This window comes from Bacillus rossius, chromosome 3 (genome assembly GCF_032445375.1).
Source record: "Bacillus rossius redtenbacheri isolate Brsri chromosome 3, Brsri_v3, whole genome shotgun sequence".
Classification (NCBI taxonomy): domain Eukaryota; kingdom Metazoa; phylum Arthropoda; class Insecta; order Phasmatodea; family Bacillidae; genus Bacillus; species Bacillus rossius.
In genome coordinates this window covers 24841864-24895801 of record NC_086332.1, presented here as the reverse complement: position 1 = coordinate 24895801, position 53938 = coordinate 24841864, and the positions used below count along the sequence as shown (strand labels likewise).

Below are 53938 nucleotides of genomic sequence, written 5' to 3'. Positions count from 1 at the left end.
TAGTGCTCGTCAAAAGATAGTTTTTTTTTTCACATGTCTGTCTAATGTAACTAAATATATAATAATTAGGATGCATAAATATTGAATAATATGTAGCATCTCAAATGTAAAGGAATCAGGGGACCTCAGTAAATGTTCATGTTTTAATACCAACATTTATGTTAACTTTTGTGCACCCATGTGTGTATGAATGCAGAAGTTGATTCTATGAAGGTGCTAATTGTACATTCCTATTTGCAGTATTTAAAGCATTTATGTGAATTAATATAGTGAATTTAAGAGCCATAGATGGTTATAAATTGTGAAACAACTAGGTTAACCTAACTAAGACCATCAATGAACACAACCTATAGTCTCCAATAGAATTTTATGAAAATCCTCAATTTCTTTTGTAATGATTATCAAGGCAAGGAAATACATATTAGACAATATTTTATTTGTATGTATAAATGCCATTTAAACCTAGATCCTGAACCCAAGCAAAACAAAGTGACCTAGATCCTGATACCATTTGGTTCAAAACTAAATTTCTTTCGTTTTCATGTTGACACATCAGTAGTGTCATAATTGTTAGTGACCGATTTCAGAGAAAAAATAAGGAACCATGTTGAACATGGAAGTGAAATCTTTGTTTACTTCTATACTCCTTGGTTGTGACTGCAGCGTAGAGAACAGCACATCTGTGTGGAGCAGTAGTTCTGGAACGGTGGTTATTGATATTGTTGACAGACTTGCAACTGAACAACCCTTCGTGTGCATGGCCAGTAAGCTTCTGTGAATCTTTTATTTTTATTCAAATCTAAATCAATTTTGCATGCATATCAAAACATATTTCAAACCTAATTAAAACATAGTGATACTTTTTTTTTATACTTCACAGAGTACAAGAAAACAATATGCACAATAAAGTTAAATAAAAATAAAATATATTTATACTGGACAAAATTTTTGCAAAGAGTGATGCAATATGCCAAAAATGAATAACCTGACAATGCAATTTAATAAAAAAAGTTCGAACATTTTTCATTAAACCACCGAATAAATATAAATTTACATTAAAGTTGAGCATTTTTAATAATTACTTATTTATCAATTACAATCTCAGATTTGTAAAATGTAAAAGCATGTATGTACTAAAAACTAATGAAAATTTCTTACCGTGAGGGTTAATGATGCAATGTAACTGAAAGCTGCGACAATTGGCCTGTTCTAATTCTAATACATACCAGTTTTACATTAAGATATTGAAACTGTGATGAAACAAAATATTTTTTTCACAAAAAACTGACAAACCCATCATTACAGACCAAAAGACCTTTGATGACTTTCCTGAAGTAAAAGGCAGAGCCTTAAAAGAGATCCCAAGAGCCCACCCTAGTTGCTATTATTCACCACTTTTTCTCACAAACTAAATTTAATTTGATAGGGCTTACATCGCATGGTTATGCACAAAGGATTGGTGACTGGACCTCTAACCAAGATTATAGCGGATGTCATAACACTTGGATGATGACTCAAGTGCTCATAAATCATGCTGGAGTAAGGAACATTCCTCACGGCTCAGCTTACAATAAGCACAGATACATTTTGATTTTCATATTTCTTACACACACAATGTATCTACTATATATACACACATACATATATATATACACCACCCAGTATGTTCTTCAGTATTTCAAAATGATTGAATATTTTCACAGGTTATGTTCAGTAAAAATATTACGATAAATGTTTTTTACCCAATGCATCTCGAATTTGGATGGACATTCTGGAATATTCTTGACATGACATGGCCACACTCTTGACGTTTGCCCAGAGCAGATAGTTGTGTATGTAGGTTCTGTGCTGTGCCTCAAGAGAAAACTCCCATTAGATAGGCATTAAATCTATTCAATCCTTTGTACTATGGCATGGGTTGCAGTAATAAAAAAATATTTCAAACATAAGTTTTTGGTACTTTTCAGAGGTAAAACTTGTAATGTATTCAATTTATTTTCTATGTAATTAGTGATATCTCAACTTTTAAAAATTCTCCCCCAATTGTACCCCCTTGTTTCAATTTTGCCAATTGTGAATTTCCCATTTCTAGATTTTATTCATCAGTTAAAGTAATTTGTAAAAAATTATGCAACCTATTGACTTAGTGTCCATGAAAAAGAGCTATAATATTTAAATGCCGAGTTGATGCTTGTGGGATCGAGAAACCATTAAATAAATAACTTGGTACAAATTTTCTGGTAAAAGCTGTAATATGTGGTCTTTCTTGTAAATCTACCAGAAACACTCATTACAGTTTTGGAGACTTGCATCCCCACTATATTTTTTGTTTGGGAAAACACAACACACCACGCCAGAGGGCGATGGGAGATCTCTTAAGTCACTGAGAGCTAAGGCAGCATCAGTTCCCAATGCAGAGAGGAGGCAGAGGAAAGGAAACTAGTCTGAAACCTTCCTCAATACTTTCAATGACCACTTTCCTAGGCTACCACTAGTTCTTGACTCTTATAAGATTCCATACATACTGTATTTATTATTTTCCGGTGGAGGTAACATCCAAAATTATGGGGGTTGGCCGACCTCAATTCAGGTTAGTACGGTAATAGAACAGTTAAATGTTGTACCACGTTTGCACCTAGTAAATAAGTGAGGGTGGTTTAGTTTGCTTTATGCAATTACTAAGAAAATATTAATAACAATCATATACTTTTTACTCCTAAATATTATACATTTCATTATTTGATCACCAGCAAACACTTATCATTGAGCCTGTGTTGTCGATAAATAAATATTTTATCATTTTCAGATAAGTGGGCCCCACTCACACCCTAACCCGTATCATGTGCATGTATATATTAAGGTGTCATGAATAGCATTGGACAAATTTTTACTAGCTAAGACTTTATTGCTAAAACCCACAAATGGTCAATACCAAGTGACAAGTCCATTTTAATACAACAAAAAAGTCTACTTTGCATCCAACATGCATCATTTGGCGATACTTACAATAAGGTAAATAATCACAACATTTAGTTAAACTTCTGCTTTATTATATTTAAATGACAGTTTTATACAGAATTGAACAAACTACGACGAAAAAGTTGAATGCAATGTTTTTCATCAGTAATCTAAAACAGGTAAATTTGCTTAGCCTTATAAAACATAGCAGTAATATACACTCTTGATTTTATATATGTACAGACAAAATGTAAACTTTGTAACATTTCCATGAATTTCAGCACTGAAATATAGCATTGCATGTAACTGTTCATTTTTTAATTGTCACAAATTTTTTTGCAAAGATTGGATATAGTAAAATTGATTCCCAGAGGAACTACAGATGTCAGTACAACTAACTCCAAAACAAATATTTAGGCAGACACAATTCTACAATCTTCACTACCAAAGGCAGAAAATAAATCTTGCAATTATCACATGTATTATTAAGGCTCTTAACTGCACCAGTGCTGGACAAAAGACAGACATTGCAAATGTCTGCAACCAATGTTTGCTATATAGGTACAGTTAATTTAACAGCAAAATAATTACAATATGTACAATGACTCATGATAGAGTTGGAAAGTGAAAAGTAGAATAACAATAAAATGAGCAGAGGGCATAATTAATTTCTCGTATCATGTATCAAACTTTAAACATCACAAAGTTACATGTGATCACTGATTTGTGTACCTAAATAGTAATTAGTTAAACAATATTTAAAAAAAATAAGCTATCCCTCGGTTTTTAAGTTATTACATTTCTAACACAAAACAAAAAATTCATGAAAAATGCTCAGTACCAGTTCTTTTCAAAACCAATTTTAATTGAGCAATGTTCTCAATCTATAAATTCTGTTGGGTATGTAAGAATACCTGTAATGTTCAGTCAGTTCAAATACACAATTTATTGTAAGGACATCAAGTAAAAAAACTTTGATCCTAAAATTTTAAGCACACAAGACAGGCATCAAAAAGAAAATATGAAATGTACTTCAAAACTAAATTTTTGAATAAATACTGCAGTTACTTATGCATAGTGCCAAAAATATTAAATTAAATTATGCCTTAAAAATTTTATGGAACTAATTAAATAAAATAATAATAAAATTATTTTACCACCACTACATAACTGTTTCATACATGTATAAAATTGTAATTTTCCAACTGGAAAGTGTTTTATCTGAAAAATACAGATTTTTTTTTTATAATCAAACATTTTGCTATAATCAATTTTGAAAAGTAGAGGTGCAATTTTTATGCAAGAACAGCATTTTTGTTGACGTCAAGTTATTCATAAAAACAAACCATATTGCATGAAAAGTACATTTAATTAAAAAGCAAAGTACAAAAGGGCATAAAATAATTTAAATTAATTAGTCATGCAACAAAAACATTTTTTTTTCATCTTAAAATACAAAAACCAAAACTGTGAGCCAACTATCGTGGTGTACCCATAATTACCATATTTACCTGCAGAATAGTCGCCCCTGCGTATGGGTTGAATCTAAAATTTTGGGTAAAAAAATCTTAAATTTTCAGAGTAAGGGTCTCCCTCTAATATGAGTGGCTCCATAAATGTCTCCAGTAGAGGCACTGGTTCTTCTCTTTATCTCTCCCTTATTCAGCCTTCATAGCCCAAAAATACTAGTTTTTTTTAGTCATTTTCCCCTTCCCCATTTATTGTGTTTTTTACTCATCTCCTTCCCCAAGCGAAAAAAGATGGTGCTGCTCTTTTTTTTGGTCAATTCCTCTCATATAGAAAAAAAACATACTTCTCAGCAGTTTTGTCATGGAATGTTGCAGTAGAAAGCGTGGGAAATCTTATGCCAAAAACAATGTTTGAATACAATCGCGTTACAAAAACCTGTCGAGATAGACGTGATGATCGTGTATGGCGGACATTTACAGTGATGAAAGGAGGAGGGAGAGCCATAAACACAGCTGCATGGCCACACACATGCACGCACACAAACCCCTTACATCTCTGGCTGGTTTATTTTCACATTTCCCCTCTTGCCGAGAACCAGTCCGCTGGCAGACAACCAGGGTGTCCACAAAGAAAAAATATTTTGTACCAACTTAAGCGAGAAAAAGTACTATATTTGAAAAAAAAAAGTTCTAAATTATAATTTTTTATGGTATTAACAATTTAGGAAGTTACTATAGCATTGCAATGCTTGAACTTAAATATCACACCACACATACACATAAATTCCATAGTTTTTAAAAATAATTATGCTTAATAATAAAACATATTGGAGTTACTGTAATATTATTAGATATATTAAAGAAAAAAGTACTGGATCTGAGCGTAAATGTACTAGACCACTAAAAAACTTATAATAGTACTAGATCTAGTACGAAAGTACTAACAGTGGACACCCTGCAGACAACGTCACTTACTGGAGGCAGAAACAGCTTAACAGCGCAGTTCATGATACTTTACATGCACTGCTGAGATATTTTAACTGAAAAATTTATACGAAATATTAATAAGTTTATTAAAAATCAGCACAGGATAGTTATTTGGGCACATATTCAACCACACAGTGCAATGTTAATTTCTTTTTAAACAAAATATAAATTTGGATATGGGTCGCAGTACATCATATTAAACAAAAAATTGGCCATACAATGTGCGGCCCATACACGGGTAAATACGGTTACGTCGTAGTACACACTAGCCACGAAAGAGTGCAGCTATCAAATGTAATTTACTCTGCACGAGACAGAGCGCGTGCATTGGATGCAATCGGCGAGCTATCAATATCCACATTAGCCACACACTATATGAGCATCAATGTAACCAAACAGAATGATGCCAAATAGCGCTGGCTACAAACAGATAAAGGTTATAATGTTTGAAAACATCTTTAAAAGAAAATTTACACATCGAACAATTTCGTATTTGTTAATTAAATAGGTAAGCGGTAATATCCTAACCAATAATGGATTTTAACTTTAAAATGCATAGTTTTATACGGGAAAAGAAGTTAATAGGCAACATCTTACATGGGGAAAAAAGTTACATCTTAAGAAAATAATGGTACGACAGAAACATTTGACCGTATTGGATAGGAAATTTTATTGTGCTGGTAAATCTAAAATAAGTTTTACTGTTAATTGAAATTACTGTTTTTTCCCATTATAACTACCACACTGCCTGATAGCAAACTTTAAAACTGACTGCTTTTGCATGGTGATTTTCCCCGTAATCTTTAGTAAGGTCATGTTTACTACCTAGACAAAGGACTCTGAATCAAATAGTGAAAATATCACAACTTTTATGAAAGAATTCCTTCCCCCAAAATTTTTGACACGCTAAACCAACAGTGCAACGATTATGCGATAAAACATGGTATATCATGACCAGAAATTAGCTCACAATGCGTGGTTTTGCAGACATTATAATTGCTAAATCTGTGGAAGATCATAAAGCGCAGGGCACAATGGTTTCTTGCAGCAGCGGTAGTTGTGGTATCAGTTAACACAGGGCACCTGCATATGCAATTAAATATAGATATTGCAGGATGGCTTGCTTGCTGGCTCGCAGCCTAACAGCACAAATGCTTGGCACACACACGCTACCTGTCATCAACCGAGTGAACTACATATTAGCCAACCATCTGTTGGAAACAGAACATATAATCACCGCAAAATCCAAAGAAATTGCTAAGAAGCCACAGAGTTAAAAATATTTATGCATGATTATTGTGGTGACTTTTTAAAATCCTGCCTCTGATACACTGTAATAAAACTAAAAGGAGTTTGATACTACATGCTGTGGCCAGCAACACTACAATGTTAACATGCCAATCAATGAAACTAATATGTTGTACAGATCAGTGAAAAAAAAAACAGAGGGAAGAAATTATTTTTTAAAGAGATTTAAAAAAAAAAGATTATTCTGTAATAACAGAGTTCAAACTAATGATATCTGTACTTTTATATACGGGTTGGGGTAAAAAAAAAAATATATAACCCTTTTTTTTTGTAGATTTTGAAAAAGAAAAAAAAACTAACCTATAAGATGGTAAAAATAGTAAATATTTCTGCAAACCTTTTATTTACCTCACACGAACAGATATAAAAAATAATTTTAACGCAATTAATAGTTTCCAGCACAAGGAACACCCGACATGTAACACAAACGAAGAAGACCGGGGGTTAAGTACAGACGAGGGACGGATCCCCTAGTTGCCCGCGCCGACCTTGTTGATGAGCTCGTCGCAGATGTGGGTCAGCTCGTGGTTCTCCTTGATCTTCTGCTCCAGCATCTCCTCCAGCGAGCTGACCTTCAGCTCCGCCTTCTTCAGCATGGCGTGCAGCTTGGCCGACTCTGCGGCGTGAGCGCGGCGCACCGCGTCCAGCTCCTGGTTGGCGCTGCACACACCACACACGTCAAACTAGTGGCGGAACTGCCTGCACGCTTTTCAATTGAGTAATTCAGTAATAATACCTTCCACTTAGGGATGGGTCAGTACCGGTTCTCGGTTCCTACGGTTCTCAGCATTTTAACCGGCACCGAGAACCGCAGCTAAAATGTCGGTGCCGGTACCGGCACCGGCAGTATAGCAAAACCCTTTACGAAAATAGTCCTTCACTACAACTTAACTGCAGCATGAAATAGCTCAACTCACGTTCAATTCCCATATATTTATTCTTTTTGGACTTCTGTGGAATAATATTCATCTCTAACTATAAAATAAATTACACGTGAAAATATTGTTCTCGCCACATCTGTAAACAAAGTACGTTATACAATCAAAACATAACAGTTGAAGGTGCCATAGATGTGTGCAACTCTATAACGTGCCTTAGAAGAGATATGAGAACAGAAAGACACCATGTTTGTTTTAATTTGTTTTTAAAAATAGGTAGTTAATTTAAGTCATTGACAGGTAAGTAAGGATGACTGGTATATAAAGAACAATTAAAAAGTGCAAAATTCCACAGAATATTTGTTTAATAGAATAAATGATTGATTTAAAATTTTACGTAATAATTTTCGGCATTCTAAAATTTTATGCTTTTTGTGTAGTGCTTTGGGCTGTAAGTTCACTGCATCTGCAGCCATCTAGCGTAATGGGTAGTAACTTTCTCTTTTAGGTAAACGGGATTGCTTTGAAAGGGAAAGTTTTTTTTTTTAAATAGTAAAGTGGTGTATGGATGTATAGATGTATTTTACTATTGGCTGGTCAAACGAAATGCTAGTTAACACTTCTAAAGTATAATTATTCTGGCCAAATACAGCAAATTGTGTAAGAAATGGCATCAGAAGTGTGGCAGTAATTTACTGTTGACTGTGCAAACAAACTGAATTCAATGTAGGCAATAAGTTTGATGGACAATTTAATATTTTAATTCTTTGAAAGTTCACCATCATTGTATTTATTTCCATTTATGTAACATTTTCTTTTTATTCCTATGTTTTAAAGGAGGGTGTATGTAGATTTCTTGAGGTAATTACTAGATTGATATAGTAAATTTTAGTTTTATTAAGTGTTATCTATATTATTTCAAATTAATTTTTTATTAATACATATTACATTTTTAATAGGTTGGTGTGTTTACGGTAGCTTGAAACAGTGCTTTTTTTGTAGCCAAAACAATAAATAGTTTATTACTTAAAACACCTCATATATAACGTGTGAATAATATTTATTTTATTGTTTCAGTTAGAACTGAGAACCGAGTTTTAAGAACCGGTACCGAACCGAGAACCGGGAAAAAACAGGAATTGACCCATCACTACTTCCACTGAACCCTTAAATTTAGAGCCGAGCTTGAAAGTTGAAAAAATTTTTCCATTACTATTTTATGATCCCTCTTGGGGTATTTGTTACTGCACAATAAGCATATACGTATTGAAGTCCATATATTACTTCTATGTGATAGTTATTGCATTAAGAAAATAAGTACCAATTTATGATTTGTAGGGTTGTGCGAATGTTCGGTATACCGATACCGAAATCGAAATTTTGCTACTTTCATTTTCGATTTCGGTAAGAATTTCATCTGTCGAAGTTCGTTTTTAGCGAAATATTTCGAGCCAAACGAAAGTTCAATAGCTTACCGAAGTTCGTTTGTTCTAGTTGAAAAAGAAATCGTAATTTAATAAAAATGTACAGTATAATACCGGTACAATAACGTTCCTTATTATAAAGTATATTTCACTTAACGAATTTTTTAAGTCCCCGCCAAAAATCGTATCTTCGCCATGCAAAACGGTTTCAGTTTAAAGTATCATTTTCACTATAACGTATAAATTCTACTAGTAGCGTGGCATTACTACACCAAAATTTACTTAAACTGGAAAATAAATTTCCAGCTAAATGATTAATGTAGTAGAACAAAGATACACAAATACCAACACAACGTATTTTCTAACCTCTAAATTCTCAAAACAAAGTTAACAAACAGTTGCGCGCACAACCATAGATTATACCGTACGTAGTATGCGACGTGAGCAACACAACACCATTCGATACATCGAAAGACGGAGGTTTGAGAGAAGTATTAATTATTTAGACAAAAGTGTTACGCTACGCTAAAAATACTGTTTGATGTCTGTGCCGGGATTGTTTATTGTTATTGTTGAGTTTATTTTCAGGTTACGTTATTTAAACACCGCATTGTATTTGTGCTACAATATGAATGATCCTGGAGATAAAAAGAAACGAAAGCAATTCACGCTTAAGGAAAAAGTGGATATACTCAGAGAACTAGACACGGGGAAAAAAGCAAGTCGCAGTTGCGAATACATATGGCATTGCGGCTCTCCTGTAGCTATTTTTTTATATATTTTTTCTCTTTGTAAAGATATGTATGCATGTTTCAGTGCTAAGTACAAAAACTTGAGGTACCTTTAAGTACTTAGCACTGAGATTCTACTGTAATGACCTTATATGATTTGCTTGTTATTACTAATAATGTAATAACATATGCAAATCATATAAAGACATTAATTAGAAAAAAAATTTCCATTAAGATTAATTTACGTGGTGATGAAAAAAACTCACGTTAATGAAAATACGGTAAAATCATAATTTGAACAAACATGGCAGATAAAGTAAACAAAATTCAACCGTGATTACAGTAGGCCTAGGTATCAAAACAAAATCATGCAATATTTGAAAAATTACCTGATTCATTTGCTTTCAAACAGTAGTGTAGGTACTATATTCGTAAAACATACATTCCAGAACTGTTAGTACACTATTTAGTATTTACCGTATACACATAAACAAAGAACGTACCTACTTTTATTCACGCACAGCCAAACAAAAATATTGTTGTCTGCTTTATTTAAATTTTACATACTCTGACTGGCATATAAAATCCTCATAATATACAGCCAATTAGACAAAAAGGTCAACAAGTCACTGCATGTAATGACCACTTGGCAGCAACCATTTGTTATGTTTTGTTTTGACCATGTCCATTGCCTAGTTTACAGCTTCCTGAGCTAGCCATGTGTGACAGTGGTGCAAGATGGCGGCCGTTCCGATGTATTCACGTATTTTTTCATCAGTACCATGCACGTGATAAATATATTATCATAGACTGCGACATTACGACTGTAAAGGAAATAGTCTGTGCGCTGAAAGATCTGGATTGATTCTTGAAATTTACGAGTGACATGGGGCTGTGTTGTGTGGTCTAGGGCAGATGTTGAATTTATTAAATAGTAATATTTATATATACATCAAAAGGTACCAAAATGATTTATGTAATAGAATTTATTACTGAAGAGCAAATTTTGGGGCACTTTTTTTCTTTGTTAATTAAAAAATTTCGCTTAACTTTCGTTAAGAATATATTTATCTCATAGAAAAATTCATTTTCGTTTCACTTTCGCGAAACTTGATAAATTTTCTTTCACTTTCATTTCGTGTGGATAAAGTCATTTTCGCACATCCCTAATGATTTGCTTTGAAGTCAAGGAAAACTTAGTAGTTTAAATATAATAATAATAAAAAAATTGCATCTTTTTATAATTTAAATTATTTTAATCCTACAATCACACTAGCTAATATTTTTTTTAAGATTGGCCATTTTATTGAAGAAAAAAAATTAAATTAAATTTTTTTTATAAATTTTCTGATATGATTTTGAATCATTGTCCAAGAGGACATTGTGATACTTCAAGTAGTTAAGCAAAATATTACAGTTTAAATGCATGGTTAGGTGAGTGGTATTGTGATATTGGTTGGTTGAGTAAGAGCAGCTACATTTCAAATACTTAAAAATAGTACGCCCCTGTACGGAAGGTGGGGGAAAGAGAGCAACCCCCCCCCCCTCCCCCCCCCCTCATAATCCCCAAACCTATAAGATCTGACATTCCCACCAACAAAAGGAAAGAATTTTACAGCAAACAGCAGGCAAAATGGTTTCAAAATCCCTCCACCAAGAAATGAAATTCGGTATACCCTCCTGACTATGGTCTATGGTTGTATAAGGTTAGATACATTAAAAATAAGTAGTGTAATATAAGGAGGGTTAGTTGTATTAGGTTATTTTTCCGCCATTTTAACTGGACAATCAAAGATAAAAAGATATCTTTCATGTTTTTGCCAAATAAGAATTTTTATAGAGTGCTACTGAAGTAGAAAAAAAGTACATTTCTGCCATTAAAATATATTTATTTTGTAGTTTGTTCGCTGTATTATAGATATATAATGTACAGCAGTCCATTCCAAAATAGTGTCAGTCTAGTGTATTGAAATGTAAATAGCTATACGTATATCCAAAGATGATAAAATGGTACGTAAATTTAAGGCTCGTTGTACATATCAAATATGTATTAAGTTCTAAAAAAAAAAGTGTCCATGCCAAGCAAAATAAGCTCGACTTTCAAGTCTGGTGAGCTTTAGCCACTTGCTTGACTCGGCTCAAGTTTTAGTCTCAGTCCATCTCCAATTCAGTCTGTACCTGCTACACTGCCTATGAGAAGACCAATTTTTTTCATACCTGTTGTAGAATAAACATGAATTTAGGCTCATATTTTAAATTAATAATATGTAATGAGCTAAACAAAATTATTTAGTGCCCATCCATGGGCAGTGAATCAATTTTTTTGGAAGTGTTGTTAGCTATGTTAAAATACTATAAACCTGTTTCAGTTTTTTCACAGAGAAAATGGGTGGGGTGGGGGAAGGAGGAGGTATGTTTGGCTAAAAAACATAGTAAACCTGCAACAAATATTGAAAATGAAATGCTTGAAATATTTATAAATGCTAATAAATGCCATAGAAATTAAAATAGATGTTTAATAATTGCTATTTTCCATCATTTTTATGAATTACATTACTGTTATGTATTTACATTTCTAATAAATTCTGACTTTTCTGGTGCTGGAAAAATTCTTTGTTGCTCTGATGAAAGGGGTAATTTTTCTTTATTACACATGTGGCTTAAAAAACTACAATCAATGGATTCTCTTTGTGGAAATTGTTGGTGTTTTGAAACAACAGTTTTGCTTTAAATCCTGCTTTATTTTTATTATAACTGGTGCAGAGTAGACCAGACACCGGTTTTTTTCAATGCAAAAAACATATTCTATGCTGCCAAAAGTCCAACATTTTATGAATTCTTGAACTCTAGGAGAATAAAAAATTTATTTATGATTTAAAAAAAAATTATTTACAACATAAGTGCAAATACAGTGATATCTAGTTATTTCAACTCATGCAATTGCTCGGCATGGGATGCAGTACACAGCAGTCTTTTGTTATACACATGGGGGTACAGGTGTATGAATTATTCAAAACTTCATCACATGTATACACAATAGTGATCTGATCGTGGAACATTTATTGATAAAATGAACAAACAATTAAGAGGATTACTTACTCCTCAAGCTGGCTCACTGCATGTTTCTTCAGCGCTTCATACTGCTGCACCTTCGACCGAATTGAGTTCTCGTACTCTGCTAAGCTCGCCCTCAACACTTCTTCATTCTTCCTCAAACCTTCTATAATTTCTTTACTCCTCTCATACTTCCTGAAAACACAACAGCAATAATTTAATAAATAAATAATAAATAAAGTAAACCAATATTCACTTAGTCAAGAGACAAACAACATTATATTGATGCATGAGTAATCCCCTATAAAAGCACTAATTAGTAGGGACATTTCAATTTGAATATTGATATAAGCAGTTATTTTAAATTACATTAATTTTCATAAAGATGTCTGTTTTATTCACTCCAAACAATCAAAACATATTTGAAAGAACATGTAAATGTTTGTACATCCGGGCATCGCGGGTCCCAACTAACACGAATAATTGAGAGTATACTGTATTTCGGAACCACAATGGAGCATCCATTTTAAACAATTATGTTCAGAAAAACGATAATCTCCCAACTCTCTAGAGGAATTGAGATTTCACTAGCACAGGAGATAGCAGAAAAATTAAAGACAGTTTGTGACAAGTCATTCAAATACCCAATTCTGCTAGTGAGTTTTCAATAGGGTTTAGCAATTCTCTGTGCGATTAAGTCATTCCTCTAGAGGAATTACTCCTACAGCATCGAGAATCGGGCCTCAGACACGTTGACAAGTCACTTGCACAACACCCCGGTGAACATTAACTATGCGACGTACCCAACGCAGAAGCTGTGGTACAATGCAGGCGAACCAGTGCACTCTCAAGCATCACTAAACTCTCCCTGAGCAGAGGTGTACTTACTTGTGAAGGTCGGAAAATGCTATCTCTATGGTGTCCAGGTGGCCCTTGTGAACGTCTCTCTCCTTGGCAATGGCGGACACCTGCAGTTCGTGAGCTCGCTGCTCCTGTTCCTTGTCCGCAATCAACCGCGAGATGGTCTTCTCGTATTCATCCAGAATCACGCTGCACCGATAAGTAGTATTTCAATCATTACCCACTCAACATTAGTATCACAGGGTGTCTACAGATACCCAGAGAACCAATTTTAGGACTTATTCAGAACTATTTAATAAAATTTTCTTACAATTGTTTTGTGCAACATGGATTTTTTTCTTAATACAATACGCAAAACTAAACATAATGCAAAATAAATCTACCATTTGTAGGAGTGTACCGATTTCTGTTAAAAAGTTAAAACCCTTTCATAGAATATGTGATAAAGTTTACGCCGAATACTACATTACAGAAATTTAACACTAACTCACATACAGTAAATAAAATAATTTAAAAATTACAAAGGTTTAATAAACAATATTTAAAAAACTAAAATAATATCAATATATGTATTTATGTTAAGTACTTTACAAAACGTTTACCTAATTATCACTTGATAATGCCAAGCATTGCATTATTAAATTCATGAATCCCCACAAGCATTAATTTATTTTCTAGCACACCTAATTGGCTAAACCAGGGTATGAAAAAACCCTTTTAAAAAACCAAACAAACTGTTTTTTTGGTTCAAAACTAAGTTTGGTTCTTAACATGTTTAAATGAAAGCCATACATCATCCTGCTTTCTGCCACACATGTTTAACCAGAAAAGTAACATCAAAGAACTGAAGTCCAGAAAATATGCACAACTGTATGGGACTTCACCACAAAAAGGCTATTTCCCCACAGGAGGAGGATTATCCAGAATGGGTGATAAACCCCAAAACGGGGATTTCAGTATAGTCAGGAATTTCCCACAAAATATTAATTTTTAAATAATATAATTATGTATTTCCTATTTCTTTTAAACTTTAAGAACTAGAATTTACTAATTAATTTAATTTTAGAGTTGTATTAAACTAGGTATAATTTACAAATTATTCAGATAATTAAAATAAGATTTTGATTAGTATATAATTATTTGTTCCCGTGAATCACAAGAAACATTAATGAGAAAACTATTGCTGTTATTAGAGTGGAATTAGACCTTTGATTAAAATTTATTGAGATATTTTATTCAAAAACACATTAAAAAAATTACTATCTATTTTTTTTTTATATAAAAACCACTGTTTAAACCGTGGTTTAAACCAGCCAACCCTGGGCTTAACCCAAAATTGCTTCAGACAAAGCAGAGTAATTACTAGTGGTGCACCGATGTGGATACCGATGAATCGTAATCGGCGATTATGGGTACTTACCGATTAATCGTAATCGGCGATTATCTTAACGATTACTTTGCCGATTATTTACGTCCCGGCGTAAAGTAGGTTTTTAACCGTGTACTATTTTGTTACACATTTTAGGACGAAATACGGTAATATTTGTATATATTACAAAATTCATCTAACTCCGTCATATCATAATTACAGATATTTCGTTAAGTTTAATAAATCTCATTGCCTCTAACAATAAAAAATAAATTTTTCCTACACGTTTATTTACGTTTTGTCTTTTGTTCTGTCTTTTGTTTAGTGGCCTTGTACACTACCTATAGCCAGAGACGTAAAATAGATGGCACGCAATCAAAATACCACAAACAGTTGCAGTGGATTCTATGACAATCGATCTTTTCGAGTCGTAGTAGCGGTTAAAAATCGTGGTCCCGATACCTTCTAGTTTTTATAACTGCGTTTTACAAACTCGTTATGGGCGTCTTTGGTAACATTATCCGTTTGTTATTTGTATGTGACGTGAAAAGTGAAAAAGTATTAATTTTATATATTCAGTCAACATAAATAAAATCACATGTGCTAGAATTGGTTTTTAGTCATTTTTATATATTTATAGTGAGATGGCGAGTAGGGAGAAAAAAAAGTGAAGTGTGGAAACATGTTTCTATAAACTCAAGTGAACAAAATAAAGCAGCATGTTTACATTGTTAAACAGTAATTTCTTGATGCAACCTTATGTGATAGTCAATAATAATGCTAGTTTTCCGCAACAAAAACTTACCCATTGTAAATTACAATTATTAGACTGTAGTTCAAGTTGTTTACAATATCAAATATAAATAGAAGTTAATTTAATTTACACTTTGCAATGACTTAATAGTGTATTTTATATATTTTTATACTGTTATTATAACCGTATTCTCAATTTTACCTAATCTTGTTATTAAATTCACATGGGAATAAAAATTTTTGTGTGCATTATTACACTTAAAAAAATTTCTTCATTATGATCGGTAACTGAATCGGTAATCGAATCGGTAATCGGTAAAGTCATATCGGTGCACCACTAGTAATTACCAAGCAACTCCACCTTCTAAAGACATTAGATATAAGTTAACTCACCTCATGTCCTTAGCAGTCTTCACCTTCTCAGCTACTTGCCTATTTGCCTTGTTACACTTTTCTTCAGCTTCCGTGAGCCTGCTTTGCAATCCCGCCATCTCGCGATCCTTCCTGGCCGCTTCCACCTGCAGCAGTGCAGATAAATAAGCTTCAAAGTCAAGGCAGCAGCTTGGTACATTAGATGAAGAGTCACCCCATTTATATATAACTGAATAATGCTGAAAATTGATCAAACTGTCGAACATAATTACTGCTTTCAACTAGGGGTGGACCAGTCAAACCCTCAAATGTCTATTACAGTAGAGTCTCGCTAATCCGGAATTGTCCGAACCGGACCCTGTCCGGATCACCGAAAGTCCGGATTAACCGTAATCAACTTTAAAATTAATCAAAAACAAAGTTTTATAGGCTAAAGAAAAAATCTTTATGCTTAAAAATCAACTGTGTTTTATTATAAAGGACTTAAGAAACTAAGTACACATGTATGTAACTTATAAATAATACAATACATTAAATTTACAATTAATTTACATTTAATTTTTCGTTGAGTTTGAGCGCGAACACTTGTAATGTTACGCCTGACAGCGGAACAACTTGTTCACGTTGTTGGCAAAACCAAATGTACAAAGCCTCGTCTAAAGTTTCATTTTTTGGTTTTTTTTAACATGCTTCTGTTACCCAGACTGTTCTAACTCACCATTTTGGCACAAAAATCTTAAATTTCTTCCCGATTTTTTCCGCAATCAGAAACAGTTTGTTTTCCCACTCCTAAATCTTGAGCGACTCTAGTTAATGATTCACCCGCATCAACACAAATAAGGCTTGGAGTTTTTGCTCCATTGTTACAGTCACTTTCTTACGTTTAGTAGCCATTACGTTGCTCTTAATAAGTGCACACAATACAACACTCGCACTGAATAAAAATAACTGTCACGAGCACCTATCAACAGCATGAGTAACCATCGACTGAAGGGAACAAAAAAAAACAACTCGCAGTATAGAGTGAGTCACTTCTTGGAAAACAGACGATGAGCGGAAAACTAGCGGTAAGACTCCCGGCAACCGAGGGCAAGAGGACCCTCTCTTAGAAATGTATTTTTTTATTTTCCTTTGTCACAACATTGTTTTTCATCATTAATTTTTTTTGGATACGTCCGGATTAACCGGATGTCCGGACTAGCGGGGTCCGGATTAGCGAGACTCTACTGTATTTACAAGATCTGTGATTTGTGAGAACAGAACAGGATTTCCGCTCTTACTCCCGATGATTCACCTGAGTTCTCTCTGTACAACATATTTGTTTCTCCCCTGTCCCTATAACCTGAAAGATAAAATAGACATATTTAACTGCACACAAGTATTAATACTGAAAACACATTAAATTTGACTCAAAAAGGTTTTCCTACACAATACACAGTTTGCACTGTTTATTTCCATCAATGATATGCCACAATAGAGATATTAAATTCTTTATTTGATCAAATTTAACGACAGTTCAGAAAAATTTGAGTTTTACCCTCCACCCACTAACTAAATCCAGTTTGCCTTGGGATACAACTGATTTGTTAACTTTAACTGTGCCCCTATAATTTTTGTAAAGGGATTGCAAAGCAAAAATCTCCTCTGCAGTAAATTTACTTTTAGTAGTATTTCAAATATTTTTGGTAACATGGCAAACCAATAACTAACATATTTTTTCACAAACAAAAATTTGTCTAAATGATATTTTGAGTTTTTGAGTTAACTTAGAATTAGTGGAATTACCTTGGAATTTCCTCAAATCCAAATCTCTAATTTAAATCCCAGAGAGTACCTCGAATATACCCCTCTAATTCGAGTCAAGGTGTCACGTGTCAAAAATAAAATAATGTGTATTAAATGAAAAATATTACAGTATTTACTCGATTAATCGTCGCCATCGCTTAATCGTCGCACCTATTGTTTGAGGTAATGAACTTGGTATTTAAGATTATCCTCATAATCGTCGCACCCTTATTTATTGACGGCGACTGAGGCGCGACGCGCGAATGGAACAGCCGTAAACACAAAGGAACAGCCTGCTTTCATGTGCCGTGTAGCGCGATTGGAACAGCCGTAAACACAATGGAACAGCCTGCTTTCACATGGCGTGTGGCGCTTATCATTGGTCCAACCTTGAGCGGCATGTCCTAATTGGCCGTGTGGGAGGAAGGAATGTGTGTGGAAGATAAGATGCTGTGATGGCATTGTTTTATCTCGTTTGCATTGGAGTGGAAAGTACCAGTAATTGCAGAGTTTGAGAAAGTTCATTTTGTAAAAATATGGATAAATACAATTCGTATACTGCCACTTTCAAGTTGTGCATAGTCGTATTTGCAGAAGAAAATGGAAGAGAATTTTCAGTAAGTGAAAAACTTGTTCGTGACTGGCGAAAACAAACAGACAACTTGAATAACACGTGACGACAGCGGCGACTAAGATGACGTTGACGTCCCGGCAAATGAATCTGATGCATCAGAATCTAGTTCAGACAATAAATAGATAAACTTGGTGAGTGTTGAGACTGAATGTGTTTTATAAATGTATTTTGTTTATCGATTATTTCGCAATTTTGTGTTTATGCTATATTTTTATTTTGCCAAACTTCTTGTAACCAAAAGTTTTGTTTATTTTGCGCGTATTGTAAATAAATATTACGTATAGGTACCATGTACCTAGGTATTAACTTCTTTAATTTAGCATTTTCAAGTGATTTACTAAAAAATTTTACTTAAAAATTTTTTTTTTTAAATTTTTCCTCACATATTGGTCGCACCTCACTTTTCCCCCCCATAAAATTTGGTAAAATTGCTGCGATGATTATCCTAGTAAATACGGTAACTATTGTGTAGAAACATTCTACCCTTTAAAAGGTTGTTTAACAAACTAAACTTCCACAATCAATACACATTGTAATTTTATTCATAAGTTGGGAAATAGTAACAGGATAGTTAAGAACCGAAATTAGCCTAGTAAACTTCAGAGGTCATCAGTGCTAAAATTTTTAATTTAATTCATTTACTATTTTTCTTCAAAACATGTTCCTTGATTATCGAATCCTTCGGATACTAAGGATTTGTTGTACCTGAGTATTTGACTGGCCCATCCGTACTCGGAATACAACCCAACACTGCTGAAGAGACCTACCGCATGAGCCTTGTCCTGCTCGTTCAGGAGCTCCTTCAGTCTGAACAGTTCCTGCAGCATCGCCTCCTGCTCCATCTGCGACAGGCCAGGCTTCGCGGCCGGAGAGGGGTGCGCCTTCCTTCCAGCCGGGCTCTGCTGGGCCGGGCTGGCATCCACGGCCCTCCTGGGGGACGGGGCCTGCTGCCGCGGGGGCGAGGGCCTGGGCGAGACCTTGGCGGGGGACGGGCTCAGGGATATCAGCTTGTCGATGAGCAGGGACGCCGGCGACGGGGTCACTCGTATCCCGGTCGAGGTGTCGTCTCCTGCCGCAAGCCTCCCTGGGGTCTGGAGCGGAGACTCTTCCCCGGGCGCCGGCGTGTCGCCGCCTTCCAGGTCCAAGAGGTTCCCGGTACTGTCGCCCAGCCTGGAACTGTACTCCTCTGCTGTGCGGGAGCTGGAAACAGAAGTGCGGCATCCACTGACATACTACCGAGGCAATATAAAGTACTGAAAACTTTACATAACATACACAAGACACCTCAAAAGCCAATACTATGCAAATATTTACATTGTTTCCCTGACAAAAAATTATAAAGAAAAAGGGTACAAAATGACTAGATAGCATGTACCATCATCCCACATCACCAACACCAAAGCTCTGCAGAAGCATTTCTATTATAAGCCCACATTCAAACACAAACAATCACACATTAAAATTACACAACAGGCAACAATCTAAATGAAGCCATTACCTTAAATGATTTTTATTCTGGATACTGCAATGGAGAGCCAAGTGTAAAGCATTTTTTAAAAAGTTATATTTGTTATTTGTTTATAAACAAGCCTTTCAAACACCACAACATCTCCTAAAAATATTAGTGTACATGGGGTAAACTACCTATGATACATTTTTGGTATGGTTTTATTGTAGACATACCACATTGGGTTTGAGGACTTATTTTCTGAAAATCTGTAGTCTTAAAATAAATAGCTGACTAAATGATCAGTACCCAGCCTAATAGTAATACCAGATATTATGCACCATACTCATGTCTGTTTCAAGAGTTCAACTCTTTGAAGTGCCATTCTCAATAGTCAATACTCCCAAACTTACGAGGAAAGCAAAATGATGAGGGGAAGAGGAAAGTAAACCATTAAGGGCAACATTTTAACAGGTGTTTAACAGGGTGTCTTAAGGTCAGGGAAAAATTAATGAACCTGAAGGTCACAAGAGCCTAGAAAAAGTCATGAAATAAATAGTAACAGTGCTGGACGTCACAAAACTTTAAATTTCCAACAACCTTTTGCTAATTTGCATTTTATTTTTGACATCTTATATCAGTTTATAAAAGTACATTAAATATAAAATCACATGGAAATTATGTCTGAACAAGTTATAGCTTTTTAACATAAAAATGAGAAAATTCCTGCCACAAGTAGATTTAATTCATATTTTTAATTTTGCTTGCTATATATTAAAATGGCACTGTAATGTAAAAAAAAAAACTTAAACTTAACTGGAAAATCTAAAAAAAAAAAAAAAAAAAAAATACTTCCATACACTACAGGGAATGGAAAAATTAGCATCAATAATTTTTTAGCTTTGCATTTATTATTGGGAAATTAGCATTTTAAATGCAACTGTTTAAACATTTAAACTTTTTTTTTACATTCTAAAAATTTGTAAACTATATATTCATAGACATAAAGACCTACAAATAGCTCCATTTCAGCATGTAAAACCATCTTGTTGAACTTAACAAAGAAAAGAAAAAGATCACGACATTTACATGGTAACTACACTCTGATGATTATAACATTATAAGTTAGACAACAATGAAATGTCATTTACTCATTTTATCAAAGATCTGGGCATCACATTAGTTTTGAAAATATACTACACCACATGTCAACCTTTAGCTTCCAGTTCCCGTAGAACCCTAGCTTTAACTAAATACATTAGGGATCTTTTATGACACTAATATTGAGTCCATTCTTACACTTTATATAGCCTTAGTAAGATCAAAATTAGAATATGGTTCTGTGATTAAGAATAACATTAATAAATCAGACAGTGACAAAATTAAAAAAATTATAAACACATCACTCAAAATCACAAGTAATAAAAACTATCCTTGTCCTAACATGGTTTTGTGGTCTGAACACAAAAGTTTACTTTGATTCACTTTTTGTTAGCAGCTGTTACAATTCCAAACTAAACTGTAAACACCTTCTTGGCAATACTGTTATTAGAGTACCGCAGTTTAATAGTAGATTAGTCTCCATTATGTACAATACAAAATAAAAATTACATTTTATGTATATAGATTAATAACTAAATTTAATAAATTAGACAAATCTCCAAAAACTGCATATTCTCTAGAACTTCAATAGTTAGGTAAACTGCATATACTTATACCTCATATCTTACGCCCTAATATTGTGTTAAATCTCTAAAGTTAACTAACCTTAACTGTTGATAGGAATGTTACAAATACTAAAAATAAATAAATGAATCTCATGTCTCTGCACTACTATAACATGGAGTATGAAATTACAAATGTAAAATTTACAGTTAAATTTGAAACAAGTATCTCTGTGGTTAACAGTTCTGTTAAAACATTAGTTTTGTTTGGCATAAATTATTTTGTTTTGTTTGGAATATAAAAGTTTGTTTTAAACTAGAGGTCTCAAAACTTTTTAGCCTAAGGGCTGTACTGACTCCTCCACTAAGCTCAAGGGCCACGACCTAGTTAGCTCATCATACCAACATACTGTAAAACTATGGTAGGCCAACACCGGGCATTTCCGCCCGCGACCGCGTGCCGGATTGGTGGTGCTTGCGGGCTGGTGTTGGCCCGCGGGCCGTAGTTTGGAGATCCCTATTCTAAACAGCTGCTATCAAATTAAGAAACATTTCCAGCATCAACTCATTAGAAGTATTTGTAGACAACCTGTTAATTCAGAATAATTGCATCTATGACATTGTGGAACGTTGGGAGGGACGTGACAGAGGACTGGGGTCTCTCCACAGTGCGGATCCTCGAGCTGGGCACACGGTTCAACCAGGGTCTCCAAGCAGCTCACCCGTTGACGACTCCTGCTGGCAGGACGACCTCACTGTTCGTGGTTGCCGCTGACCCCACCAGGGGATCAAACTTGACATACAAGGACTCCAAGCGAGCGTTGCGGTCAGAGTGCTGCTGAGAGCCCAGCGATGACAGGAAATCAAATGCAGAAGGATCCTTGAAAACTATAAATGGAACAGTTAATACCAACGTGTAGTCAATGCCAACCATCTTATTTGGTGGCATATGAAAATTTTTACAATATCATGACCAAGCAGTATTTTAAGTGTGTTTCAAAATTCGGCCACAACACACATATCATACATGACTAAATCTAGGGCGAAGGCAAGTTTCTGCTAGCCCACCCAAAGGTTTCATGGAGCTAAGCATAACAGCAGATGTGCTGTATCACTTCATTTTAAGTTGTAATCAAAAATTGTAGGGGTCTGTGAAGATTAGAAAAATATTCAATTCTTTATTGATCAATGATATGTTATTTGATTCAACATTTGTATTTCATAATTTTTCAAGTTATTTTTTACCTATAGATAGGCCTACACCATGTGAGACTCATTCACAAAAATATTTATTGGAAAAAAAAAGTAACAATTAGGCTAAGCAGATTTATTGAGACATTTAGATTTATTTCTGCAAAATTATTCACATTTCTTTTTTATATTTAACAAATAATGATTGATTGATCAATTGAAGGGTTTAGAAGTTGATGGGCTGCAATACCATCTAGTGGCAAGTTACATAAAAACACTTTGATGTGCCAACTTTTATGGTGATCGGTCAAACGGTGTCAAGAGTTGATCAATTTTATACATACATACCAATATCCTATTTTATATATATAAAATTGTAATAATTTGAACTTGATTCAAATGAATAAAAAAAAGTTAGTTGCAGAAGCCTAAAAATACATATCCATGTTAGTAAAGACAGTCTTATAAATACTCAAAACATCTACAGTGAATTCTTGTGAGAACAGTCCCCATCAGTTGCTGCCAAGGTAATGGGTCTATGGTCCTAGATCTGTGATGGCCACATTTGGCCTGCGACATAGTTTCTCACAGCCTACCTGAAGAACATTTCAAAGAAATAATGTTGTGTATTAAGCCCTGCCATCTTGGATTTTCCCATATTTTTGCTATAACACTAATTTTGAACTATTTATCCCAATTTTTGGCATGTCCAGGCATAAATAATATCTCCCAGACCTAGTATACACTGTTACAACCACAGATTTACTATCAGGTCTAGTCTGCAAGTGCCGCAAGGAAATACTTATTTCACACGGCGGGTTACTTCAACTATCTTGACAATCACACCAGTTCACAAGTGCCACTTCAACAAGTAGCCAAAGCCAAGTCCTATGCCATATCAAAACAAAAAATTTAGCATGGAAGCTTAATTGCAAACGTATCAAAATATTTAAAATTGCAAGATGGTGAGGCCACATCCCCCTTAACCACCTTTGTTTGCATGTATTTAGGATAAAGCAGTAAGCTAACAGTGGTTGGAAGCCCGAGTATTCTCACAGAAATACTTAACAGTATTTATATTCATATAAGCTATAAATTAAAAGTAATAATTTTTTTAATATTTATTAGGTTTTATATTTTTTGTAAATACTTATTCTCGTTACTTTATCAAAAGCCAAAATTTTATTTATTGTAAAAAAAAAAAAAAATCCAAAAATGCATTATAAATCATGTGTCTGGCCCTTCAATTAGCTTAAAAAATGGCATTGGCATTTGGGAAGAGTGCATTTGTTAAATGTTGTTGCTTTTGTAGAACATATCATAAAACTAATGTATGTTAATAGCAACTTCAAAAAAAAAAATACATTGTAAAATTGTTTACATTAATATTTCCAACTAGGGCCATTTATTAACTGCAGCAAAGGGCACAGCGACAGACCACCAACTCACTTCCTTCTCTGGGCAGGCTTCATATATGAACATATTAATATACAGTGTTTATCTAACTTTTTGATGAATAATCTTCCAATAAATTAAGTATTCTGTTTGAGTTTTTATTAAAGCTGCAAAAAATATCCATTATTGTTTTCTAATCACTATAATATGAGTTTGCTTTTTATCACAAATCCCTTCCAAACAAATAAAAATAGCAGAATAATATAAGTTATGACATTGTATGGTTAAGTAGACTATCAAGAGTGACGTCGTCCGACCGACGACCATCCCTAAGCCCGACCTGCAACCGCCAGTATACTCTCCCGCTAACGGAACGCACCCCTGGCCGTGGCCCACCCGAGTCGAGCGAGCCACCGAGCCGAACGGCCAAACCAGACATTATTATTATAAAGCACACTAAATCCGAGTGGACTAGAGACGAACCACACCCATTCCCCCTCAAACAATTAATTACGAATTTTGCGACCTTAAAGTCTCTTCCAGACGCAGTCATTTAGTTTTTAACGTAATGAGGTCAAGCTTGGCGCGGCAGGGGCCGACGCGCCACCGGACGCCATGCCAGTTCCGCAGTTCTACTCGACTCGCGGACCGGGACGGACCTACGTCCCACGGAGAGACCACAACCATTGTCTTCATCGCAACTAACGTCCGGTAAATATAGTCATTTAGCATAAACCAAACCTTTTTCTATTCACCTCTCCGTGCGTGCCCGGTCCGTTTTTTACGGTTCAGGACCTAATCCGACCGCGTAAACGTAAAGACGCCCCGCACCACACCTGGTGCGCAGGGTCGTTCTTCAGCATACGGCACGGGCCGTCTCCCGCAAACCACAGAACTTTCTTAAGGCCACGCGCCTTCGCGCGGACCACAAACCCGCAAGGGAAACTTCGCCAAGTTTAGTGGCGGTGCGTGTACCACCCAGTGGGCACGGCACCCACGTAGAAACAATCGCTTACGGGACTGGCCGACTCCAGTCACCCACAAACTCTGTGTGCCACGTCATCTGTGCGCGCCTAATTTTCATTAAGTGTACTTTGTTAACGTAACTTTGCGCCACGTCATTTGTGCGCGCCTAATTTTCATTAAGTGTACTTTGTTAATGTAACTTTGCGCCACGTCATCTGTGCGCGCCTCTCTTGCATCAAGTGTACTTGGCCTGCATACTGTTACCCGAGAAACCAGTGCCACGAAACATTGAACATATACCGGCCTGCACCCCGCAACGGACAAGTAGCCCTCAGGGGCATGTCTGTGCTCAGTAATTGTATGGTGTGACGTCAATCCCTTGAATAAAGGCACGTCGCTACTACGGCAATCCCACGCATTCTTCTTTAACGTAAATTTCCAAGCAATACCGCCGACGGTTCTAGCGGACCACGCTGGGGCAACGAACCACGAACCCCCATTGGTTAGACACCGAGCTAGCCTGGCGCCCTCCCGGAACATAAAACGTTAACCAGACCAGCCAACCCGCTAGAACTCGCGCCCGGACTCGAACACGAGACCGCGGCTGACGGCAAGAGTTAGTAACAATAATGTATTAAATTTGTATGCTTACTTATTTTCCACCACTGGATTGTATGGACTATCTAATAAACTTTTCCTACACCACCCATGTTATATTTTTCCTAAAGTTATAAAACAATTTAACAAAAAACATATCTGAAAACTCAAAACTGTTTCCTAGCAGAAAAAAACTAACTAAATGAGAGAACAAATATTGCATACACAGAAAAAAACAGTTACATGTAAAAACAGTCACAAGCAGTGTCTACCTTCTGAACCTGAAACTTCAGCTATTTCTGGTCCAGCTTCGCTAAGATTATGGCAATTGTTGGTTGAGTTCTGAAGAGAACTCCCCTCAATCTCCTTCTGAAAAAAAAAATTAAGTTGCACTAAATAAAACTATTCTCATTTGAATAACACTAATTCTAACACTACACCAAAAAAATAATAACATTTACTAGATTATTTAAAAATACAGTAAACTCCCTATTATCCGCGCATGCTACGAAAAAATACAGCACATATGTAAATCTGTATTTTATTACAAGTGAGCAAATATGAACTGATAAGTGTATTGTGTGCAGTATACAGTAAAACACCACAGGCCTTCTCGAAACTCACGCAGTGTCTAATGAAGTCTCTGAGTACGTACAGTACTGTATCCTTGTTACGAAGCAAGTACCTAGCACTTTTATGTTTACATTACTGAAATGTATTGTATGTTAAATATTCAGTAAAATACTATAATTTTAGCATCATTTAAAATTTTTTACTGTTAACTGTAACTTTTACTATATGTACATAAATTTTTAGATTTTTAAGTTGAAATTAATGTTTCCTTTTTTGTTACTCATTTTCGGCTCTTTTGCGGATTATCCGCAACTTTCACTATCCGCTGTGGCCCTGCCACTTAATTTTGCGGATAATCGGGAGTGTACTGTATTGTCAAATAAAAACCAAAAACTTAAGTGGCTTTTCTTCAATTTGGCCTGCATAGGCAGACCTCCTTGTCTTTGAGATAAGACAAAAACAAGATTCTGGCACTGCAAATGTATGCCTACAACTAAATATTTACTACTACTGATCGAAAAGATGCATACAATAAAGTAATAACTGTGTGAAAGCCAGAGTTTGTTAAGAAATAAAGCAAGCGGAGTATGTTAGAAGAAAAAATTTGCCAGTGCAACCAAGTGATTTTAACTTGCAACAAAAGGCAGGCTTTGAATGTTATGTGCATGCATGACTGTGTTAACACACCTTAGCTATTTTGCGCACTTCCCAGTTGATTTTACACTTATAAAAAATATAAAATCATAATTTAGGTACAAAATTAAGTATGATAGATCTCATGACACATTCAAACCACACATGGGGATAATGGAATTGAAGCTCTGTCTCACCCTAAATGTTGGGATATTGCCGTTTCATATAAATTTTTGTTTTAGGGCAATTATTACGGATGTTTTACTACATAAGCATTATATACTATTCTTTGCTGAAAATTTTGTTGCCAGATAAATACCAAACATCATCTGCTATTTGTAAGACGTCATGCAAGTATTCATAATTAACTCCCTATTTGACTAATTACATGATAGACACTCACTACAAAATCATTTTCTGAGTTTTCACATCTGGTTATACATGCCATTTTAATTATACAGTCACACTGACTGAAATACTTTAGTGTCGAATCAATTCCCACTAGCATCTGCAGATTACATCATTTCTAATGAGAGTGAAGATTCAGAATTAAATGTTTTAAAATCTACGCTGGTCGATACTCAACGGATAATAGAAAACTTGAAATCTGGAGTAACAGGTTGTTATAGGTAATAGGTATAATATAAATATGTATTATATATTTTTTATTATATATTATTATATATATAAAAATATAAAAATTGATACCTTATATAAAATTTATTTTTGCAATAAAACAAGCCTTTTCGGATTCATCTCTATTTTTGATCAATTGTGATTTTAATTAAACTGAGGTTTTCCATTAATCTGGGTTTTGGGTAAATGTATTAACCCTCTTAGTGCCAGCCTCTGCTAGGATGGTAGTGCTAATAGTGCCAGGTCATTTTTAACTAAATTGCATCTCTAGAGTTTAATTTTAATAACTTTTTAACCTTTACTGTTATAACTATGAAATTTTTTACTGTTTATAGATAAATATTTTCTTCTGTCACTTCTCATGTTTAAACATAAAAATTTTCATCTTATTTTATTTTTGTTGTTTTTTAAATTAAAAAAAAATAATTATTAAATTTTTTTTATGGATTGTAATGTGCATAGGGAGTAGTTTTGACAGTAATATTCTTTGGTTTGAATTTTTTTTAAAATATTTAATTGTTTTTCTATATGATAGTATAATAGTAATGTAATTTTTTCCAATATTTATTCTAATAATAATTTTTTGGAAAAAAAAAAAAACATTGTTTTTTTAGCTGTGTACAATACAAATGAAATATTTTCTTAGCGTAACTCCAACTATATAGTGTATTTTGAATCCTTATAATTTTTTAATAATTATAAGTCTGTTATTAATGTATTTAAAAAGTAAACGATTTAATTAAAAAATTATGCATTGCTATTGTATGTCTTTATACAAATTTAGGTGAAACTGACTTTCAAATTTTAGAAGAAAAATATTGTCTTTGTTTGTTCAGCATTTTGCATTATCACATTTTTTTCAATTAAAAATATAAAATTGGTAGTTCATGATAACAACAACAATAAATCCATCACAACTATAGTCAAATACATATTCACTGGTCCTAGCAGCTGTGTTTACTAAAACAAACACCATGCAATCCTTTATGGCATTTTGCACAAACTGTCCTTGAACGCTTTCTTTTTCCTCCCTGACGTTTACTCGATACACTGCAAACACAACATTCTTTTTCTTTCTTCAATGGCAGTTTCAGAATTCCTGATGACGCCACACTTTCGTTAGTGTAACCAGGTTGTTGGTGTTGCTGTTCTAGCCACTCTTTTCCGAGACTGTCCACTACAGCAGAGACGAACTCATATCTTGTCAGAATGTTACCATCTGTATATTCATTTTGTACAAAATATAACTGTTGAGTACCATACGGCCAAATATATTGAAACATACTTTTTTCCAGTATTTCAATGACCTTCTTTCGTCGAGATAACAATACAGCATCATATCACTTGTGTCTATACCACCCATGTATTTATTGTATTTGTGAATGATTTCTGGTTTTTCACGCACTCTCTCTAGTCCGTGCCGTTTTTTAGTACACTGAACATCTTCTGTTTTTCCATTTGTTGATAGTAAAATTACTGGTTTTGTTTGAGATTTCTTTTCGCGATATGCCAATAACAGCAGTTCATTACTTTTGAAATACCTTTTCTCCCCAACCTGAAATTTATTTTGCCTGTGTAATTCGGCTGGTAGATGCTTCCTGTTCCGCCTAACAGTGCCAGTAAGGTAAGTCCCTTCAGAATAGAGTTTCTGTGCAACTGGTACACTTGTAAAAAAATTATCAACAAAAATGTGATAACCTTTTTGTAGTAAATTCACACCTGATAATAGCTTCATTATCACAGTGTACCCAAGACCATATAGTTTTATGCTAGTCTTATCTAATTGATCTTTAGCACCACGGTATACATAAAATCCCATGCAGTAATTGACAGAACTATCACATAGCATCCAAAATTTTATTCCCCATCTATGGTGGTGTTTGTTGGGAAGGTATTGAAGTAATGAAGTATGGCTCTTTGTTCCGACCAAACTTTCATCAATGCTCAGCATTTGGTATGGAGTGAAGTGGTGCTTGAAAACATTATTTGCGTGGTCAATAATTGGCTTGAATTTTCCTTCTGGATCATAGTTTGATTCGCCTGGTAGACCAAGGTTTTTGTTATCCGATAGGTGGAAAAATTTTAGAAGTAGTTGAAATCTATTGCGAGAAAACATTTTTCGAAACCATGGCATGCTGCGAGAAGGAACAGTAGACCAATATGAGGAAAGTGTAGGCATTTTTATGAGGCCCATATTTATTATACATGCTACAAATGCTTTCATTTCAACTGAAAATTTTTTCCAAGAAATAGCTCTTGAACCTGTACCTAATTTACCCTTGTTCTGTGATAAAAACTGCTGAGCATATCTATTGGTTTCCTTTACAAGAAGCTGTAGTAAGGAAAAAGTAAACATTAGCTGGAAATATGCTATGGGCTTCGAGTTTCGAGGGGGTAAATGTTTTGGTCCAGCATTTTCTAAAAACTGGGGTATGTTGTGTTTTGGTGGTGAAAAGTTTTCACAAGAAGACCAGATTATATTATTTACGTCAGTCTGTTCATTTTCATCCGACGAATCACTTGAACTATCGCCTGAATTCGTACGAAGTGATGCACCGGCTGGAATATAATTATCCACAGCCACAGGAGTAAGTCTCGGTGTGTTTGAAGTAGATGGTAAATGCTCTTCCTCATCAGTACTTGTATCGTTGTCGCTTGTATTATCACTTTCACAAATATCACTATCGAGCGAATAAAAATAGTCGAGCATTTCTTTGTCATCTTTACCCGCAATGTAACTTCTTTTCCGAGACATTATTATGAAAACGAAAACAAAAGCCTTGATCGCACAAAGTTTCGCGGTAGTATTAGTTTGAAACAGAGTAACATCACTTTCCACTGAGAAATATGCGGGAAAACGTGTTTACTATGACTACTACAATAATTATTTTCAACGCAGAATAACCAACGGTATAAAATCCTACGCAATTTGTAATATCCACGAAACTGGTAGTTACATATATCGTTTACATAAATGAACCATTGTTGTCATAACTTTGAAAAAAATACATTTGTAGAAATTTCTGGAAAACAGTTTCATGATATTTATAAAAGAATTAAAATAAAGAATTTACAAAAGAAACAATTTTTTTTCAAAAGGAAAAGTGTTTCTTTAGAATAAAAAATGCAGCAAAATGCGGTTTCTTATGCTGTGCGATGTCCAGCAGTATGACACTCATACTCTCTGTTGTGAGAAAAAAGAACTAAATAGTAGGGCACATACGCTACCTGTTTACAGAAAAAAGAACTAGATAGTAGGACACTTCATTAGAGAAAGGTAGAATGCGCTGCTAGTAACAAAAACCTGTCTTGAAAACGGAAAAAAAATCGAGCTGATTTTTCGGCCCTGGCAATTCTCGCACAAGGCAAGGCCGATTTATCGGACTTTGGCACTAAAAGGGTTAAGAGTCTTGTTGAATTTAAGTGATGTTCAATAAACAAGGAGTTATGGCAAATAAACAAGGGGTATGTTTAGTTTAGTTTTGTTAAATTGGCAAGGAGGCTATCCAATTAAATGTACATTTTTCAATTGATCATGGTTTCTCATTTGATTCATTAGGGTTTATTTTTATAGATGAAAACATTCAACACACTTTATTTAAAAATAGTTGAGTGAAAGCTCTAATTCTCAAATTCAAGTTATTTTTCAGCATCTGCAAGACACAATTGTTATAGTAATGCTAAAATTCCAATAAAAACAGCATTGGTACGCATGTGCACACGCACGCACACACACACACACACACTTAAATTACCTTAAGGAGTATGGAATTGGAATCAATTACTCAAATCCCTAATGCGAGAATCAAATCCAGAATCAGTATCAGCATAATTTTGGAATCAACCCTACATTAGTTAAGAGCATAGCATTTTTTTGCTGCAGACAATTGTTATACGTTAAATCTCTAGTGTGTGTGCATGCTATTTTGCAATTCTTTGGTATTAATTTCAATTATACATCTGTCTAGAGCTATCACGATGGAATTAAGGTGTTGCTGCGTTGGTCAAGCTATGACCACCCTTTTCCCTATCTTGGCTGGCTAGGACAAGTCTCTGTTCCTCTGGGAGCTCAAGGGGTCAGACGTGTGAGGGAATGGCAGTAGAGCCATCGCTCTTTTTAATACAATCCTCTTTCTTACGCCATTTCAAGTAAAAACCACTGGAATCCTTTTTTGTTCTCACTCAGCCAAATCATTTTGACAAAATAGAATTTGTCATTTGCCAATTGAGTAATCTAGTCCAGTTGCAACCAAATAAGAGTACAGCAACGACCTTTTCTCAATTTGACATAACCATTGTTTTATGTAATTTTTGTATGAGATAGTGCAAAAACCGAGCAGTTAATGTGCCCCGGAACACACCACAATCTTTAGCCGGAAATCAGTCGCTGTTGGCTTGTGCTCACTTGAAGGTTTTATCTATAATGTTTTAAGTGTTTATTGCTGTGAAGCTATTCTCCAAACCACCGATAGGCGGCTTGTAATCCTTTACACATCCAAGCAACCAGTGAGAGACGGTATCCCTAAATTTTAACAGGGCATAATCTGTAGGTATAAAAAAATTAATGGTACCTAGATGTTAATATTATACAATTTTAATTATTCATAGAAAAAATTCATTTTTTTAAGTGAAATCTCTTTACAGTGAGTAGGGTAAGTCAAGACTATGATGTAATCAGAGCATAACAAAAGTGTAATGCTCAGAAGGAAACACAAAGTGCAACAATCAGGAGTGGGTTACTCAATGTTGGACAGGGCTTCGGAGTAGGGTGCTACATGACATTTTTGCATTATAGCAAACCTGCATACTTGCACACACACTATTCCTATACCTGTGAATCTTCATTTCAAACACACTTGGCTGCTGCGCAACCATGTGTTCTTGTTGAGTTGCTTTAGCAGAGCCAATTTGATTTATTACAAAGTAAATTAATTAATAATGGATTGTTACTAAAGTCACAGCACATTATCTCTAACAACTCTCTTCAATCAAGTCGGTCAAAAGAAATGTGTGAGTAGAGCACAGAACTGTGTGCTAGGGTGATATGTCCCTAATGAATATAACAAGGTATTATTGCTTCATACAAAATTCTGAAATGGCCTGCAGTCTTTGCTCCATTCAGTTTGGAACAACTGAGTTACAAATAGATTTATAGACAGAAATAAGCAAAAAATAATTTTTTTGCTATACTACTGCAGAGAAAAAATAAACTATGTAGCAGCCAAGTCAAAGAAAAAAACCCACCAGCAACAAAAAAAAAATTACTCTTTATCAAAACACTTACTTATAAGCTTCAAAATAAGCACAAAAACTACAAAGCAAAGATAAACCAAAAATAGTACATGCATGTGCAACAAATACTTGGTTAATACAAAACAAAAGGTTAACTGGAACGTCACATTATGGTTGCAAGTTAAATCCCTGAAGATATACTTCACAAACAAAAGAGCCAAAAACTTTCTACATGATCCATTCAAACACAAACCAGAATTTGATAAAACTCACTAGTGTCAATATGTCTCAATATGTCAATATGTCAATAGTCTCAATATGTCAGTATCTGCAAGAAACATCAACGCAGGAACAGAAACAGCCAGCTGAATTATTGTCACATACTTTCTAAACAGCTCGGACTGTTACCAAAATCAGCAAGTATAAAGTGATGAAAACCAGAGCATATTGGAACTAAAATTACAACCAACCTCCAAGCCATATCAGCCTTGTGTGTGAAATGGTAGCTCATTCTCTCGACACTTCTCAACACAAAGATTAAGTGAATCATCTTGCAACAAGTTTTGATATGCTAACAACTATAAATATGATGTCCTGAACTTCAAGACAAATATTAAGTACAAAATTTTTTTAGCATTTAAAATTTATTTCCTATTTTTATCTTCAGTACATGACCTTTATTTTGTGTGTGACTTTACATCTAAACAGCAAAGTTAACAACATAGACCCACAACAAAAATTAAATAAAGGCCTGTAGTAAGGAGTGAATTCAAGACAGAAGAAAATTGAAATCAGGATGAACCCACTGGACGTAGATTTAAAACCATGTCATAGATAATTCAAGCTCAGTGTCTGACCACTTTGAACACTGTGTCACCTTGCTTCTTAATTAGCATATTTATCTCACGACGTGATTAATCTACCTACAAATACACAGTATTTATCCACTGCCAAGACAAGACCTACATTTTACTTAATTTATTTTTGAGTCATCTGATATGAAGAAAAAAAAAAGGTATATTTTTAGGACTTAGAATTTTTTTTAAAAAACCAAAGCGTAAATATGATAAGAAATCAAAACAGGTTATGAGTGATGAAATAGTATGTGTTGCTTATAAACTTTTTTTTAATACACATTAAAATACATACCTCACTTAATTATACCACAGCTATTGTTGATGTAGCTGAAATAAATGGTCAGTGATATAGCTTAAACATAATTAAATTGGCAAGCAGGGGAAAAAAAATCAATATGAATCTCATCATGAGTCCTTAAAACAAAACAAATATCAATTTCTTATGCTTTAAAATTAGGCAAAATCCTTATCTAGCATTTGAGTAAATACAGTAACTGCATTCACCCCTTCTAGAAAACTTGCAAACTGAGAACTTTTTATTTTCAAAGCTAATCTTACAAAGCCCAATAGCATTCCAATCTATATAAATTGAACAGTGATAAACCAGAAATACTCTTTATTGTGATACTATTCCAAATGCATGTAATGCCAATCAGCACAGAAACCATAATACTTCTGATACCTAAGTTAAATGAACCCACTGTTTTCAGACACAATTTGATAAAAAACTAGCACTAAGTTAGAGGCCATGCACAAATAGAGAAAATTTATCCACACTGACACATACCACTACATACCTTGCAAACCTCTTGAGACAACACTGACACCTCGCCAATGGATTGATTTCTTTGTGGGGAGTTATGGATCCTGGACCTCGGCTTGAAGGGATCTTCAACGTCAGAGTAGTCCTGATCGTTGGGGTTGTTTGAAACAGTCTTATGCTTGTTTTTAGGTGTCCCATCGCCACCCACCGGCCTCTTGGCAGGACTGCTCCCACGGCTGCCATGCATAGACCGTGGAGACTGCCTGTTGGATGCTGGGGAACAGCCCACCGCAGACTTGTTCGTACATTCCACACGGCTGGAGTTCTCCATTTCTGCCAAGTCTACCACGTTCAAAGTGTCACCTGCATACGCACTAGGTATAACTTCAGAAGCACTCCTCGCAAACTGCTGAGACAACCTCTTGGCTTCTACAGAGATTTGCTCAAAACCAACTTCTTTGTTATCATCTGCAGTGTTAGGTTTCACTTTAGGCAACTCTGCTTCGCTGACACTCGAGCAAAGAGATGCTTCAGATGATTTCAAAATGTCACGTTCATTGGCAAAAAAAGCCTCTGCGTTCACAAATTCTTCATCTTCTTGCTCTAAAGCTTTCTGTTGTTCATCACAAATTTTGTAAAGTTCAATAAGCTTTGACGCGTCTCGTGATTCACAATGCGCTAACAAAGAATGCTCATCACATCTAGTTACAGAACTGGAAGGCCAGTGACTCTGCTCACAAAGATCTAGATTTTCAAGTTTACTACCATATGGAACTTGCTGCAAACAATCGTCAGAGAGTTTCAGAGAGTTTACAACATTTTTCCTGGATTTAGATCCTACATCTGACAAACTGACAAATTTTGCAGGTGGTGTCGAAACTAATTTTCCACCAATCACTTCACCTTCAAAAACCTGAATGGATTCTAATTGGGCATTACCATTTAAATCAATCCTATTTAAAACACAAATGGAATTATTAGTCTCGGGATGTGCAAACTTACTTCTTTCAATTGATTCATCTTCAAGCTCAAATGTTTGATTTAATAGCTGTGGTGCAAATTCCTTCCTGTCTGTAGAATCTCCATTAATTTCTTTCAATGCCTGTGATGAAACTTGTGAATTGCAAGATTGTAAATCAGGCAAAAGTTCAAATGTCTTATTCAAAGGTTCTGCTACACTTTCAGCTTTACAGACAGCAATATCATTAACAAATGGTTCAAATGTTTCTTGAGGCCTATTTTCTGGTAACAAGCATGTTGAAAGTTCAAATGTTGTGTTCAAAGTTTCTACCTCAGATTTACAGACGGCAGGCTCATCAGGTTGACATTCAAATGTTTTGTTTAGCAACTGTGGTGTTTCTTGCAACTTGCTGTCAAGTGGCACACTGGGTGCAAGTTCAAATGTAGTGTTCAAAGGTTCTGCTGAAACTTCAGTAGGCAAAAGATCAAAAGTCGTATTCAACGATTGAACTTGGGACTGGACTTTTGGTTCACCATCCAGCAAAATCTCAAATGTCTGGTTCACCGGCTCTGCTGGGACTTCAGCTTCATCACAGGATGGAACTTCCGGTAGAAGCTCGAATGTCTCTTGCAGTGATTTAGCAACCGCTGAGTGTGAAACAGAGTTAACTGAAAACTGTTCATGTCTTTCTCCATTCACACATTCTGGTTCAACTACTGATGATATATCAGCTGTATGTTCTGTCTTGCCAAACTCTGTACAAACTTTTTCTCCTGATGAAACTATAAGAGGTTCAAGTACAGTATTTATAGAATCTTTTTCATAATCCGTTTCTTTTTCAGTTGTAGAAACACAATCATCTGTGGGTGTTGAAGTTTTATTCGGAACCTCACTAAAAAATTCTGTTTCAACAACAGTTACTTTAGTTTCTGCATCGCACTTTCCAATTGGGGGTGTTGAATTACCTTGCTCACAGGGTAAATTCTCAGACAGCGAACTTACGAGTGAACATACATTGCTTGTTGGTTCTTCAAAAACAGAAACACGTGGGACTGGCTGGTCACTATTTTCTTGACCACCTTCAACGTGTACTGCTAAATTGGAAGTTTTAGAAGGGACAGGAAGTTTTTCTTTACTCACAGGAGTTGACTGAAACTCGCTGAAACTTTGACTAGTATCACAAATTGAGTCTGAAGTACTATTAGCTGTGCCACTGATGGGGGACTGTAAATGAAAACCTTCAAGAGCTGAGCATAGCCCGCTGATGTTCAAATCATTCTGAACTTGGGGCAAATCATGAGCTGAATTTGGTCTGCCTTCATCTACTTTCACAGCTGTTTGTTTTAGTTGAGCACAAGGAGATCCCTTCTCCGCCACAGGAGCCACATCACCACCAGTAGCAGGCTTATCTTGAGAACAGTAGTCTCCAGCTAAACTTCCCAGAGGTGAAGGGGGGACGGTGGAGTCACCAGCACTTTCATACTCTGCTGTGTCTGTATCTGTTGGCAAGAAAATAGCCATTTTAAAATTAAGAGTTGTGATATTTAAAAGCAATGACTAATAAATAGCTAAGTACTAAAATTGACCCAACCCATATATACTCACACTCAACCTGTTGGCATACTTGACAAAATGCAAGTACTAGAAAAATTTGATATTCGTGAATAATTTGAAATTTAATATTCATAAATAATTATTTAATAATTCTAAATTTAAATTGAATATTTTTTTCAAATATTTGTTACTTATAGATAGGCCTACACCATGTTAAACGCTTTCAAAAATTTATGGGGGAAAAAAAATTAACGAAAAAAAATTAACATGTATGAGTAAGATGATTTATCGAGAAATTAAGTTTTGTTTGTATTATTCACACACTATTATTTAACAAATAATCATTGCGATTTAAAATTATTAATAATTTTTTTAGTTTATCAACAAAATGACTTTAAAACTTAATTTACTATATTACGAAAATTCATTACCAGTATTATTTTGATAAATTTCCTTTATTTTACTCTGCTTTGTTATAATTCCACAAGTATTCCTCTCTCTTTTATTTTATCGTATTTTGGATCAATATTTTTCTAACTCATGTCAAGTGTGAAAAAATAATTTCACTGTGTGTTAAAATTCAATTAGAAAAATATTCTATATTCATGAATATTGTGATATTCAATTCAAAATTTGATTAAAAAAAGGACCTTGTTTAACGGATAATGGACTTTAGTTATAACGGAAACTATATTTTATCGTCTTTAATTTGTTTAACGGATGCTAAATTCCTTACTGCAGACATTTCTGCAATGCAACTTACGAATGGGAGAGGTTGTTACTTCTTGAATAACCTGTATATACATTTATATCCAAGCGCTGCACTTTGTACACACGTGAGTACGGTAATTCTTGCTTGCATGCATAATGGACAATGGCTATCGATGAATGACAACTGTTTTAACAGTGTATCTGCATATCTTTTCTCCCATGGCAGTAAAAACGAAGGCTAAGATGCATATTTAACATTTACAACGTGCGTGTCAACTAAAACGACAGCCAACTCAACGTTTCCACAGGCCTGTGCATCCCATTATGACAGGGAATTTGTGCTGGTCATTCACAGACTTGCCAAACTGTGACTTACACTATTCCAAAAAGTTTTGTAGCCAGTCATTAGACCTTCGTTGTACAGGCACTATGCGTTCAAGGTGTTTTTACCCAAAGAAATAAAGATCATGTTATTATAGTTTGCGGCATGCAGTTAATCTTATTATGTACGTGTTAAATACTAGATGGCTTATGGTTTGTAAATTTAGTCTTAAATTATGTGTTGTGCGATAATGGCTACGCAGCAGGCTGGCTATGCTGCCAAGAGCAGACGTCACTCTCGCTGTGAAACTATACGTGGTACAACAATACAAGTCGGGCCTGCAGTGTTCACACTGCTTGCGAACGTAATAAATTTGCTTCTATTTAAGGGATGCAGAAAGGTTTGCTGTGAGTTTTTCCCACTCCATTGTCTAACCGCTCCTTCCTCAAAGGCATGCGAGGGGAAACAAACACTTGTCACACTCACTTTCTCACTTTGAGTTCTTTCTCTCACCCTTGCTTTTGATACTGTTACCAAAATAATCTGTTTACAACCTTCACACTTGCTTTATCCAAGCTGACAAGATTTCAATTTTTTTTTGGCTGTACTGTAAAATGTTATTCCACCTCGCCGCCCGGAAAGTTACAAGCCGGCCGTAAAGTTTTTATATAGCACGTTAACAATATTTTATACCGATTGGGTTGCGTCTTCTAAACTTGAAATTTAACTAGAATTATATTATTGAAAGATGGATGAGAAATAAAAGCTTCTTCAATTAAAAATAAACCCTTTTATAACATATATTTATAAAAAAAATTGCCCATTGTGTGATAAAAAAGTGTAGGTTCATACACACAACTAAATTACATTCATTTGTGTCCATATATGTATGTCACGAGGATGCTAGTCAATGCAGGCCTGTGTTGTGAGGCTCCTGGAAACGAGGCAGGCCAGGCAGTACGGCACACCGACCTGTAGGGGATACAGGAGAGGCCCCACCTACCGAACACAAGTTCCAGCCTCTGGCAGAGATTGACAAAGAGGATCTGGTGGGGACACCGTCCTGTGAGTGTGAGATTGGTGATAGCAGTGAAGTGAAGAGGGTGAGTGACCCCTTGGCAAGCAATAAGCGGGCGACTAGCGACAGGCTTCGTGAATGAAGATCTCATCAACCAGGATTGGTGCTTCGGGGACAGTGTCGCGGCATCAATGAGTGAGTACGAAACAGTTGGAACGGAGAGAGCAATAGTCAATAACGAGCCACTGTCGAGCCGAACTTCGTGGGGAGAGTGAATAGTGGACTAAAGGTGTTAATTTGTTAAACTGTTGTAGTTTAATGAAAAGTGTAAATATTATGTAATAAATAAAATGGTATTTAATTGGGCTATCCTCTCAGGACATGTGTTAGTATAGTTTTCATTCACGACACTTCAAAATGCAATTTTCAAATACATATGCTACCTAAACATTTATCATTAAGCATAATTAATTTCTACCTGTGATTTCGAAATGAATACCACTTCAGAACTTTTCCCAGACACACTGGATCCTGTCCAAACTAATTTTTTTGGAATGAACATTACAAATTCACATAAACACATAATTTTAAGAAAAGCAGAGAATCTATTCTAAAATAGAAAATAACTTAGTTGATTTGTAATTTATTGCAACTAAAATCATGGTAAAAATTTTTTTACAGTCAATTATATCATGAAATAGATATGATTATTTACCAATATTCCTCATTAGACACTGATTAATTAAAAATTTCTGACAAGTTTTAACCACTGTCCTTCAGCATAATCCACAATGTTAAGTTTTTCACACCTAAAGCATTATGTAGAAAGTTAACATGAAAATACAGTAGAAAATTCAAAAATTTTAGTGGAGATGAACTGATACAAAACCACTGTTAACGAAAGCTGAATAAAATTAATTTTTGTATTAAAATATTTTAATTCATATTCAACATTTCAAAGGAAAATTTGAAACCCCAGTTTCACATCACAAAGATAAATAAGTAGTGAAGCCTTTTCGAATATAACTTTTTAAATATAAATAAAAGTCATCTAAACCAATTGGTATTAAAATATGTTTTCAACATATTAGCATTGTGAACTTTTTAAGAAAACTTATATCATCTGAAACATGCCTGTATCAGTCTGCTTCTTGTCTGTGTCTTCACCATGCAGATCACTGCGTTGTGGAGCATTACTGCTGTTCACACTCGTAAAGCTGTTCTCCGAGATGCTCAAGGACTTGCAAGGTGAGTGACTACCTTTAATGTGAGGTTCGCCGATGATCTGGACCACTGGAGGTTCAACCTTCACACTAGAATACAAATGCTGTGCCAATAAACGCTACCTGCAAAAACTGCCAGCATTGACACTAACGGTGGCTCCTAAGCCACCAATATGAAAAATCCTTTTAAAACTTTTGATGGTATTCTTCTTCAATGTCATAGCTGAAATGATGCTAACCACATTGTGGCTGAAAAATAGCCTAAAACAAACAACTTCATACAGACACAAACTTCAATCATCCTGAAGCAGTTAATAGAAACATGCAATGTCAAGCCCCCTGTCCAGCCACACCAAGGGAAATGAAAGCACGGCTGACATTAGCAAAAGGTTACAAACAAGGCACAGGAATTAATCATTAGTCATGTACATGTAAATAAGACAGAAAGAAACTTTCTCCAATTTGACTGAAGAAAACACTATCATATTCAGTCAACATGGAATAACCTCCATTAAAAAAAAATATGGTTTAGTTGCAAGTAGCAGATAATATGTTATAATTATCATATGAAATACATACACGAAGTCACATGATACGATACTAAAATAAATTTTAATACAAAATTTTAATGATCTCCAACTCTTTTCTTGGTTTCTAACAGCTTATACAGACATAACATATTAAAGTAGAAATTTTAACAAAGCTCAGGGTGAGTTAAAATGTTGTGCATTGTTGTAATCAATGCAATTTCTTAATGGATGAAGTTGAAAACAATTTCTACGTTTAGTAAATATTTAAGCTAGAGGCAAATTTTTTTACATGTTTTGTAAAATGATTTAAAATTTGCACAACTTATCACTTTCACTATTATAACCCGGTACAGGGAAGGTTATCTGCTCATTTGGCAATGCTGTTTGGATTATGCATTTAACTCATCTAGTAATACTCCGAAGAAAAAAACTTAAGAGCATATTGCTTTCAGAAAGTAACAAGGTCTAGAAACTAACTCACACTTCAACTACAACGTTCAATTTTCACTTACTTAAGCCAGACCAGATAAGAAAATCATTTCTGCTAATTTTTCAATGTACATTAGCAATTTATAATGAAAATTGAATACAACATTGCTTTTCTTAATTTAAGAGCAATAGAAGGTGTCAATACAAACTAAAGATAATTGAAAAATATAATTAACCAAAACCTGAAATTTTAAATCTTAAATTTACTATTAATTATTCAAAATTATATAAAACAATCCCAAGTAATTCATAGTATTTTTAAAATAAATTAAACTTTAAAATCATATTTTATGTGCCTCTAGCTTACCTTGTATAAATTCAAAACAAAATTCATAATTAAAAATTTAATTTCTCAGGACAAATAATGTGTCAAAAATATTCATGTCATCCCAACTCATTTCGTAACTAGTATCACACGTACACATACACCAACTCTTTTGATAGTAAAAATATACCTTCAGAGTTAAACACTATGCACCTTCAAAAAAAAAAAAAATTATTGCACTGAGAAATAGATTATAAATGAAAGCTGACATTGAAAATCAGGCATAACATTAAATTAATGTACAAATGCTTTTTTAAGTACTGCAGATCATTTCAGCACTTTTAACAAACAGAATAGTACCCAAGAAAAGTACAAATAAAAAAAAATTGTAAAAAAATAATAAAACAAACTGTGCATTTTTAATTCAGCTGAGTAAAAATTGCAGATGCACACTGAATTTAATTTACCTCCACCTTGTCCAAAAATAAGAGTGCTAAGCAAAAGCTACTAATAAAAGCAAAAATTAAATTTCATTGTGTACAGTATTAAAAGCATGCCAAAATAAAAATACATTTTGAAATTTTTGTTTAGTAAATGCTAAGTGAGCCAGCCAAGCCACTGACTAAAAAAAAAAAAAAAAAAACCCAATAAAATAAGATTATAACATCTTCTAGCATTATGCATATAAATACATACTGCTAAGCAACAATACTTTTAACAACCAAGCAAGTTTAACTAAACCTTATCTCAGTTAAAACAAATGTACCTAATACTTTTTTTTTCCAACTTTGGCAAGTAGTTTTATTAAATTATTACTTTACAGAGTTTAAAACAATTCCTGGGACTTGTAATGATGAAACACTGTCTGTATAGAGGCTACAGTTCGCCCAGTATCAGTACATACCTCTTGGTGGGCAAGTTCTCTACGAGCTGAACTACCAGGTCGCGAGTGAACTCTACATTAGCCTCGTGAGTTTCACGGCTAGAGATGCTGAAGGGTGCGACAATAGCAGTGGCTGTCGCTGTAGGCACAGGACCTGTGACTGGTGTGACAGGCGAGCCACCCCCACTCTGTAACAAACCACCCCACAACATGATACTCCGGTGGTAATTTGCCAGTACATTTTTAAGTTAAGTCACATGTCCTCCATTTATATTTGAATTCAACACTTTTGACACACAATTTACAAGTGATTCAACTAATTTTTTGTGCAGCAATAAATTCTTCATGGAGCAATATATACTTCATCTCAAGTACAGACTATGCAGAGCTGATGTCAAAAGTTTTATTAAAAACCTAAATTGTGACACCATTATTCATCCGGTTAAAATAGAAAACAAATATATTTTATTAAACCACAATATTGGAAGTGTATGTACAAGTATTATACAATGTAGAGGAATATTTTTTGTTCCACAAAATTAAGGATATTCACATTAAAATTCCAAATTATTAATCAAAACAATTCACATGCCATTAAAATACCATTTATAAATTGCAAATAAACAAATTTTGTATGGCAATGTTTCAAAAGACTCATGAATAAACTCAAACTACTTAAGTGAAAATGATGAATTTTAATGAAATTTCAGATTGACAATGTGTGATAATGAAAGGACAAAGTAAAAAAAAGTAAAAGGCACGCTGCATTTTCTCCTAAAAACTTTGATGAAGAGGTGTAGCTGTTAGGTAAAGATGTTCAACATTATTGTAAAGATGCAAAATGCTATGAGAAGTTAGCTTGGTGAAAAAGACTCAAATAGCTGAACAGATATTGCTCGGTGAAAAAAAAAAAAACAGATGAACAGAGGTTGCTCGGTGAAGAAGATGCTAACAGATGAACAGAGATTGTTTGGTGACTAAGATGCAAACAGATGAACAGAGATTGTTTGGTGACTAAGATGCAAACAGCTGAACAGAGATTGCTCGGTGAAGTAGATGCAAACAGCTGAACAGAGATTGCTCGGTGAAGTAGATGCAAACAGCTGAACAGAGATTGCTCAGTCAAGAATATGCAAATTGCTTCTCGACAAAGATGTTTTGGTGAATAGAAGAGCTCCGCGAATGATGGACAATGACTCGGCGACGAAAGAGGGGCAATGACTCGGCGACGAAAGAGGGGCAATGACTCGGCGACGAAAGAGGGGCAATGACTCGGCGACGAAAGAGGGGCAATGACTCGGCGACGAAAGAGGGGCAATGACTCGGCGACGAAAGAGGGGCAATGACTCGGCGACGAAAGAGGGGCAATGACTCGGCGACGAAAGAGGGGCAATGACTCGGCGACGAAAGAGGGGCAATGACTCGGCGACGAAAGAGGGGCAATGACTCGGCGACGAAAGAGGGGCAATGACTCGGCGACGAAAGAGGGGCAATGACTCGGCGACGAAAGAGGGGCAATGACTCGGCGACGAAAGAGGGGCAATGACTCGGCGACGAAAGAGGGGCAATGACTCGGCGACGAAAGAGGGGCAATGACTCGGCGACGAAAGAGGGGCAATGACTCGGCGACGAAAGAGGGGCAATGACTCGGCGACGAAAGAGGGGCAATGACTCGGCGACGAAAGAGGGGCAATGACTCGGCGACGAAAGAGGGGCAATGACTCGGCGACGAAAGAGGGGCAATGACTCGGCGACGAAAGAGGGGCAATGACTCGGCGACGAAAAAGGGGCAATGACTCTGCGACGAAAGAGGGGCAATGACTCTGCGACGAAAGAGGGGCAATGACTCTGCGAAAGAGGGGCAGTGGCTCGGCGAAAGAGGGACAGTGGCTCGGCGAAAGAGGGGAAATAGCTCGACTATATAGCTAATTTTTTTTACAAAAATCGTACTTAACTGTTAAGCGAGAATTCAACGACTAATCTCAACCCAGAAATGGCATGCGAAGAGGAAAAAACTAGCTGGACTGAAACTCTACTCACTGGATCAACATGCATCAAAGAATCGATATCAAGTGGATACGCCGAGAAAGTAACTAGTGAACTCGCCTCCATTTATTTAATCTAAATCAATTTTATGGATGTATATCATTGCCGGCTTACAGTGTACGTCAAAGAAAAAACTCAAAAACGGACAACAAATATGGATGAACAAACAGACTGGGAACAGGCCAAAATCAGCTGATGTCAAATGTCACTCTTCCCTATTGCAAAATTCATTCAAAATTCGCTCGATATAATTAAATGCATATCCGCTGGGCACACATGCAGGTTTTGCACGTAGTTGGCAAACAGCAGTCGCTCGAAATAATATTTTAAAAGCACAACACATCACAGCACATGAGTTACAAGCATTTGAAAACGTTAATCCGACAATTTAAATAAAAAAAAAAAAAACAATTTTTGTTAAGTCCCATTAAAATGACGTAATCACAATTTCCTGCGAGCACTCGTGGGTGCGTGTGTGCGGTAAATACACGCCGAAACCTTTTAGCTACGAGTTTCCAAACAATCTAAAATAGCACAAACTCGAAACTGTAGGCGCCAAAACACTAATCAATTTAAAGTGCCTCTCACAGAAGAAAAGAAAGCGGCCACATAAATTCTTGCAACATGTCTAGACTCGACGTAACTTAAATGACAGAGCTTATTAATAATTGTAAAATGATAAAGAGGTTGCGTTTTTATCATGAGACACCTTATGCCTGCAAACTTGGAAAACACAGTTAAAACATTAACGCTCAACATCAAGATTAATTTAGGGTAAGTATTTTTTTAGGGGAAAACCGCGCAAACGACAACAGAAAATCATGCATATCTGGTAACTGTGTTGATTTTTAATGCGGAAATGGTAATATCATGTTTATTGCCTTGCACGGCTTACAAGAATCTGAATCTTGATAGCTTAAAACGACTAACATACGCAGTTGTCGAAACAAAAGGTTATTTGAAAGTAATTCCAGGTTTGGGGTCAACGCAAAATGCAGTCAGCACGAAGATATACGAGTGAACACTGGAATTCATTGAAAGTTCAAAGTTAAAGAGTGGACTCTATTCTACACGACAGCTAACAGTTAAAATGGCAGACGGGAAGACTGTTCAAAAACAAATGACTTCAAAAATAAAACAAATTATTGCAGTTTTTTTTATGAGTTTGATTACCTTATATTTTCAAGCTGCTACACGCGTCTTACGAATGAAAACATTTACCAGGTGTTGTGTGTGTGCGCGCGCATTGTATTGCAAAACCGTGTCCCAAAGTTGAGTCACAATGCGCGTTCTTTCACTTATCCCATTATTTACCACGTACTGCTCGACTATAAACAAACAAGTCTCCTTCTTCATTTCGATTCCAGTCAAGTAATTAGCAGCGTAGCGCCGATATCCGCTCACAATCCTACTTTTTAAGTCTACCTATTCAACTGCACTAGCATTCATTCAATTCACTCCAATCCAAAAAAAAAAAGTTATGGATAAAGTCTTAGGTGACTTCAATCTTGAACAGAAATTTTACTCCAAACGCAGAAAAAAAACACGGGAGCGTTACCGCCAAACGCGTTATAAGCGAAACTTCACATATAGAGGTATAATAATGTATGAGAGTACGTAAGTATGCTATAATGCAAAAATGCCATTGTGAAACCCACTTCTGGGCCCCACTCCTGAACGTTGCACTTTGCGTTGCCTTTTGAGAGTACACTTTCGTTACGCTCTCACGACATCATTGACTCTACTTAACCTTTACATAGTTACATAGTTAAATAAATTCAACTTTCAAGAAGGTTTAGTCAATGCAAATACTATAATTAAAGGCACGGATATATTTCTTGCCTTGTAAATTAAAATAATGCTCGACTTAACAAAATAGACTGCGTCGATACATTTCGTGCAGTTGGCCCGTGTACATCCAGAGTGCACTTACCACCGCGGTACGTAGTTTCGGGCTTAACATCACAGATACGTAGCCACACTGACAGCAGATGCCAACATATCACGGCCTGCCCGCCCGTTTGACGTTTCCGCATTTCTAAACATAGCAGGCCGCGCAACGAACTGGCACGCGCGGCAGTCAGTCAACTACCACCTTCACATCTCGTGTGTGGACCTCACTGGGCGCACACGAGTCGATAACGGAACACCTGGTCCTGTAAGTAGCCACCGCTTACTCTCCTTGCCTACTCCCGCGGTTACAACACACAATTTCAAATTACAATACCACGCAAAGGCAAAAAAAAAAAAAAAGTTTAGAATAAAACAAAGTATCGCCATACGGCGCGAAATAAGTTGATATTTACTACACTCTTCAGTGGTTCCAGCAGAATCAAACGAAATGTGTTAATATGCATGCTACATGGCAACATTTTATAAGTTGTTGGCCACAGAGTCTTGATTTATTTAATTAAAATGAAGTTGACTGAAAAAAAAAAAAAAAAAAAACAACTGTAAACGGGGCGTTTATTGTGAATTCAGTTGTGATCACAAATAGCGCCTGGCTTAGCACGCCGAACTCACGAGCAATCCTATATACCTCCGTTCCCTTTCGTTTACTGCGCACTAGCGAAAGAAAAAAAAAGTTGGGAGACTAAGGCCCGGTCCACACGAACGGCCAGTGTGCGGGACGGGAGCTGCGCGGCGCCCGCATAGCAGTTGCGTGGTGCAGTCCACACGAGCGGTCAGTGTGCGGCTGATGTCTGCCGGCATTACCATTTTAGAGTTCAGTCATTAGATGCAATGGATGCACGCCATAGTGCAGTACTTGCGTACGTAGGTATTCAGGTGTTAAAAATAAGAAAGTCGAATCTTAAGCACCTATTGGGTACATCCCATAGTGAGCAGTCGTTTGTTACAAGGAACTTTTTATTGCAAGAAGACGAAATGAAATTTTTTAATTACTTCAGAATGTCGTCTGCAAGCTTTCATGAACTGCATGAGACTGTGAAGACTGCAAAAGCAAGATACAAACATGAGGCTGGCTATACCTACAATGGAAATGATGGCTTTAATGCTTAGTTAAGCGTGTTTCCTTTTTCTTGTACTAACTTGTACTAAATGGCCATTTACATATCGCAATAACTTTTTTCGACAATACAGGTTTGTTTTAAATATGAGAAATTTAAAAATATAATTGTATTGTAGGTGTATTTATACAATTCTATTAATATTGTTATGTACAGTACGCACTGGAAAACAAATTCTTTCGCACAGCTATTCACGTACAATAAAAAATTAAAGATAATAAATATGAAAATTGATATTCAAAGTGTTTATTTATGGTATGCACATTAGGAGTCATCCGAGAATGCAGACAGTTCGGTGTCACATGGTGACACGATGGAACTACATGAAGTGAAAAGCCGATTTTCTGTAAGCTCGCTGTTTTGGCTTCCTTGTATTTGTGACATGATGGGTATACATAGGTTTTGCACTTTGTACCTGGAGGTGTCCATACATAAGTGTTGGAGGTGGGTGGTACACACTTGTAAGTGGTGTCTGGAAAGCAGAAATGTGGTTTGGGTGTGCGGAAGTACTTTGCAGTGGCTACATAGGAGCTGTATTTAGGGAATCAATTATTTGACCTGGTTGCAATGTTGCCCGTCTAATTTTTTGGAGTAAACCAGTTTCTGGTCTGTATACACTTCAACATCAACTTTTTCTACGTCAGTATCATTCATGGTGGAAACCAATTCTTACTAACTTGACAGCAAACAGAAGACAATGATATCGCTACGGTTCCCCCGCAAGACTGGTGCGACCGCTCGTGTGGACGACTCGATATCTCACATCAGCCCGTAACAAAGTTGCGGCTGCCGCGCGGTGCCCGTCGCGCTATGGGCAGTGCGGGTGGCAGCTACAGCCGCACGGCTGCCGCACCGCTGCCGCGCAGTGCCCGCCCTGTGTGGGCTGCTCTACCTATCTTACTGTCCGTAACAAACCGTGCGGGCGCCGCGCGGCTCCCGTCCCGCACACTGCCCGTTCGTGTGGACCGGGCCTAAGTCCGGCCTCACAACCTCCATCGCTGGGCCTAATCACTACGTCCTAGAACTCATCAAGTATTTCACCATTCCTCTGTGCGCTCTTCAAGTGTCATTATCCCTCTGCTTCGAATACAAATGCGCATTTAAAGGCGCGCGCCAATCCTATTTTTAGACATCCTACAGCTGTTTGCTGCAGCAAATGTCTGATTCAGAAAAAAAATATCTTATGTAATTAAAAATTTAATAGTTAGTAGCATGCATGCTTTCGCGAGGTATCAGATACATATTTTTCTTATTCCGATGACGTTTTTAAAACAAAAACAATGCTAGCAGATACGTGCATCGTGGCTGACGGGTTGTCACCACAAATTCAGGCCATTTTAGAATTGTGAAGTTGTTGGTCGCATGATCTTTCACACAAAATATAATTTCGTTTGTTCAGTTATGTTGTACCCTGCACTTAAAAACTACATACAAAGATTTGCAGACTGTATCACCCCACCTCCATGTTTGTTTTGACCTTCTGTGCGTAATTAATCCGAAATTGTTGGTATAGACGTTTAAAAACAGTGTTAACGCACATATAATTGATACATGAACAATTCCGATGCGATCTTGATGGCAAGTTGTCCAGGGAGGATACTCCGTGTCTGATCACTGACGCGTCTCGCTTGTGTGGCGAGGGTTGTGGGTTGAGTTGGTAACTACGCAGTTCGGAGCCCACTGTGACCTTGGAGGTCTCATCACCTTTAGGTACGGTATCATACGCCGAGTAGGTTATTTCATGTTCTTGTTATTACTAGTATTCTAGTTTTTTTCTTCTGTAAATTGATCATGCATTTAACAGTTCCATCTCAAAATCTTTAAACAGGTATTTCCTAAATATTATTTATCTAATATCGATAAAAATCCACATAAGTTTTCAAAATTATGATCCCTTACGTAACCGCACACAAATAAAAAAAAGTTTAGTAAATATCTGGTGAGAACACTCTATGACTCGACGCAAGAGAGCTGTAGTAATTACATATCACAAACGGTTGGGTGTTAACCAAGCCTTAAAAGAATAGAATCCTAAATTATTTTGGCCCTGATATTTCGTGTTATTGCACATAACTTTAAATAAATTCATAACATAACCATATTGCTTATAAAAAGATTATATATACTAAACAATTCATTATTTAATGATTTTGATGAACTTAATGCCTAATTTTCATGCCAATCTTAGCATGTACTGAGTGCATAAGTTAATGTGGCATACAGTTTCGGATAAACCGTTCGTATGTAGCCTTCTTATAACTCTATTTTTAGTACATCATTTACTAAATCAATAAAAATAAGGGTTCCCAAAAACCATAGAAACCTATTTTGAATTTAATAATGATAAAACTAAAAATAAAGAGTTTTAAGACGAAGGCTACATACGAACTTTTAGTCCTTTGCTGTATTACACATGTTTCCATGCATTCGGTACATGCTTAGAAAAGGACATGGAAATAAGTAAAATCATAGAATAATAATTTGCTTAGTGTAAACAGCGTAGAATGACGTGCAAACCTGGGGCGGCTCGGCGGGCCTCTTGTGCAGCAGCCTGGCGAGGAAGTCCATGGCGCGCAACTGACGGCCTCGGACAGCGCGACTAAATATACCGGCGCGGCGCGGCCCGACGGCTGGCCGCGAGCCACCGCCGTGGGGCAGTCCGCCGCGGGCCCTTACCTGGGGCACGTCCCTGCGACTCGCGCCCGGACCTGCCCGGACCTGCCCGGACCTCCGCCAGCGTGCCGGTAAGGTGGCCCTTCACTCGTTGCAGCTGTGTGTGCGCTGACCGCTCGAGATACCCGAAAAGCATCTAAGAATACGCTCACTAACGACGGATAGGTAGATACCGGAAAAATTCGCGATTTCAATGACCTGTGGGATATACTACATGATCCTATATATGCACGCGGGAAAATCACATTTGCTCATTGGCTACTGACTCGTGACACCTGTTTACTGGGACGCCAGTGAATCGATACTTCTTTTGTTGAAGGTTTTTCATTGGCCGAGTATCATTCAGATAAACTGTGGCCCAATCACTGATGCAGTAAAAAGGCAAACGTTTTTGGATTCTAGACTATCACGAAATGAATCCGCGAATTTTTCCGTTCCCTACGGATAGGTAGTTTAGCTTTCGTATTTTATTTTTAGTAAAGTTAAAACGCATTTTTTTGTTAGTAATAATTTTTCGGCATAAACACTCAGTACAGATTCTTGAAAGCAGTTACGTGACTTGCATTACCTTCATTACTCCGCCATGTAATGACATGATCGCCACTCAAATCTCACAGTTTCTCTATGCCCGAAGTAAACACTGAGCGCTTGGAGGCGATAACGCGCAAGAAGCACCACCGAGCGTCGCACTTGTCATCCCACCTCACTATCACAAATACACCCCTGTATGCGCAGGCCCCTTTAGGGACTAATATTGTTACACATCCAAACGGCATTTGCATTTGTTGTTTCTTTGCATATTTTTCACCAGATATAGAGAAAATCTTATTTGCGATATGTAAAATGTCCTTTAAAAATATTAGGTAACACTTACTGGAATATTAGGTGACTATTTACAAGCACAAAATGCAGGAGCTATCGTGATAGTCACAGAAATAGCACTTGCATAACATATGATACAGAGAGCGTGGATAGCATTCTCTCTAATTTCGTGTGTTACATTTGAAATATACTACCAGTGGAACTGAGGGAATATTTAGGAAACCGCACTAAGGTTTATATAATAGTCTTAGGTGAGCGCTAAAAAACAATTACACGGTACATTAAGCGCTCTTTAGACTGGCATTCTTCTGTTAAGCACATTCTGTAATCCAACATAAGCATAAGCTTATGACTTTAGCGCTCAAAAATTTGCGTAATCCGTAATAATTATTTGAAGAGGAGATCCGAACCATGGAAGCACCGTGATACCTATTTAAAAAAAAAAAAACAGCTAACTCGTGTTTATTTTATCTTTCCTTAGAGCAGCTGATTTACAATTGTTTGAAATATTGTGCTATTTTGATTATTTTGTATTGATGTTCGATAATCCGGCAATATCGCTTATCCCGCACGGCTGTGGCCACGATTTGCGTGCGGAATTGAAGAGCAACGTCTGTAGTTATGCGCCACTAGGCGCGGAACAGCATCATTCAAGCAGCGCAAGCATGGTCCTCTTGTCCACTTGTCATAGGGACGGCGCGTCATCGGTATGACGCCACTAAAAAGCGAGCATGGATTGGCAGTCGTCTTTAGTAAGGCGCCGTTGGTATGACATGCCCGTCGTAAGTATGGCGTTCGTTTAACCTCGTCAAACAGTCGACGACGCGTCTTACGTTCATTTAATACAGGAAATAATTATTTCAAACGTCAAATTTAAGGTTTTGCCTCAATCATCTTTACTCAGAAATGATGATGTAGACGCGATATAGGTATGATGTATAAAAAAAGTTTAAGTTGGTTTCTGAACAAACTTCCAAAATATTCGTCTCCGCTAACAGGTACGTAGCATAACTATATCGCATTGTATGTTTCGTGTAAATAAGTAGCTTTGATTATTTTCTCACTATTTTTAATTTAAAAAAAAATGCTGGCAATCTCCTCACATTTGTCATATTAAAAAAAAATAAAGGCCAGGACAATCAAACAGATAACGTCACATTAGTTAAATATTCTTGACAAAAGACACATACAAGCGTATCGCTTATATAATTGCTAAAAACAACGACTTCTTCCATTTAGTTTTCTTTACGTGATGAACAAATTTCGCTTGTAAAAATAAAATACACGCAATGATAAGGTTGAAAATACACAAAAATGATGCTGATAAAATATGTAGCGGTATTTTTCCAACATTGTTTTCTCACTTTTAAACAGAAAGAATTTATCCCAAGATTTAGTGTCTTTAGCCACTATTTTATTCAAAGGCCTCCATAAAATATTTCCATTAAATATTAAAAGTATGATGAAATGGTGAAAAGTTAAGGAATAGTGTTTCACTTAGAGTTTAAGTGGTCTCGTGTTTATCTTTCATTTTAAAACTGTAGTTTTGGAAAGACTGCTGTGAAAAGTACATATAAAAAATAAATAAGGGTATGTTTTAGTTAGTACTCCAGGTTTCCTGATCGTTACACAATAGTCACAATATTGTCTACAACAGTTTCCTTAAATCATATTCAGGCATTTGATTAAGAACACAGACTTCGTTTTCTACTGTTTCAAGCTTGCAGGATACTAAAAAAATATTAGCCTATTCGCCCGATACCTATGCTAGGATGCAAAAAAAAACACGATACTAAAACTTGCAGCGCTCTAAAAACAAAATGCTATAAACATGACTAAACATAGTGTATTTTAATAAGACAGCATTATTTTTAAACAGTTTTTATGGGACGTAAAGCACATTGGGTTGTTTCGGTTCTTTCAACTAGGTAAGCTAACATCAACGGGTAAAGAAAATAACTTAATTATGATTAAAACAGTTAAGTCTAATAATATTTCACGTAGAATATCAAGAGATTTTGTATATACATGTGTATATGTATATATATTTTTTTCATACGGCCATAAGTAACATATGATCATTGAAAACAAAATTAATAAAAAACTGTAAACACATTTTACAATATGGCTAAATAATAGTCATATTAAAAACTGCAACATTTCAATGTTTTTCAAAATACTTATCAAGCATACTATATTAGATAGTATTTAATAATCATAGCCGACTGTGGCAATGCTTAATTTCATTGTATTCCAATACGTAACTGGTATATTACGGTGCAAAGAAATAATCTATGAAACTATCAATGAATGAAAGGAAAACCGGTACGTCTGAAATGCAAAATGTATAAATATTGAATATGGGAAATGTATGATAGGGATAAAAACATGCTTAAGTTTATGCATGTCCTCAGTCTGGTTTTTGTTTCGGTAGTTTTCTGTTGGCTGTAAAAAGATAAACACATCATTCCTGCAAACTCCTGCATATTATCGAATGTCGAGCAGTCTTCGGTTCGACGCCGTAGCGGTGACGGGGGAGAGATGCTAGCATGTTCCGCAGCTCGTCATTAACTCAGCCATAGTGCCAGAGACGCGTCGTCGCTATGACGGTAGCGAGTAAAAGAAACATGAGCCCAGTTGAGTTTTTTTTTTTGACGTGACAACGTCTAATAAATCGATGAACACCGGCTGCACGCACGAAAAAGTGTCCCGTTACGCTCATTGTACGCTTGCGCCGCATCTCTCTATCTTCCACTCGACTGTTTATAAAGTGAAGTGAAAAGTTAATGTGGTTTCCATTGCTTATTACAACAACAATTTCGGCAATAAAGGTTAATTATTCTTGCATTTTAAAAATCTGATTACTAGGATAATT

The 53938-nt window shown here is 35.8% G+C and overlaps 1 protein-coding gene across 1 annotated transcript; it reads right to left on the bottom strand.

Annotated features, from left to right (window-relative positions):
• Positions 1-3028: 3028 nt before the first annotated feature.
• Positions 3029-50292, bottom strand: LOC134530378 (uncharacterized). Its single transcript, XM_063365149.1, has 11 exons — positions 50086-50292; positions 42515-42681; positions 40238-40416; positions 34572-36997; positions 26116-26212; positions 22417-22582; positions 19351-19783; positions 16186-16310; positions 13698-13859; positions 12855-13004; positions 3029-7382 (listed from the first exon to the last, which is right to left on the bottom strand). Exons 1-11 carry the CDS (start codon positions 50134-50136, stop codon positions 7193-7195), a joined length of 4146 nt encoding a protein of 1381 aa, XP_063221219.1. The 5' UTR covers positions 50137-50292; the 3' UTR covers positions 3029-7192.
• Positions 50293-53938: the final 3646 nt, after the last annotated feature.

Bases quoted from the DNA above. Each gene is read 5' to 3' on its own strand.
- LOC134530378 (XM_063365149.1), bottom strand. From the start codon at position 50,136: ATGGACTTCCTCGCCAGGCTGCTGCACAAGAGGCCCGCCGAGCCGCCC. The intron at 42,682-50,085 runs GTTTGCACGTCA...GGTTTGTTACAG, and splicing joins GGCCCGCCGAGCCGCCCCAG to AGTGGGGGTGGCTCGCCTGT. The intron at 40,417-42,514 runs GTATGTACTGAT...TTTGTATTCTAG, and splicing joins GAGAACTTGCCCACCAAGAG to TGTGAAGGTTGAACCTCCAG.